Source organism: Netta rufina (assembly GCF_964035555.1).
Source record: "Netta rufina genome assembly, chromosome: 1".
Classification (NCBI taxonomy): Eukaryota; Metazoa; Chordata; class Aves; order Anseriformes; family Anatidae; genus Netta; species Netta rufina.
The window spans coordinates 167590651-167662739 of NC_140123.1; positions in this window are offsets into that span (position 1 = coordinate 167590651).

Consider the following 72089-nt stretch of genomic DNA (forward strand, 5'->3'; position numbering starts at 1 on the left):
TTGCTTAGCAGTTTGACTGCTTTCAAAACATTTTTCCTAATGTTTTACCGACACTAGTTCATCCTCACTTGGTATTTTAGTCTGGGCATCTGCATGTCACTACTCAGTGCAAAAAACTCTGGTATGTTAAACACTTCCTTCTGATTCAACTGTGTTGCAGCTAATGATGTCTGCATTCTCTGTATTGGTCTTTCCCTCAAATATCAGAAGTAGTTGTAGAAGTACTGTCAGAAGTACTCCCACCATGTTAATGCTTGGTTGATCTTCAGTTCTCTGAGATGTGTATTATCTGTAAGGTTAAACGTAAAAATGTTCAACTTTGTTCTGCACAAACTAAACTTGTTCCTTTGCAGGTGTTATACTGAGTTTGTGATAGAGATATATCTCTTGTCCCTACTGTTATTTTATTTGTAAGATAAGACAAAGAAAATGCCCTGACATGTCTTCAGATAGGGAAATTGAAAGGTCTGTATTTTAGAATACTGAAGTATTACACTATGTCTTACCTTTTGTCAGGATATCTGTATTAACCAGCTCTGCCTCATATTCCACATTCGATTAATTTATTTTCTGGTTCCTGAACCCTGCAGAGTGTTTTGTGGAGCCCAGCTCCATTACATATTATACCACAAATTTTTAAAGATAACATGCTATAACTATACGTAGAGCTACTTTTAGAGCTGGTAATAATAGTTTCAAAGAGAAAAGAGACAATGATTACCATTAGAGAAGAAAATTCTTCATGTTGAATCAAAGAAGTGGAGAATACTCCCAAAAGTTCATACTTTGTGATACTTGGTTTACATAGAGCATAGTCCTAAACCTAGTCTGTTCTTTATTTAGCTCTGTTGTCTTCTGTCCTTCACAGTCATGTTTCAAATGAGCTTCACTTCTACAGAAAATGGTGTTTTGTTTTTTTTTTTTTTTCCTAATACTTTTGCATTTTGAATGATCGGAAGCAGTCCTATGTTCTCCAAGCTGTATTGGTTGGCTGTGTTGGTTTCATTAGGACAGTGATGTCAGGTGCTTGCTAGTATCTTTGTTGTAAGTTTGTCACCTCTGGTTTGCTTTTTTCAACTTCTGATTGCTACCTGTATTTCAAAGGCCAAAGTTTACCTAGTGTCTCTGTAGGAATGCATTTCAGCATGTGATGTTGAAAGGGAACCTTAAGAGGACTTTCCTTCTTTTTTTTTTTTTTTTCTTTTTCTTTTTTCTTCTTTTTCTTTTTCTTTTTCTTTTTCTTTTTCTTTTTCTTTTTCTTTTTCTTTTTCTTTTTCTTTTTCTTTTTCTTTTTTTCCTTTTCTCTCTTTCTCTCTTCCTTTCTCTCTCTCTCACTCTCTTCCTTTCTCTTTCTCTCTTTCTTCTGAAGTTCCCATGTGGAATTTTAGCCACCTTGGGGAATAATCAAATGTAGTTATCTATAAAATAAATATCTTTATCTGAACTAGTCACTCTAGAATCCTCTTTTAGTAAATTAAGAGAGACAGGAACTTTTAAACTATCAGTAATTTTATTTATTTTAGTGAAGTCCTAGAAAATATGAGGTGAGCTGCACTATAGAAGTGCTTATTTCTCTTTATTGCTTAGAGAGGAAAATAGGCAAGATTAGGTGAAATTAATCCCCTTGTTTATGACTTTTGCCTGTTCCTACCATAAAAGCAGCATTCCTGCCATGCCTTTGAAAAAACCCACGATTATCTTTTCTTGCAGTGTTTTTCTGTTATTTCATGCTCCTTTCCTTCTCCTTCCAATATTTCATTGGAATTAGCATTCAGGAAAATTTCCTCCTTGTTGTCTTTTATGTTTCTCCAAGGTACAATATTTTTTTCAGTTCTGCAGTTTTTGCTCCATCTCCACTTGAGTCTGGTAACTTCAAGCACACTGCCCCCAAATGCTGCTATTTTTCTTCAGCTCCAATCTCTAGTTCATATTTCTGTGCCTTTATCACTGCCTAATCTGTCCCTCAGTTCAAATGGAATTTCCTAGGGAACAGTTTTGTTTTTAGATTTGTATTGTTCATTTTCTTTTCCAGCATCTCTTTACTCCCCAACTCTACATGCATTTTGGCATGGAAGGGCTGTGAGAGCTGCAGTTGCTTTCTTCACTGTATGGTCTTGAGTCTTAGACAGACGATCTGAATTTCATGTTAATTCAAATGTGGTTTACCTTTTTTTTTTTAATTGTATTTTTTTATTTTTACTGTTCCAGCTTTTACATCTTAAGAGTTCTGTGTTTCTTATGACAAAACAAGAACACAAATTAAAAAAAAAAAAAAAAAAAAAGCAGCAGTTTGTCAACAATTTCCAAGCCCCAATACACTTTCCATGTTCTTTTCCATATGTTCATTTGACATGACACTGGTGTGACACATACCTCTGTGACACCTGTCTTAAGGAGGAAGTTGTTTGTATTCAGCTAATGGTTGTTTTGAATGGAGAATACATTTGTCCCAGTCTTCTCACTGGGACACTGACAATGTTCCAGTCCCCCAGTGTAGTTTGTTAGCAGGCTGACTGACAACCTCTTCTGAAACCAGGAATATGATGCCTTGATTCCTACCCGAATAATATGTTCTCTGTAAAGTATAATCCCATGAGCTCTACCTCCCCAAAGTGCTTATTTTCACTGGTGCACAGGAGCCAATCTTCATTTTTTTCCCCTCCCCTCCCCTTCCCCTTCCCCTTCCCCTTCTTCTTCCCCCTCCGTCTCCCCTTCTCCCTCCCCTTCCCCTTTCCTTTCTTTTGAAAATAGCAATTATAAAACTTAGTATTTGATTCAAAAGTTCAAGTTCTGTCAGCAATATTACAAGCAGCTGCTGATAGGTCTAAGACTTTAGCATAGGTCTAAGCTACTGAGTCATGTAATACAGTAATACAATGTGTCCAGGACAGGTAGAGCTGGCTCAACTTGAGATCCTTTTTAGCAAGGCACATCCCTTCTTCTCTTCCTGAGATAGGAGGAGGAACCATCACTCCTGTGACAATCAGGCTTGTAATTGTCACATTTGTTGCATCCCTTCGCTGAGGACTATGATAGTGCCGACATTTAAGAATAAATAAATAAATAAATCTTAATTCCTTTAAAGAAAAAGATGAAAAATGAGAATATTTATAGTGAAAATTTTCACAAAAATATGTCCCTTCCATCAATTTCCTTTTTTCCTAATTTCAAATTGTATGGCCATCTCTGACATCAACAACTAAGTCATTCTTGTAGAACTGTCTCTCTTCTGTCTAATTTCTTTTACCAATGAAATAAATCCTACTTTGAATCATTTGAAAGGATAGAGTTTAACATATTTTGACAACTTTAGTACTTAAGATATCCTTTCTCTAACTGCTCAAAGTAATGGAGCTTTGTATCTTCTGTGCTGACAGAAAAAAAAAAAAAAAAAAAAAAAAAGAAAGAAAGGTTATTATGTATTAAGACAATTAAAAATATTAGAAGTAAAATAACTGTCTATTTTTAATAACACTAATATCATTTTCAGAGACTGTTTTCCAAACAATTGACTCTTGACTAGCTAAGGTTTGGCACGCTACAAACTGGAGATTCATACAAGCTGGGGGCAACAAGATAGATACCTAGAGCTCTCATGTATAAAGAAGAGTTGCTCTATAAAGAAGAATTGCATTGATCTCATCAGACTGAGCTTCAGGTGGAAAGCTGAAAAGATTAAAGCATTTAAGGCTCTTTCCCACCTAACACTGAAAGAAAACTTCAGGAATGGATAACAGCTATTTTCTACCCATGCCTTAACCTTTTGAAGTATGGAGGGCATTCATCCAACATTTGTACTTGCTTTGTTATTCTTTCCTTTTCAATTATGTTGAATTTCCATAATGCTTCACAGTGACATTTCTTTAGCCTCAGCTTTCCTATAGTCATCTCATTCTTTCCGAATAAAAAAATAAAAAATATATATTAAAAAATCAGATAAAATGGAAAACTACTAGTAAGGCTGTATACCACCAACTCAGCATGGAGATGAGTTCAGTGGAAAAACACAGTATTTGGCTGTAGAAGCACAAAACAGGTGGCTGCAGGTCAGTTCATATTCTTGTCATCCCAAATTACCTTAACAAGCAGTTCTACAGTGCTTAGTTTTTCAGCACTTTCCATCTATAATGTCACCAACCGGACTTTGTGCACCAAGTAGTTCAGCTTCAGGTTGTTGCCATCAGCCAAATTTGTCTACTGCCTGGACAGAATTTAAGTAGCTTCCAATTCCCTTTTAAACACTACGGATATTCTGAAATGAAGCATAAATTCTTTCTTCTTCCACAAGTTGTCACATGCACTGCTGTCTTCTACTGATCCAAGTATATCATTGGTATACTATGAACAGGAAGAGCAATCAAATATGTTATGCATGTACATCAAGAGACACACACCTGAATATTATAATTCTTCTAAAGGAATCAGAAGGCTATAGGTCTAGGGCTTTGGAAGAAACCATTAGGTAAAATGCTAATAAAGGTGGTAAGTACTCCTGTGCCCATCATGAAAATACATGTAGGGTAACCTCTGGAAGCAATCCTGACTATTTTTCAACTTGTTTTACTCTAAGAGCAATTATTAATGGACACTTCCATCCATTTAAGCTTAGAACAAAGAACAGACTTCATAACTGTTTACCTCATCACCTATCAGACTGTGCTTTTGTTTTCCTAAGCAGAGCACCTAAGCAGTAAAGCAATCCTTTAATGCTATGCAGTAAAAGCCATATTGTAACATGTAATGTATTTTGGCTTACTACTATGGCTTATCATAGTGTTTTTAAGAACAAATGGGAGCAGTTGATGGTAGATCATTAACCAGATGTCTAGCCATAAGGTGTCTAATTACTGATGTGCACTTAATGGAAACCAGGGACCTATGGCAAAAGTCTTACTCAACATCCTGCCCTTTCTTGCTCAACATCCTGCCACTTCTTGCTCACCCTCCCATACAGCATTTTTCCCCCTACCCTTTGTCATTAGTTCAGAAGAAAAAGGGGTATATGGCCTTTCTTTGCCCAGAGCCATATGCATCTTCTTGATTTCATGGAGGGCAAACTGTTCCTCAGCTGATATCCAAATATATATATCCTCTCATCGATTCTTCCTAAAGATACTTCTCTTTCCTTTGGGCTTGCAAAAAAGTAATCTACTCAGTCTTTCAGATCTACTTTGCATATTAGTTCCCTGCCTGTCTATAAAGGACATATAAGGAAAAATGCTGAAAATATACTGCAAACAGCTGGAGAGGAAAACAGCTGGTGAGAGAGACTGGCACTATTAACATTCTTAATCTAACACAAAATTTCAGAGGGGTTGCTAATGACACCTTAACCTACCATCATTCCTTTGCTGGCACATAATCCTTTGTTCCACAACTATTTTTATTTTCCATTTCTCACTTCTCTTTGTTCCTTCGTATGTTTTAGTTTCTCAGGGTATTTGTTTGTTTGTTTGTTTGCTTTTAAGATTATGAGGTCCTGAAGCATGAGCAAGAGGTTCTGTTGCACAGAAAGCATTCAGTACTGCTGGCAAACCTGAACAGTAACAGTGATGAGAGCTGGAGAGAACACTTTCAAGTGATCATTTCATGTCAGGAAAACCTTTTTTTTTTATTACTTCTTATTTTGTTCTATGCTTTTAATGTTTTTTCCCATGTAAATATTTCTGAAGTGTGTGATGAAGTTGCCAGTAAAAGACTGAGTCAGAATGGACATTTCAACACAACTCCATTTTGTGACTTTTAAAAAAGAAAATCTTCACAAAAATTTTCAAAGTTTTCATAAAATTTACATTTTCCTGTCAGATATCAATAATATTTATAAGTAAGCAAATTAATGTCTTTGATTGATGTGTAATTGTGACTTTTATTTTTTTTTATTTATTTTTTCTCCCCTGTGGCTTTTTTACTCTTATCTAATATTCTGCTCATAATCTGTTTTCTGGACCATGTATTTTTAAGACCTTGATAAGGCCCCTTTGATTAGTGCTTTTAAATAATTCACATTTTCTCTCACATCAGCTTTGCTCTGCTCTGGAAGAGGTAAGAGACCTTTTGATTTCTTGGTTGAAACCCTGTGTCCTTTGAACTTAATAGAATGTCTGAGCTCAGTTTCAGTACAACCCCTACTTCACCCTTTATCTCTCCATCTCCTCTCCTTAGGAAAATGGTGATCATTCCTACTTATTTACCTGAGGCTATTTGATGCATGATGAAAGCTCCTTCCAGAACCAAAGTAGAGGCCATTCTACAAAATAACACACACCAGAGATACTTGGTGTACTGTGACAACTTTAAATCATCCTTTGCACTGTTATGTAAAAAGCATGTATTGCCAAGGACTGGGAAGTGCAGGGGCAATATGTATTACTTAAAGGTACACTGCAATTCACTCCTAGGAGTGATGAAAGTATGAACAATTTTTCATTTTTTCATAATTAATTTTTCATTTCATTTTCATTTTTTCACAATTAATTTTTTGTTAATCCTACCAGTACAGCTTGTTTCCCTGGCTGTGATGGAAGTATAACTTTGGAGCTTGGCTCAGTTGTATTTGTGTACATAAACAAGGCAATCACATAACCTTCCCTCCCCATGAAAAAAATATGTTTCACTGGCTTACTTGTGCCTTTTATGAAAGCAAAAAGCAAGTTAGTTGAATGTGCTTCGTGGTGCTCTATTCTGGGAGAACAGCAACGTGGCTTTCCAGTGAGGCAAAAATGGTGTCTACCCACTGCACTTGCTAGGATGAGACCAAAACCCAGACAGAGGGGCCATGACTTCCACCACCAGACACCTCTACCCAGAGCAAGTTGCCAGGTTGCAAGAGGAACTGGGCAGGCTGTGATGCATCCAGGAATCCAAGCAAGAGACTGGTGGATGGTATCGTGTGCTGATGAAGTCTGAGCAACAGCCTAAGCTTGCTCAGACTTAAGTCCTTGCTAAGCTTAAGTCCTGGCAAGGGGCTGGTAAAATGGCTTCCAACCTGAAACTGGAAGAATTTATGGACTCACAAGACAATAGAGGCTGGACCCTCTGCTTAGAGGAGAGCGAAGAATTTCCCCCTTGCCCCTGAAGTGCCCCTATGCAACAGATATGATGCTCTGGGGCTCAGAAAAGGAGAGGGTGTCAACAAATGATCAAGATCCAGGAAAAGGCAACTGCGAAAAGGTAGACCAGCAAACCACTTGTATAAGAACCAGTGCCACAGCAAAAGCAAAGAGGGTGTAGGTAATTGGAGATTCCTCTATGAGAGGCACTGAGGCACCCATTTTCCACCCAGACAATCTCTCAAGAGAGGTTTGCTGCCTGCCTGGGACCTGTATTTGTGTCATCACAAAGAGGCTACCCAGCCTGGTCAAGCTGAAGGACTATCAACCATTCCTGTTCTTTCATGTAGGGACAACTGAGGCTGCAACAAGGAGACTCAGAAACATTAGAAGGGACGTTATGTCCTTTGGAAAGATGCTGAAAGGATCAGGAGCACAAGTAGCGTTCTCCTCAATCCTCCCAGTCATAGACTGGGACCTGAGGAGGAGGCAGCGTATGGATCAGGTGAATGATTGGCTGTGTAGCTGGTGCCATTATTAAGGTTTGGGGTTCTGTGATCTCAAGCGTGTTTTTGAAAGACTGGGCATGCTGACACAAGATGGGGCACACCTGACCAAGTGGGGCTAGAGTGTTTTGGGTAGCAAGCTGGCAGGACTCATTAGCAAGGCTTTAAACTAGATTCAGTAGGGGAAGGGGATGTACATGTACCTGTAAGTGACTCAGAAGAGCCACTGAATGCCAATACTTTAAAAACAGCGGGGAAACACTTGTGAATCATTCCCTAGGAATTAGGGAGAAATCTTCTAAAAAGGTGATGCAGCCTATAGCATAGCTGAAATGCCTCTACACCAATGCACACAGCATGGGAAACAAACAGGAGGACTTGGAAGCCACAGTGCAATTAGAAACTATGATCTAATCGCTATCACTAAAACATGGTGGGATGAATCACAGAGTTGGAACATCGGAATAAAGGGCTACAAGATTTACAGGAGAGACCAGCAGGGAAGGACAGGTGGGGGTGTTACCCTCTATATTAAGAAATTGATAGATTGTGAAGAGTTCTGTCTAAGAAACATCCAAGAGCAGACTGAGAAGCTGTGGGTAAAAATTAAGGACCAGACCAACAAAAGACATATTGCAGTTGAGGTCTACTACAGGCCACCTGACCAAGGAGAGCCTGTGATGAGGCATTCTTGCTCCAAATACAAGAAAAATCATGCTCACAAGCTCTCATCCTCTTGGTGGGTTTCAACAACCCAGATGTTTGCTGGGAAAGCCACGTGGCAGGCAGTAAGAAATCCAGGAGACTCCTGGAGTCCACTGAGGACAATTTCCCCATCCAGGTATTAGACAAACCAAGCAGAGGAGAAACGTTACTGGACCTCGTTCTCACCAATGCAGAAGAGCTCATTAAAGAGGATCAGACTGAAAGAAGCCTAGGTTGCAGTGACCACACCCTGGTTGAGTTTGTGATCTGGAGGCATATGGGCCTGGCTGAGAGCAAAGTCAGGACCCTGAACTTCAGAAGAGCGAACTTGGAGCTGCTCAAATTATTAATGGATGAGATCCCATGGGACATGGTCCTTAGGGACAGAGGATCTGATCAGAGCTGACAACTATTTAAGAATATTTTCCTTAGAGTACAAGAGATCTCTATACCATATGTAATAAATCAAGCAGGGAAAGTAGGAAACCAGCATGGCTGAATAAGGATCTGCTGATCAAACTTAGGCAAAAGAAGGAAATGCACAGGCAGTGGAAACAAGGCTATGTGCCCTGGGAAGAGTACAGAAACATTGTCCTGATGTGCAGGGATGGGATCAGGAAAGTCAAGGCACTGACAGAACTAAACTTGAAAAGGGATTCAAAGAATAACAAGAAGGGATTCTACAGGCACACTGGCAGCAAAAGACTAAGGAGAGGGTATTGCCTCTGACAAATGAAGACAGAAAACTGGTAACAACAGATGTAGAGAAGGCAGAGGTACTTAACTTTTTTGCCTCTGTCTTCACTAGTGGTCAGGCTTCACACATCTCTTGAATCCTTGAACCTCTAGGCAGGGGCTAGGGGAGTAGAGTCCCTCCCACTGTATGCAAAGAGCAAGTCTGGGACCTCCTGACACAACTTAACAACTACAAGTCTGTGGGGCTTGATGACATGTATCCCAGGGTCTCGAGGGAACGAGCTGATGTAGTTGCCAAGCTCCTCTCCATCATATTTGAAAAATCATGTCAGTCAGGCAAAGTCCCTGGTGACTGAAAAAAGGGAAAGACCACTATCCTTTTTTAAAAAAAGGGTAGCAAAGAAGACCTGGGGAAATACAGACCGGTGAACCTCACATCTGTGCCTGTGAAGAACAAGGAACGGGGTCCTCATGGAGGCAAAGTTGTCACATACAGGACAAGGAGGTGATCTGGGACAGCCAGCATGGGTTCACTAAGGACAAGTTGTGCCTGACCAATCTGGTGGCTTTCTATGATGGAATGGCTGCATCAGTCATCAAGGGAATACTAACCGATGTCTTCTACTTGGACTTCTGCAAGGCTTTTAACACAGTCTCACATGACATCCTAATTTCTGAACTGGAAATACATGGATTTGAAGTGAAGACCATCCGGTGGATAGGGAATTGGCTGACTGTGTCCTGGGTTGCATTAAAAGAAGCGTGGCCAGCAGGGCAAGGGAAGTGATTCTTCTCCTCTATTCTGTCCACATGAGGCCCCACTTGGAGTGCTGCATCCCATGTCTGGGGCCCCCAGCACAAGAAGGACAGATAACAAGACTGCCCCAGCACAAGAAGATAGGATAGATAGCAGGGTTGTTAGAGTGAGTCCAGAGGAGGGCCACAAAGATGATCAATGGCCTGGAGCACGTCTCCTATGAAGAAAAGCTGAGAGAGCTAGGAAAAAGTTGAGAAAGTCCCTTCTAATCCAAGCCATTCTAGGATTCTGTGATTCTGTGAAAGCCATGAAAAGCCACCTCACACAGTTTGTTAGAGGGGTCACCTTATGTCTGTTACTGGCACTTTGCTCTGGTTCTCCGTCCTTTTATCTGCACTAGCACAACCACAGTGGAACCCTGCTAAGAAGTGTCTTAGGAATACATCCCATGTTATGATGAAACTTTGGGGAGGGCATTGGTATTAGAACTGTTTTAAATCCAGATAATTGCACAATTCAAAATTTACAGTGCATCTGCATTAACAGTTGCACAAGCACGGCTGAGGACTCTGATCTGTACATTGGTAGGATCAGAGGACTTCTCACTGACTCCTCAAACTTCACCACAAAAAGGTCAAGGAAATCTAATAAGAATTTTAAAGAAAAATATCAAATAATGTGAGACATGAAAAATTCATGAGAGCTAGCAAAATTGTTTGTTTTCTTTCAGTTTTCTTCAACCATAAATATGGTGATGTTTCTTCTTTCTTACCTTAGAGTGTTACAGATTTTAATTCACAAAATTTTTGCAAAGCGCTTTGGGATGGTGAGATATAAAACAGGATCTCAACTGTTATAAAGGAGTGATTATAAAAATGCAAATTAAAGGAATTATGCATGCAAACTTCCATTAAGCTGTCTAATACAACACTTAATATAATTTCGTTCTTTATTTCTGCATGTGAGTTATGTCGCTTGTTATGACATCATTTATTTCATCTGCATGTGCACTGTTTTATTCTGTTTACAAAGTGTGCACATGCTTAAAATAAGCCTGATCTTTCAATGATTTACTGTAAAAAAATGGAAGTTTGAAAACATGTTGCTATGTTTTGCTCTATGAAAAAATAAAAAAGAGGAAAAAAAAAAAAGCAAACAAACAAACAGGAAGAAAAACTTGTGAGGTTTACAGACTTTGATCAGTCTGAAAGAGCTGTTCATTTGCCCTCAGCCTTCCTATGTAGCCCTGCATTGCCCTCTGGCCAGCAATCAGAGCAAACAGATTCTTCTAACTTCTGCTTCACTGCATCTGTTCCAAGTTCTGCCATGCACTGAAAATTAGTACTCTTGAAATAAAAAAAAATAAAATAAAATAAAAAGTGGAACAGGTGTTCAGGTCAATAGTTTCATTTCAAATATTGATACTGAAAATTTGTTCTTCCTCTCCAGATAATAAAAATTAACCATCGCTTCACCAGACCGTAGGACTTTCTTTTATTAATGGTTAAAGCATTAAACAAACCTAGAGATCTGTTTCCCTGCACCTGAGTTTTCAAAAGATATTGGGTGATTTTTTTATTTTATTATTTATTTTTTTTTAAGGCTGAAATGATTTGTTTACTTAAATAAATATGTAAGTGAATAAATTACGTTAGTTAGAGGTGAACTGCAAAGCTATTTTCATTAGCTATGATTCTAGCAGAAAACCTGTGCAGACTTGTATATTAAAAATAGATGTACCATGCATTCATGTTACACTTACATGTAATACTTTTTAAGGATACGAACTTAGATTAAGATGAAACGTGACTTAATTAGACACCTAGTTTAAAATCTGTCTTATCAAAACTCTTATTCCTAGATCCAGTGAGGCATTTACACCAACCAGTCTCCTCCATAGGCCTGAGGCTTAAATTCCTGGCTTGAGGACCTTCTTTAGCTATTTCGGGAGTTGTATCTCTTTAGAGAGTGATCAAGGGCATTTAAATTGGGAGTCTCTTTCACCAAGAGCTTATAGGACAAACTGATGATCCAGTCTTCTCAGCTTTTCCTGCAGACCTATTAAATGAAGAAAAAAGAGTGATGCTGACTTTTCAGTTCTGGCATCATGGTGTAGAGCACTTGGCCAGAACTGAGATTCCCTCTATCATAGAGATTGGGGCATCTCTTCAAAGCAGTGAAGTGTTATCCATCACTCAGAAGGTAGCTCAAGCCTCCAACCTGAGTGCAAGCTCTTGCCAGCTCATAGTCTTCTAAACAAAACTGCATGTAATGTGAAACTCATGAGCTCAGGCAAGCAACAGGCTCAAATTAACCTCACCCTAACGTGGTATCTAGGCCACTTGTTTGGGGTAAAAGGGGAAACTAGGGGTACTAGCAGCTAATCTAAGGACTTTCCCATTTTTTATTTTGCAGTCAGTTTTGTGATAACATATATATATATATTTTTCATTTGTCAGGGTGCTTTTACTCCCTGACAGGTTGTCTTAATACCAGTAATGTTTTGAATTCAGGAAGAGTGAAGGTTTGTGGATAATGTAGGCTAGATTAATAGTAGAGTTTTTAATAGAAAATCAGGAAAAAGCAAAGCAAGCTCCTGAGGCTCATCCAAAGACTTTCAAGGTGCATAGTCAATGCTCAATTAATGTGGGTTGGTGGAGGTCAGAGGGATGGAAAACAGGCATCCTGATCTCCTTCCAGAGTTTTTAGGACCCTAAATGTTACTTTTAGTCCAACTGTAAATCAACCCAGTGGCTAAAATATACTAGAAGCAACTCACATGAAATAGCACACCATGGGGTAGAGATACTACACATGATTTTGACATCAAGGCTATTTTTTTGCAAAGGCAAAACATTTGGTTTTGCTTGGTTCATTATCCCTACTGAAGAATTACTTTGTACAATGATATATATTTTGTTTCTAGACTTGGTTTGGATGGATTTAGGGCAAAACACCTTTATACAATGTCACACTGGTATGTGATCCTGAGTCAAAGGAAACGTCAGCTTTGAACTTCACTGTGACTCATTGATTTTAATAATGGAGCTGCTATGTACAGTTTATTGGCCTGAAGTTACGCAGCAAAACCACTGTAACATTCAACATTACAGCTCAAATTCTGGCTACAGAAAGGCCCAGGCCTGATGTATAGGGTAGGAAATTTGGCCCTAAATCTTTCTATAGGGGAAGACTGAAGTTTGTCCTTGTAGAACTGTTGTCAAAACTCCTGAAGCAATGCCTGGTAAGACACAGAGCTAAACCATCTATTGCTTAGTTGTTCTGCTACCCAGATTTATCATCCAAAACCAGGGCCCACCAGAAAGCTAGTACAAGAGAGATAATAGAAAACAGGGAGAAGAAGAAAGGTGTGTTAACTCCTGTGTCTTAAAAATAACTGTCTGCTTGTCTCCAGGCTGCAGGGAAGTGTAGAATACCATGTAAAACTCACTTCTCTCAAATGAAAAAGCTTAAAACTAAGACCAGTTTTGTGACTAAACAATCAATTAACAAGACTCAGATTAAAATCCTTGCTTTCCTTAGCTTAAAGAAGGGTCTGAAACTGCTGCCACCCTGTTTTACATTAGTTAGATTCAGGGATATTCATTTTTCTAAGTAAAATAATGTTTAAATGTTGCAACAGTTACATCTTTAAATACAGTGAGAGCTACTGAACTCAGAATAATTCAGGGCATAGCTATATCTGCATATAAGCCCTTGTTTCAAGCCAGCTGTGGTAATGAGTAAATCTATACACTAAGATGTTCAACTGTACAGCGGGAGAGAGGGTCCACATCATATAACAACCAAAACTTCTGTGTTTTGTGAAAGGCTTAGCTGGGTTGTACTGGTTTGAAAACTGCTCTGAATATCATTCCACCAGTGCCACAATCAAGATTGTTAAATTTAAAGATCTAACTAGGTTTACATTACAACTGGATGAGCAATACCAGAACTGGAGCAGTACATGATGTGCTAAGAGGTAGAAGTCTTGCCACTAAGAGGGAGTCAAAGTGTTTGCTTCAGCCACATCCAAGGTTATGTAGAACCTGACAATGTATACAACTATTTTATTTATTGACTTAAGTATCTTACCTTCTTATGATCCTTATACTAGAAAAATCATAGAAGAGAAGCAAATTTCTTAACATAGCACAGTTTGACTCTGCTCTTCTAATAACGCTCAACATTATGCCAAGATTTACAGCTGTGGCGGTTCTTTTCTGCCAGTTCCCATTACAGTTTTATCAATATCCTTGTCTTTTTCCCTACCATGTTATCCTTTGATGAGAGCCTTTGTCTTCTCAAATCAATTTATTTTTGGTGTTAATTACACACAGTTCTTCTACAGTCTGCCAAAGTAGTCTGTGGGATTAAAAAGAATGGCATTCTGGAAATTTTGGTTACAGACAACCATATCCCTTTTGTAAAATTCCTTCACAACTACCTTTTCTCCTGCCCCAGACCTTAATGTTTTTACTGTGTATCTCCTTCCTCTGACATTCAGGAACATTCTGGTTCTGAGCCTATATTTATTCCTGGGCAGATTATAACTGTCTTTTTCTGTTAAATCTTAAATATGTGTGACTTCACATTTTATCATCCTGATTTATTCACTACTGATGCAAGCTCAACATAGTTAAAAAAAATGAGTTTCTTATTCTCCACATGCATATTCATTAGCAGGTGGAAAGGATCATACACAATCACAGTGCTTACTGAGGCAATTTGCCTGCATCTGCCCACTATTTAATGTTTCATGTCACCTGTCCTTTAGATTTGTTTTTGTCACTGATATACTGCTGAACACCTTGCTTCCCCAAATACTATCCGTACATGTGATGAAAGAGAGTGGCTTCTCCAGAGCAATGAAGAGGCCCAAAGGAAGGAAATGACTTACCAAAAAATTGTATTAAAATCTATGCTAAAGATCAGAGGAGAATTCATGGTGAAAGACTGTCAGTGATGCTTCCATGTGTGATCAACTCCACATTTGGCATCACCAGAGGGAAATTTGCCACATTTATTTGCAGGTGGGAATATGAAGAAGGAATAAAGGATATTAGAGAGAAAACCTATGTTGTTGTCGTGGTTTTACCCTGTTGGGCAGCTAATTGCACCACAACCACTCTCTCACTCTCTGTCCTCAAAAGAAGCGGGAGAGAAGAAAAATGATGGAAAGAAAATGGTTCACAAGTTGAGATAAGCATAATTTAACTAAAGGGATAAGAAAGAGGGAAAAACAAGCACAGTCTACATGGAAACAAAGAGGAAAATGAATTATATTCTTCCTATCAATGAGTGATGATCTGCCACATCCTGGGCAGCAGGGACTCAGTATGCATAGTGGCTGTTTGGGAGGACAGACATCTTCATAATAAGAGCTCTCTCCCTTCTCTTTCCCCTTTCACAGCTTTTATTGCTGAGTGTGACATCATATGGCATGTAATATTACTTTCGTCATTTTATGTCAGCTGTCCTGGAGAGCTAAAAGTGTGCTGTGGATAAAGATGAAAAAATTACTTGGGTGACTGGAATGAGGTCTTTCCAGGGAAGCAAAGAAGAGATGAAAAATGTTATTTTTTACATTTTTATTTTTTATTTTATTTTATTTTATTCATTTCATTTCATTTCATTTTAGTACAGATCAGGGCCTTTTATGTCAAATTACGTAAGGCAGTTGTTTAATATCTGACTTGTCCAAGGTCAGCCATTTCTACCTCTTCAAAAGGAAAATTTAAAGACTCCGTTATGTTGCATGTGCATTGTAGTGCTTCTCATTCTTTCTTTCTGTGTGCTTTGTTGTCCTAAATTCCACTGGTTTCAGTGGAACTACACCAGTACAAAATTAGAGTAACAAAGGACTTGATAATGTCAGATAAGTTATCTGTCATGTACACTGCACCATGTCACTTCCTGTGTGTTCTGTTCTTGTACTTTCACTCTGAACTGTAATTATAGTATATATTATCTTATTATTTTAGTGACTTCCACTGAAGAGAGAAACTATCGTTCACAATAAGAGTAAGTACTAAAAATAAAGTCACAGACAAAAATAAATAACTAAATAAAAGCAAAACAAAACAAAAACAACACACTTTGCTCTGCACTCATACAGAAGTGATTTCTTGCATTCCTTCTAATGGGAAAAAATTTACTTTCTCAGTTGTAATGGGAACAAATGTACTCAGCTATTTACAGCACACCTGTTAACTTGCTGTGCCAAGAAATCTTTTGGAACAAAGAATCTTTTTAAAGTGAGATCCATATTTTAATTCCTTAGTGTTTATCCCTGAACTTCTGTGCTGTACTGTATAGATTTTCTTCATAATCACATTTCTAATCATTTTTGATATGGGCAGGCTGATGTCACCACATTTTTGATTGGACTACCAAAATTTAATTGTTGTTAACCCACCTCATTTCCTGCCTCAGGGAGCCATTAGATTTAATGAAGCAGTAATCCTGACATACTTGAGTTGGATTGGCAATCAGTTTCTTGTAATTGGATTAGCAGAATATTCTGTGCTGGAAGATCCTCTGGCAATTTGCATATTTATACATATACTGCTTGATGATTTCAATTCTGATTATTTGTATTTAGACAGTTGGCTTGAGGTTTCCTAATGAGATGTCACCCCATTTTACTGTTTATTGTTTATACTAGTCCAGTCTTTTGTTATTTGTCTCTGCATAGTTGCTCAAAAGATAGAGCAACTATGATAGAGCAAAAGATAGATGCTCAAAAGGAGTCACTGGATGTGACAAAGTTTGGATGCCACCCCACAGAGGCACATTGCAGGTTTCAAACAACTACTTCATAAACCTTTGCTTGGATTTATTTTTTTTTTCATTCAGAATCCAAAAGGTATCATCTTTGTGTAAATAATATTCTGTAGTGCTTCTTCTTAGTCCTTTTCTGAACTTTCACTTTCTTGGGTTTTGCTTCCCTACTGGTTGTGAAGGTTTCTGGTACTGTGCTTCTGCAGGTCTGAATGGAACTGCTTTCCTCTTCTGAAAGTTCTTCAGTGCTCCTTCTGTCCTGAAGCATTAAAAGCCACTAGACAAATTGTGGAGAGAACTTTCACCATACCTCAGGCATAAAATGGAAGAATTAGATGAACATATAAGGTCTTCCTAAAAACAAGAGAAAAAGCACAAACTTTTGGAGATATTTCTCACTGAGTGGTAGGGCCTACTAATATTTCTTTTTCCCTTGCCTTGCCTTGCCTTGCCTTGCCTTGCCTTGCCTTGCCTTCCCTTCCCTTCCCTTCCTCTTCTTCTCTCTCCTCTCCCCTTTCTTCTCTCTTCTCCTGTGTTTTTTTTTTTTGTTTTTTTTTTTTTTTTTTCCTTTGCCTCACCTTGCTTCACTTTGCCTTTCTTTTCCTTTCTTAGTTTTAGCTTTTAGCTTGAATAATTTTTGTTTTCTATTGACAGTGAAGCTTTGCATAGGTTTATTATAGGGCTGACTTATTTGCAATGAATTCATTAGCATATTAACCACTTGACCTATTTTATACAGCTAATACTCAAGACAGCAACAGGTTGACCTGAAAAAGCCCAGCAGAATTATAAACGGAGCCAGGGCACATATTTATGGTAAGTGACCTGGGGCTTTGTGAAGCACTTTGGAATATGAGCTAATGCATTACGCTCATTGTTTTACTGAAAACTGGGGTCAGCAAAGGCCAATGACATTTTGTGTGGCTGCAGTAGTTGTAACGAATAAACCATAAAAGACAATGTTTCAGCCTTTTCAAATATGCAGCAGAACTTGATTAGAACCATCTGAACAAATTTCCAGTACATATGAAACTGGATAATAGGTAAAAATTATGCCAGGGGAAAAAAAAAATGCTAATTTCAGTTTTACTTGCTACACTGATTGTGGCAAGGGACAAAGACTGTCCTGAGTTTAGACTGAAATATATTTATGTGGGGAACTGTATCATATGCAAAGAAGAAGGGTTTCTGCCTCAAGAATCATACAGCTTGTAGGCTGTTACATTGATCATAATTTCCCAGCTGAAATATTTTATTCCTAACACAAAATCTGCCTCTCTAGCATAGTTTTATACAAGGCAATCAGAGCTGGCAACTCACACAGGCTGTTTTTATTTGAACCCCTGCCCTCCTTTCAGTGTTTCATTTCTATGAATGCCTCTATTTTTTTTTTTTTTAATTTAGTTTTTCAAATATATTTGAGACAATTATTTTAGAGATTGAGTTACGTTTTGCTTTGTTTCTACAGAGTTCTTTAAAAATGCCTATAATGAGAACTGTCACAGTTTTAAAACACCGATGCCCAAAGAGATAAGAGTATTGCTGGAGTATACAACCTTCCAAGTTAATTATGACCAGCTGCTATCATTTGTCCTGGAGAGGCATTTCACTGAGTTCTGTACAGGATGTAGGTCTTGCATGCCAAAAGCTCATTGATGGGTTCACCTGCTACCTGCAGGGAGACTGAGTAAAGTTGAGGAGAGGGAAGGGGAGGGAGTGCTGAAATGACCTCTGTAAAGGACTGGGTTCCCATGTGCCATCGCTCACATGAGGAACATGGGATTCTCTTAGTTAATTAGTGTTAAGAACCTTCCTCATCTGGATATCAAGTTGTCGTGGTTTAACCCGACCGGCAGCTAAACACCACGCAGCCGTTCGCTCACCCTCCCCCCTCCCTCTCTGGGACGGGGGAGAGAAATGGAAAGTGAAGCCCGTGAGTTGAGATAAAGACAGTTTAATAAGACAGGAAAAAAAAAATAACAAAAATAATAATAACAATAATAATAATGATGATACAATGGGGATAATACGAAAGTAATAATAGTATGTACAAACAAGTGATGCACAATGCAATTGCTCACCACCCGCTGACCGATGCCCAGCCTAACCCCGAGCAGTCCGGCCCCCTCCCCCCGGCTAGCCACCCCTATATATTGTTTAGCATGACGTCAGATGGTATGGAATACCCCTTTGGCTAGTTTGGGTCACCTGTCCTGGGTCTGTCCCCTCCCAGCTCTTACTGCACCCCCCAGCCTGCCCGTTGGCAGGACAGAGCAAAGGCTGAGATGTCCTTGGCTTAGTATAAGCACTGCTCTGCAACAATTAAAGCATCGGGGTGTTATCAGCACTCTTCTCATTCTAAGCCAAAACACAGCATTCCACCAGCTACTAGGAAGAAAATTAATTCTGTGCTAACTGAAACCAGGACACAAGTCTATACTAACTCTGTTGCTTGAGTATCCAGTCAAGGCTTGCTTGCAGTTCAACCTTGGACTACAATTAGAAGCCTAGAGAGAAAAAAATGAGAAAACACATATATACATATATATGTATATTTATTTTTTGAAATGTGTGCAGGTAAGACTAAGTGTTTTGCAATCACTACAGAGAAAGTAGAAGGCTATTTGCAAGGCTCAGTAGAGGTTAAAATCTAATGTATAAGATTACTGCATAAACTCACTACATTTCCTACATTTCCTACATTTTGAGGAAAAACATGTTTTTAAGGAGTCCTAGAGTGTGTCTTTTGCTGCCCCCAAGAGGGAACATTACATGGAAGAATGTTTATACGCAGAAAAAAAAAAAAAAAAAAAAAAAGAATTATATGAAAAGTAGGGAACTGGATGGTACACCTGCTTTATGAGTTCCTAGAAAGAGTTTCACTCACTACAAACTTACATGCCTTAGAGTCTGTCCAGGTCACCAGACATTAAAATAAAAATTCTTATGAGAAGGCCAGGTAGTCTGACATTGGTATTTGGTAGTCCTGCACTAAGTGACTACAGTCACAGCTCATCAATGACTGGTAAAATAAAGGCACAAATTTTTCCACAAGTGTGGAAGGGATGCCATCCAAAGGGACATGAACAAACATTAGAAATGAACCTAATGAGGTTCAATAATTCTTAATGCAAGGTGCTGCACCTGGCTCCAGGCAATCCCAGACAGGAGTAGAGACTGGGAGAAGAAATGATTGAGAGCAGCCCTGTAGAGGACTGGGAGGTTCTGGGGGATTAAATGCTCAATATGAACCAGAAATGTGTGCTCACAGCCCAGAATTCCAACTGGGCTGCATCAATAGAGAAGTGGCCAGCCGGTCATGGGAGAGGATTGTCTCCCTCTGCTCTGCCCTTGTAATATCCCACCTGGAGTGCTGCATCCACTTCTGGGGCCCCCAGCACAAGAAGGATGTGGACATGTTAGAGTGGGTCCAGAGGAGGGCCACAAAAATGATCAGAGGAATGAGCACCTGTTCTGTGAATAAAGGTTGAGAAAATGGGGGCTGTTCAGCCTGGAGAAGAGAAGGCTCTGGGGTGACCTTATTGCAGTTTTTCAATACTAAAGTGGAGTTATGAAAAAGATGGATGGTGACTTTTTGCTCAGTCAGATAATGATAGGACAAGGGAAAGTGGTTTTAAACTAAAAGAGAGGACATTTAGATTAGACATTAGGAGGAAATTCTTCACTGTAAGGGTAGTGGTGCACTGGATCTAGTTGTCAGGAGAAGCTGTGGATGCCCCACCCCTGGAGGTGTTCAAGATTAGGCTGGATGAGGCCCTGGACAACCTGATCTAGTAGGTGGCATCCCTGTCTGTGGTGGGGGGGTGGAACAAGATAATCATTAAGGTCCCATCTAACCCAAGCCATTCTAGGATTCTATGAGCTTTCTGAGCCTCTTTGTCACATAGCTCACTTTCTCCCCATTAGCAGAAGTATCCCAACCTGTTATAGTATTTTTTAATCACAGATTTACCTCTTTCACAGAAAAAGAAAAACATCTGTTCAATGATAAATAGAATTGCTAATCTGTTTTGATATGAGTTTTCTTCTTTATTTGAAGTCTATTTGTAAAAATATATAAAACAAACAAGAAAGTTATATGTGATGCTCTGGTCTTCCACACAGAGACAAAGATTTCTATCTTTTACTCCTACTCCTTCTTGGCCTTCTCCTGAAAATCAATTGTTGAAAATGTTATTGCACATATTTTAATGTTCAGTGTAATCAAGCAAATGTGTGGAAGTAGTAACTGAGCTCACTCAGTCAAAGCTCTGCATTTGGAATCGTCATCTATATCCCAAGTGCTGTCACAGACAAAATGCAACATCAGTGACAGTTTTCTCATTTGCTCTGCCCACGATGGATAATTGTAATCCTGTCCTGGTGGGCCTACTAAAATTGTCTTTACAAAAACCTCCTCCTCCTATACACTGACAGATAAAAGAATAGTCTCTAATCCCCATTCTTTGTACAGGAAACTGCCTGCTACTTTGACAGAGAGAATGAACTCCAAACTCATGATACCAGTTTTTGATTGTTTAGATGGTCATTGCTCTGGTTTCATTTTCTGAGCTATCAATATCTTGTTCCTATCACTTTCAGCACTCACCCACTGAAAATGTGTTGTTCGTAAAGCAAAGAAGTTCTTAGAGAAGTAAAGAAATGCTTTTGCTATCTGTTCCCTATGACTTGACAGCAATCCTCTCAGAAACCTTAAGCAGTGTTAGGCTTCCTTTCAGTTCAAGATACTGTGTGTAGAAAAGACTCAATAGACTACATCTGAAATATGATTATTGGCCTAAACTTGGAACTAACTCTCTAAATCCAAAACAGTAATCCTGAATATATTAAAATTTAGTGTCCAAAATGCCTTGGGAGAAGTTATATTCCCTATGTCTAGGGAAGCACAACACAACGGCAAAGAGTTATAAGAGTATCTTTACTTGACCTGCCACTGCTGAGGAGATTTGGACTCAACATTTCATCAGTCCCCAAAACTGCCCTAACCACCAGCTTGAGGGTTGGCCTCAGGTGCGCAGCTATCTTTGTGCTGCTCCACAGGTGTACTTTAGGAATGGTGGAGAAGGAGGACAAGCCCTGGTTGTAACACTTCAAAGAAACACTGGAATATTATGAAATTATAATCACTGGAATATATGAAATTATTCTATCCTGAGAATATATCTGAAGGATGGCAGGCTATGGTCCAGTCCCTGGATACAGGAATGCAATTTATTTATTTAATTATTTAGGTAATAACATGAATAAAATATGCAAATACTGAGATAGTCTGTGTACATAAGGGGAGATAATATTTCCTCCACATGCTGGATCTCAAAAGGAAGGACAGGTTCTTCCTCTGTTAAAGAGGTTTTGAAAAGAGCTGGAGAAGTTTCTTTGGAAGGGATTCAAAGCAACAAATACCAGTGAGAGTGAGGTGCCTCTAAATTTCTGGGAAGATCCCTATTTAGGCCATATGCCCACTGCTTCCTATTGAAAAACATTAAATGTTGCATCATGCCTTTTCCTAAGCAAGTGCAGTTTCTTTGGAGCTTCCTGCAAGGTGTCTGGATGTATCAAAATTTATTAATGAAAAACAAGATGTTAAAATCATTCCATTCTGGAGCCAGGTTCTTTCAAGATGGAGATGCTCAGCATCACAGTCTCTAAACCCATTATTTTATGTGGTTTTATTTTAGTTAGCATGTGGTCTGACTCATAGGTCCACAAGACGAACTGGTTTCCATACTGAATTTTCAGATTGACAATGACATTACTAAGATAACATATTCATTCTCAAAATAGTGTATGTGTGGGGGAACTACTTTATGAGAGAAGGCATTTTGTCGATAATAAAAAAACTTTTTATCTCAGCCTTTTTTAAAATTGAAAAAAAAAACAACTTTTATCTAAAAAAGATAAATTCTCATGTTTCATCATAGCAGAGAAATCTGAATTAACTTTTCTATTTACTTTTTGTGTTGCTACAGAAAAAGAGCATGTTTACAGAAGAAAAAAAAAAAAAAAGTAGTCTTTTTTTTTTTTTTTTTTTTGACAAGTATTTCTTCTACTCCCAGATTTTTGGTTCCAGAAACCTCTCTATATTATTTTTACAGACTAAATTTTTAACTGATTGGTATTTGGCTTATAATTCTGATTAATCTTCAGCCCCAGAATCTTCCATGTGTTCATAATGTCAACAAGTCAGATAAAAGAAGTCTGACTATATCTTAGTTGTCACATCTGCTACGAGAAAGCAGACCCAGCCTTCCAGAGTCAGCTGTATTAAGATGCATTAGATTATTAGATTGCCATTGGATTGGAAAAAAAAATCAACTAAATAGACTTTGGGAGCAGGGACAGAAGTCCTTGCTGTCAAATCTTCATAACTGCAATCTCCTATCTCTGACAGGTAAAGCTAATTATATTCTGGATCATGCTTATTTTTTCTTCTTCATTCTTCTAAGGAACACAGGAAAAGTTCAAGTACCTGCCTACCTAAAAATGATCACAACGGAGCACTGGGATCACACATTTACAGAGGCACATCTAAACTTTCATGACAAACAGGATTGTGCATAATGAATGTAAATAGTTATCAACCAAATAGATGATCCCTGAAAGAAAGTGGTCAAAACTGCTGTCTGCATTTAGGTGGTATTTAAGAGGATCAGACCCCAGCTGCACTCCTGAGGCAGACTAGGTATTTGGTCTAGTGTTTTCGAAAAGCCCTAAGGTGTTATTAGAGCCTGAGATTAGAACTGATATGAATTACTCAGCAAAGGAATAAGAATCTGCTGCAAGAAACAATTTAGAACAAATAGGTAGCAGCTATTCTGTATCACATTTGATGCCCCAAAATAGAAATGAAATATGATCCAGAAGGTGATAAGTGAACAAACACAATTGATTTGCAGGAAGAGAAGGAGGGAGATGGGTTGGAACATTGCTATTGACTTTGTTGCATTACACCAGGGAATGGAAGCTGAATGAAATATGTTTAGCTTGAATTCGAACAGCCATTCCCAACCTTTTGAATAAAAATAAAAACTGTTGCATCATGACCTGCAACATTCTCAATCTACTGTTCCCAATGAAGAAGCATTCTATGTAGCCGCACTGCATTGCTTTTCAGATATACTACATTATGCCTAGTTTTAGGCTATGTAAATAGGTCTGGTAAATGACTAGCTACATAGGAGCTGGCATTCTGTACTGATATAGAAATTAAAGATGGGTGAAAAATGCTTCTTCAAACATACTGATGATCTGCTATCAGATACAAAAGTTGTTAATAAGGAAGGCTAAGTAATTTCTGGGATCTGATATTCTACGTAATTCATAAGCATCATAATTTTCCACTCTTAACCACAAATGCATATGATTTCTACAGTGAAGTACCACAGTAGCACAGGCGGAAGGTTACCTTCTCAATTCAAAGCAATAATGGTAATTAGTTGGTATAAAACTATATATTTTTAAGAAAATGAGTTTCTTCAAATGACTAAGTGTTCCAGAACTATTGTCAGGAAGATTTATTTCTATCATATAGATAATGCATTCAAATCTGTTAGATTTCTACTGAAGACATTGTAAATTAACACCTCAGGGTTATAATGTTTAATTAGGTGAACATCAATATTAATAACCAGCTGTGACTGTCATCTATATTTTGGCTAGTTGAATATCATATTCTATATTGCACTGGAACATGTATGTATTGAGTTGATGAAGGTAGAAGAAAAGCAATAGGACTTTGAAGAAAATGCACTGGAAACATAACCTAACTGCTAATTAGCCTCCCCAAAAATCCAGTATCTTCAATGATTAATGTGCTCTTTCCAGTAGAAACGAATGAGTCATTCTGGCACACAAAGTTTTGCTTAACAGTACAATTAATCTTTCAGCTTAAGGGGGAAATTATTTATTACACATTTTCCTTTCTCTTTCCTGACAGAGACTGAGCATCCTGAATGTAATTTGAACCACAACTTTTATTCTAACCTGGTATTGCTTAGTCCCACCTAACATTTTGGTAATACTTTAAACTTTCATCTAAAGGTTCAGACATTGCTGAGAGCTGGACATTTGCTTATCATGATTTTCAGTAGTCATTGAGCAAGTAAATCTTACCTGTCTATATCCTAAACTTCCGAAAAGTGAGGCATTTGCTCTTACATTTGTAGGAAAGACACTGAAGAAAAGTAATTTGTGAACTCAGGAGCAAGACTTGGGTGAACAACTGAAAGATTCAAAGTCATTAAGGTGGCCATAAACATTTTCTCATATATGAAGCTTTTTAGCACTACAAAAAGTCAGCACTGCCCTGTTGAAGCCCTTGTAGTTGTATAGTTGTATAGACATTGTACAGTTTGCTTAGGCTTTTCAGGAGAACTGTTGAAGAAGTCTCCACACCAACACAGCACATATGGAAAGCAAGAGGGTCAGAAAAGAGGTTGACAGAGTTACATTTACAGGGACATGGAGACCCAAAGTCTCAAAACACTTGGAACAGATAGGTAACAGCTGCTGCTCCAGCACAAACTGCCTGCCAGCTCTGATCCTGGAGGCCAGTACTGGGGCCAGTTCTCTTCAATATATTTACCATTATCTGGACAAGGGGATTGAGTGCACCCTCAATAAGTTTGCATATGGCACCAAGTTGGGTGGGTGTGTTGATCTGCTTGAGGGTAGGAGGGCTCTGCCAAGGGATCTGGATATGCTGGAAAGACAGGCCGAGGCCAACAGTATGAGGTTCAAGAAGGATATGTGCCAGTTCCTGCACTTGGGGCACAACAACCCCATGCAGCACTACAGGCTAGGGGAAGAGTGGCCAAAAAACTACCTGGCAGAAAGGAACCTGGGGTTATTGGTCAACAGCCAGCTGAATATGAGCCAGCAGTGTTCTCAGGTGGCCAAGAAAGCCAACAGCATCCTGGTTTGTACAAGAAATAGCATGGCCAGCAGGACTAGGAAAGTGATTGCCCCTCTGTACTCAGTTCTGGTGAGGTCACACCTCAAATTCTGTGTTCAGTGTCGGGCCCCTCACTACAAGGACATTGAGCTGCTGGAGCATGTCCAAAGAAGGGCAATGAAGCTGGTGAAGGGTCTAGAGTATAAGTCTTATGAAGCTGAGGGAGCTGGGGTTGCCTGGAGAAGAGGAGGCTCAGGGGAGACCTTATCACTGTTTACAACTACCTGAAAGAATGTTGTAGTGGTGTGGGGGTCAGGTCTCTTCTCCCAAGCAACAAGAGATAGGACAAGAGGAAATGGCCTCAAGTTGCACCAGTGGAGATTTAGATTGAGTATTAGGTAGTATCTTTTCACTGAAAATGTTGCAAGGCATTGGAACAGCCTGCACAGGGAAGAAGTTGAGTTGTCATCCCTGGAAGTATGCAAAAGATGTGTAGATATAGTACTTAGGGACATGATTTATTGGTAAATTTGGCATTGCTAGGTTAACGGTTGGACTTGATAATCTTAGAGGTCTTTTCCAACCTAAATGATTCTATGCTAACTTACACAGCCTCTTCTGTGATACAAACTTGCTATCATTCCTCAGTAAATCGTGAATTTCCCAAAGTGTATTGTACTTTTTCAGATAAAGAGGTACAGACAGAATACATTCCTAAAAAGAGGGTGGAGTGCAGGAGAGCACAGAATCCAACCACAGAAGAGGCAAGTTTTTTCCCATTTTATGCGATAATTCAGGTACTTGGTACTAAAATTATGTGAACTTATTTTTCCTTTTATAACTGTAAAACTTAGGAGAGTGGATATGGCACATTCAAAGCAGGACAGACATTTTAGCTCTTCTGAATCATAAATGGTCAAAGATCTTAACAGAGTCATGGAATAGTTGAGGTAGGATCTCTGGATATCTTCTAGTCCAATCCCTTGCTCAGAGCAAAGTCCTCAGAGCAGGTTGCTCAGGGCTATGTCCAGTCATATTTTGAGTTATCTGCAAGGACAGAGATTCCATAACCTCTCTGGATAACCTGTGACAGTGTGTGACCACCCACCCTCACATTTCAAAAAAAAACACACATATATATATATGTATTTTTTTTATGTTCAGATGGAACTTCCTATGTTTCACTTGATGCACATTGCCTTTTACCCCCTTCAGTGGGCACTGCTGAGCAGAATCCATCTCTGTCCTCCTTAATTTCTTCCATCAGGTAGTATTTATATGTATTGATAAGATCCCCCGAGCCTTCCTTTCTTTACTCTGAAGAGTCCCAGCTCTCTCATCCTTTCCTCATGTAAGATGTTCCATGCCTTAACCCCACAATGTGTATGTGGCAGGGCTTTACATTTCCCATTGAAGAGGTTCATGAGGTTACCACTGGCCCATTGCTCCAGCCCCTCAAGATCCCTCTGAATAGCAGAGACATCTGGTATACCAGCCATTCCTCCCAGTTTTGTATCATCTACAAACGCACTATGGTAGTGCTCCATCCCACTTTCCAGGTCATTAATATATATGTTGAAATATATTGGTCACAGTATTGAACCCTGGAGTACTCTACCAGTGACTGGCCTCAAGCTGGACTTTGTGCTGCTGATCGCAACTTTTTGAACTCAGCAGTTTTTTTTTCAGTTCAATTCATTGTCCATTTATTTAGTCTGTATTCAGTTTGTCTATGAGGATGCTACAGGAAACAGTGTCCAGTGTTGAAATCCTTGTTCAAGGTAAACAATACCCATTGCTCTCTCTTCATTCACTCAGCTAGCAGTTTCATCACAGAAGGCCATCAGGTTGATCAAGCATAATTTCCCCTTTGCAAATCTGTGTAGTCTACTCTCCCTCATCAGACTCTCAACACTTGTTAATATCTTTGGAGATTGTTGCCAGGACTATTTGCCCTCACTTTCCCAGGGGCTCAGCTGAGGCGGGCAAGTCTCACCTTAAAGGCTAGGCCATAATAGCAACCCAGGAAATTCCCCTGGCATATGGCACATAGAGCACTCCTTGAGAGGACACCTGAGTAATGGAGCTGCTACCTGTCCTTTCTGATACTCCAGCAGGAGAAGAATCACATTGCAGAAGTGAGTACTTTTGAGGGGGAGTACTGAAGATCACATTTTGCAGGTGCAGGACTGTGACTGCTCCTCCAGACTTCTGACAAATGGGAATCCTGGTGCTGGAAGGCCTACTGAGATGGGAGAGGGTAAATGGTAACAATACACTGAAACAATACAGCAACTGGGAAGTAACAGGGCTTGTGAATGTCATAGTTCTTCAGTGTTGAACGTTCTGTTTGAACAGCTTCTTCTCTTTGTCAGAGAAAGAGCCTTCCTTTTTGCTTCAAAGAACAAGTGGGAGAAGGCATCGCTGCTGAAGGTACTGCAGAAGTGACGGCAGATTCAGTGCTTACAGTATTTGGTTTGACATAAAGCCCCCACAGCTTTTAGCATGACCTTGACAGGGAGTACAAATATCAAATGTGGGTCATGGAGTTCCCTATGGGGATGTCACCTATAGTCAGTTTAAATTATGTGTTTCAGCCCAGGAAAGTCCTAATGTTGTTCCCTGGTCTATGACAGAGCCACAGATTAAGTGAGAGTGTGTTTAAAGCTACTGTGGGAAAGGAATATAACTGGTGTAATAAGGGAAGCATCAAGTACCTCAGTGCCTTGAAGAAGCACTAGGCAAGAAGAGCAGAAAAATATTAAAGGAGAACAAACATCTCTATCATCTTTGTGGTGAGTTTGTTACATGCTGAGTGTATTTATATGTAATACTCGTATCACCAAAAGTAACCACTGCTTTGTAATGCCATGCTGTGAAACATGCCCTCAAGCAAGTGACTCCCTAGAAGATGATGTTAAAGCATCAGTGTATCAATGGCTTTATTGCTCCACAGTGTCATTTTGAGCATTCTGTGCTTCTGGGAGCAAAACAAGGCACCACTTTCTTGCCAAGAGTGTTCTCATAAAATGCATCCATACAGTTAAAAACTGGCAAATAATTCCTGTTCTTAGGAGGATAATGGACATCTTGCTTCTTCAGATCTTCTCTACCCTGCAAGTACGTGTGGTTCTCTCTGCAAGCAAATAGACCTTCTTATTCTCTGTTTAAAAGTATGGGTGACTGGCTAATAAAGTGTACATCATGCTTGAATCAACAAACAAGGGTAGATCTACTGCTTCTTGAGGGAGGAGTAACATATGTTTACTGTCTGGCTATAGTCACAGTTGATTAAATCATTTGCTGATGCAGAATAGATAGCACTATATAAGCACTAAAGATCCTAAGGGTTGTTTTTTCTTAATCATGCAGAGTACAATAACATCTATTGCATTAAGCCATGAGTTGTCTGGAACCCTTAAAGTGTGCTTTCTGCCCCTGATTTTGTGCATTGAATCATTACAAAAGTCATCCTTTACTTTCATGTAAAGCACAAGAAACAAAGCAAAACAAAACTAACTAACCCCCTGCAACTAAGCCTGTTTTTCATAAGGGAAATTTGTCCTTTTAGAACTTAACTTTATATATTTTATATGTCACATGTATTTAAGAATAAAGATATTTTTACGTAAAATATTTTCATTTCCCCCCACAAACTGCTTAAAAGTATGAAAATTTCTTTACAGCACTCACATTTTTTTCAGTATGAGTTATACTGTTGTCAGTCATTTCACAGTAATTACAAGTCTTACTGAAGGGCTATAAAGAACATTAAACCTTGAGAACTTACACTACCTAAAGTGTGTGCTTGAAGGCTGTTCCCTCAAAGACTTTCAATTAAACTAACCTGTACCTCATTTAAGCAGGTAGGTTACAAAATAATAGGTCATGTAATTTTGTGCTAATGTGTGTTCTAGGAACCTGAAGAGGAGAGTACAGGGTGGTTTTATCCCAGGGACAGCGTTAGTGAGACATGAAAGAGACATCTGGGAAAACATTCATAAGGGTCCTGATAGTTGATAAGAGACTCAAAAAGAAAACATGCCACCAAAACAGAGGCCAAATAGAGCTGATGCTAAAATCTATTGGAGGAGTTTTTTTTCTCATAATAAAATATGAAAAAGAAATACTTGAAAATTTCATCCATTTTTGACTGAGCAAGGGAGTAAAACTAAGGCAGCAGCTGAGTGCTATACTTTTATTTTAACTGTGACCATGCTTCCCGAGCTATGTAGGTTTCTCAGCCTGGCCTAATTTGCTTCATCTTCCCTTCAGCTCATCCTGGCACTCCAACACAGAAGAAGGGTTTCTAGACCCTGCAGCTCATCACATGGGATGAGCTCTAGCTGGAGGCACAGGAGGAGATCTGTGTGTCAGTCTGAGACTGGTATGTATTATGTATCTCCAGCACATTTACAAACACAGTCTGATACTTGCTGCTGGATGCAAAACCACTCAGGCTTTTGGGTGGACATCTCACCACATCTTGCACAGACATTCTTCCAAGTGATTCTGGACCACTGAGGTAATTAAGTGCTTCCCAACAGCACACTGCCCTGGTCCACCCCTGAGGAACAGCACACCCTTGAGCAGCTTCTGCATGCACAATTTCCTGGAGGCTTCTGAAGCAATAAGAAGTTGCTTAAAACTCAGAGAGGGTGACATTAAGTAGGTGGCATAACATGCTCAGCAGAAACAATTCTTTCCTGCTCTCTGAGACCCAAGGGCTCACTCCAGGGGCAAGGTTCTGCTGCACAGTGGGTGACTATTCTTAACACAGGATACCAGAGATGAATATTTAATGTCCTCAGCTTCAACTGCCCTCAGTTTGGAGGATTATGAGTTATTGGACTTCATCATACAAACTGGTTGTTTTATGAATTCAATATCAGACTGAAACAGCAGCAACAATCCAGTACACCCTAGGAAAAGTCACAATGATATGGAGAGGTCGAGGCAATGGGAAGTCACAAAAAATGTGGGGAGTGAAGAAGAGGGTAAAAAGTTACTTAGCACACTGGTTCTCAGTTTTTCCCTCTTCCCAATGAGTGTGAATGGCACCAGTTTTCTGGCAGTGGAAGAAAACATCATAGCTGGGAGTCTATTCAAGATTAAACACATATTTAAGGTTTTATATGAACTAGTTTTCTAGGATCCTGTTACAGTCAGTGGAAATCTAGCCAATACAGTCCACGGAGTTTAAGGAGCAGTTTGGTGGATGTCTGTCTCAGGCTGAGGTGGATCACTGTCTATGTGTGACAGTAGTTTGTTGATGGATTGACTAGACCTCATTTGCCTATACTGCAAGCTTGAACACTTCACTTGAAGGCTATTTACTGATACACATACGAATATGTCTTTAGTGGGAAAATCTCTTCCCATATCCCAAGCTCAGAGGAAAACTGGAGCGGAGGGGAAGTGTCATGTGGGACAGCCAAAGGGGTTGTGTGACAGAAAAATGTCAAGAGGCTTCAAAAAGAACGTGATGTTAAACCCCGCCATACTCTGGTTGGTTGGTCAGGGTGTACTTCTGCTCTCAGTATGCAAACCAAATGTACACATATACATATACACACACAAATAAATAATCTTCATATAATCACATGTGTAGTCCATTAAAATAATGCAACCTGTGCAGATAATAATTTATAAGTATCAACGTCACTTTATAAAACTGGTGTACAGAATATGGCAAAATCTGAATCCAGTGTGAATATTTATGACTGGAATTATAACTCAATGAAAGTAGAGACTTGTAATACAAGCACAGTGAACTGTTCTAACTGTGGCTTTGCCAAGAGATGCCTGGGAGCCTGCTCTGAAGCCCATTTGAATCAGTGGAAAGCTTCCCACAGATTTCAGTGGGTTTTTGTATCAGGCTTCAAACGTGATTTATGATGCCTGTACGTGAAGCATCCATTTATCTCTCTGAGTTCTGAATCAGTCAAAAGTCTACTATACCAAAATCCTTTTAACTGCCAGACCCGGGGGAGCAAACTATTTTTATCACGGCATGCAGGGAGTGATACAAACAACTTCCATTAACACTAAGGGGCAAATAGTGTGTAATTCTGCATATGTTACAAAAACTTTACCTCATAAAATGTATTGCATTACACATGAAATATGTGTTTGCTATTTTCAGTTCCTAGACATTTATTGGACATTTCTACCACCAGCTATTTCTTTCTGCAGAATGGTCTTCTATGTGTTTTGGGGAATAGCATATATAGACACATAAATTTTGTCCAAAATATGCAAGAACCATACTTTAAACACGAGGCCTATTTAAGTGATAGTCCATAGATTTAAATCTTCAACTTTCTTTGTGAAGTGAAAATGAATTGTACCTTTTCATTTCATAATGCAAGTGTTTAATTGTTTCAGCAAGGCTGATAGGCAAGTAAAGGCAATACATTTTATGTACTTCTTTCCAGAATGAACAAAAGATGTCTAAATAGAATTTCAGATGGAAAATTGTACACATAAATTCACAAGCTTTCCCTTTTGACATCAAATCTTTTACCAGAGTTTTTTATATAATTCCATGACATACTATGTTTTTCTTTTCTCTTCAGTACAATGAAATGCGAAGGGCTTGTAGGAGAAGAATGAATAAGAATTTTACCAAAATACTGATGAACATTTTTTTTTTTTCCTCCAGCATGTGGAGTAGCTAAAGTAGCCCACTTTTTGGTAATTCTAGATTTCTGTTATTCCTTTTGTTGTGAGAATGTCAAATAACAGTGTGGTCAATGTGCTATTCATTATGCTATTCATTACCAAAATGTGCTATTCATTACCAAAAAAAAACAACCAGAAAAACAAAAAAAAACAAACATATAAACTGTTAAAATGTAAGTATCTGGTGCATTTGGAGGCTAATATGCCATATTTTAAATGCTCTCAGCACACTTGTGATGAATGAGTCTGATGTGTCTTGATTCTCTTTTTTTTCATGGCACCCAAAAACAATAGCTCAGCAAGCTGAACCAAACTCTTTCAGACCAAGTAATATTAGCCAGATTATTCATCCATGTTCAGCATCTCTATTAAGGGTAAAAGGATACTTCATTATCTGAGATCTTTTTAAGGGTGACTTCTGACATGCCTGCTGTGCCTGAGAAAGCATTTCTTTTTACTCATCTTCAGTCTCAAGCTGGTATGCATTCATAGAGAGAGACTTCTGTGACACTCTTTTTTTTTTTTTTTTTTTTTTTCCCTTTATAGTAGTGACTAAAGGTTTTATTTTGTGCTGGTTTGTTTGGTTTTGTTTCTGTTCTATGTTTCTATGTTTGTTCCTGTTCTATTTATTTATTTACTTATTTATTTTATTTCTAAAATAAATTTTTATTGTCTCTTTTTAAAGGCGGTAGGACTTTATTTTTGAAAATAACTGTACACCTCTGTTTATATTGTTGGATATTTTGCATGTTCCCATGCAAAACTTTTCATGAACTTCAAGCAACTTTTCATAAAATAGATCATCAGAAGCAGAAATTCTGCTGAGCTTCCTGCATTTGTTAGAAATTCTTTCTTACAGGTGAAAAAGAAAGTCCTACTCCTGATACAGCCTCATGCAATGGGAAGAAAGTAGCCTATTTTTGTGAATGACCTTTGAAAATTAATAAACTCTAACAAGCTCATTACTGAAAAATCATCATCTCAGCACAGTTAGATTTCTGATATATTCTACTTGGTCCAGGAATTAATTATACCAGCAGATCTTGTCAGCTGCAGATGTTTCATCTGTACCTCATGCACCTGTGCTCTGGACTCCATGGGCTGCATTGCCTCATGCCCCAACTCATGGTTTGAATGTCCCCTCTGAATTGATAGATATTAGTGCAGTCTCCTCTTAGGTAGTTCCACTGATTCAAGCCATGGTGCAGTAAGTGATCTTTAGCCACTTGGAATTCTCTGGTGGGAAGAAATGGCCACATTGCACAACATTCTTCTCTTCCAAGTGGGGGCTGGGCCTGCCCTGTGAATTCTTCCTTTTCTGTGACGAAATAGTCTCTTTGTAATAATTAACATAAAGATTTTTTTTTTTTAGAAATCCACACAACTACACCTGGCACGAAGTGGAAAAACTAGAAAGACTACTCTGATGGTGTGACTGCAGACTTTACCAGTTCATGACAAAGAAATAGCATGAAATAGAATTTTTCACCTTCTACAGTAACTCACAGTTAAGATACATGGATATGACCTTAGGATGAGTTTTTAAAAACATATATTAGAAGTTTATATGAATAAAGATATTCACAGTTACTTTAAGAATAAAGTAATTATGAAGGATAAAAGCTCTGATAATTGAAGGATTAAGCTGGCCAATATCTACCAGGGGTTAAGACAAAATAAACCCCTCGTGCAGCTTATTTCCTAACTGCATGCATATGAAATTTCTTTCATCTTCTTCTGAAACTCCTGTTACTGATGGAATTCATGATAGTCTGATTTAACTCCAGTACTGTTTTTCTCTCATTTTGTTTAAGTTCTTCAAAATCTCTTTTTCAACATACTCATTTAAGAACACTGGCAAAATTCTTCAGGAACCACTATCACCATCTCCAGTGACCAAATGCATGAATTGCATGCATTTAAGAGGTGTGTTTAGTGCCTGGGGCATTGTTCCTGTCCTGAGGATATTTCTCCAGCATAAGGACTGAAACAGGGTGTGTAAGACAGTAAATACAAAAACTCATGAACTGGGACTTTCCCACCAGCAAGTTGCAGATACAGTGGAAAAGTAAAAACAAAACAAAGCAGCAACAAAACAAAACAAGCTAACAAACAAAGCACTACAAAAACAAACAAAGAACAACAATAACAACAATCAGCAGCAAAATCACAATATTTATTTAGCAACAGAATAATGAACAAAGTACTGACTGCTGTTCTCAGACAGGACCCACCTTTTGCTCTAACCATGTGGGAAGTGTGGGAAGCAGTTGTGTTTACCAAGCCATACATAAAGCACAGAGTAACCAGGCCCTCTGGGGGACTCAGCGTCAGGATGGCCAGCCCTAAGAAACACTGGTGACTGCAGCTCACTACTCCCTAGAGAACTAACCTCTGCTGCTGGAGAGTTGCTATAGCTACACTGCATCAACGACCCAGAGGAAACCACAGCTTTTAAACGGACAATTTCCTTCAGGATTAGGTAAATGTCCATCAGAAGGATATACCCACAGAAAAGATCGGCAAAGGATCTTCACTTGGGCAGGAAGCCTAAGAGAGCTCTGTGTTTTGTGTTTGTGATATGTGGATGTGGTTAGAAACTGTCTTCTTCCTTTCCCTAAACTTTTCCCCATCTAAACACTGAAGGAAAAGTTGCCTGTGAATTGATGTGTTGGTTTTCATTTTCCACTTTCTCAGTCCATACCAGAATCATTCCACTCCCAATGCTCCTGAAGAGCTCTTACCCTTCCTACATGCAAAACTACAAATGAGAAAATATATTAAATATTTCTGAACCAGTTTGAATGGTATCTTCTTTAGTTGTTTGTTTCTATAATATATAAAGTTCCCTACTAGAATTTATTTCAGAATTACGTTATTTTTAATTTGCTCTCAAACAAGTCTGGTTGACCATTTTCTTGCCTGTTATTCACCCCAGTCTACTGGGGTGATGACAAAATACTCCCACTGGTTAAAGTGCTTGTTCTGTTCAGGGTGTCGAACTCTAACAAACTATCTGAATATTTAAGAATATGTTCATATCAGATTACACTGATATTTAAATAACAACTGTAATTTCAATAAGTCTTTCCTTACTATCCTTAAAAGCCACAGAGATTTAAAATACTGGCATGGGGGTCAACTTTACTCCTATTGTGACTCCTCTCTAATCATTGAAACTACCCTAGGGATGAATTTGGGTCAAGGTCTTTTCTTCACATCATTTTCTTTAATAGCTCTATTACCTCTGTATATGCATGATATTAGAAATATCTCAGAATTAATCGTTTCTGAAATAATCATAATTCTTTCACAGAAGAGGTGCCTTGAAAAGCTACCTTTACCAACACATTATATATAGCTAACTAGCCATTGCTGCTAGTTGTCTGACAAATTAATCAAGTAAATCACTCATTGCTGTGCTTTTCTGAAACCCATAAAAGATAATGGACAGAAAAATGGACAAGATGTTTGATTTCATTTAGCTTCTAGTTTATTGCCTGTTTCATAAGAGAATGTAAATAAGAACCCAATCTCAGGGCTATCATATTTCTCATAAATCAGTCGGTCACAAGTTGCTGATGCAGGTGCAATTCTTCACAGTGACTTGCATAGACATTTTACCAAGTGGTCTGAACCAAACAAGCATTACAAAGATCAGCCAAAGTAAATTACAATGTTAGGAATTTTAAGCTGTTGTAACAATTTGAACACAAAGAACAGGTTATTTCCTTCATATGAGGGAAAAAAAGTAGACACATGCATATTACAGAAATTCTTACCATATGTGCAGTTCTTGATAAGTATAATCTTGAACAGAGTCATATTGAGCAGCCAAAGCAACACAGTTCCTTAAGTATAGAGAAACTGAGGCTAAAGCTTGAGTTTGGAAATTGAATAAATTAATAGACCACATAAGTAATTTAGCTGGGAAGAGGTGTTGTTAAAACCTAAGACCAATTAATATTCGTATAGTATTTTGGTCTTTACCACCAGTTATAATGAAGCAGTTTCTTCCCACATAGGAATATAGCTATAAGTATTTTGATTAGGCATTTACAACAGGACTGGTGCTGAGACAGGCAGAACCACGTGGGCTCTCTCCTGCAAGGTTCAGTAGGGGCTAGCAATCAATTCTGGTCTTCTGTCTCCCTTTCTGCCCTTGTTTCAATGTTCTACTTGACTTACTACCACTCTCTAAGGTCCCTGCCTTTATTAAGTCTGACTAAATCTGCTTTAGTGAATCTACTCCTTGTAGAGCTACTTCTTGTAAATACTTGTTAATTATTCAGGGATTTTGAAACCTTTTGACTACACTATGTAGTAGGAAATCCACCTGCTACAGTAGTCTATATTACTCATTTATTCTGAAACAAAACTCAGTCAAAAAGTACTATTCTCAACAAGAATTTCTTAACAGAGCACAAAAGCACTTGAGGTTTAAACTTCTATTCTGTTTTATGTGTACATTTTTGTAGGCTGAATATCTTTACTGTTATATATTTTTTCAATTAGCTAAAAATGTATTTTACTAATACAAACTGCAAATCAAAATGCTTATTTCCCTTTTTTATTGTGGTAAGAATACACCAAATATATATATTTTTAGAAAGGATGCAAGTCCATATAGCATTTTTTGTTGTTCAAACAAGATGGATTTTTTAGTATTGATAAAAAAGGCACAACATCTCTCCTTAAAACAAGTGCTTTGGATTCTTGGCCATTAAGCACAAAAGATTCTGAGTTCTTGGACTTTTTAGAAAACTACATTAATACTTCCATCTCTCCAAAGTAACATATACCACTTGAATTTACACTACCTGTAGAGGTGTCAAATAGGACGGGATTTTAAAGTGGTATACTTCTCTGACTAGTTTTGAAGCTTTGTGTTAAAGGATACTAAATGGTGCCTGTTTCTGAAGTGCACTCAGCTACAGTTTCTGTAAGTTTAAATATAATCACTAACATTCAAAAAACTTAAAGTAGAGATTCGTGGTCACATATATGTTATCTAGTCCTGAGTCTTCATGATCAAGGAAGTTGTATTCAAATCTATATTCTCTTCTCTTCTGGCAGGGGAAAAGAATTCCCCCACACACACCTAATCAAATCAGGGGAAATATTGATGTAAAAAAACCCTTATACAAACAAACAAATAAAACCACATCCCCCCAAAATAAAATAATATAAAATAAAATAAAATAAAAAATAATTTACATACCATTTTGGAAATAGGGGTGGAGGAGAATAGTTGAACAGATTTTTTGTCTGAAACTACTTGTCAGTAGAAAAATCTGCTTAATCATCAGCTCTACTGTGAACATTAATGCTCTGTTACAGTAGCATCATTCTGTATTGCTTGAAGCTCTGAGTTGGTAAGACAGCAGCTTCAAAGCTTTTGAAATCCAGGAAGAGTTGCATAAAAGGATTAGAAGAAAGGTCATTGACTCCAGAGATAAAATAGTGAAAAAGCATCTGTTTTCGGGAACTGTGTACATTAACATAAAAGGGAGAACAGATCGTTACTTTACCTTTTCCAATCCATTTAGTCAAATTGTGTATTTCAGCATATAATCTAAAGAATCTGCAGACATCAAATTCATTAGTGTTTGGTGTCGTCCTCCCTGCCAGTGGCAGTTCAAACTGAAATAAATCAGATCTATGAAATACCTGATCTTTGGTAAATGAAATGAAGAAAGACAAAGAGTTTGCTGTCCACAAATACAGCAGAAAGAAGCAATCTCACAATGAAAGATGTTGATGTCCAATTGATATGAAATGTTCCATCCTTATTTTACCTAGAGTCCTTCATGGAAATTAGATACACGTGTATAGAAAAAAAGGACAAAGAGTGATTGAAGAGAGAGCAAAGTATTTCTGATGAGGAGAGCCATAGTCAAGGGTGATGAGAAGAGTTTGTGCCCTTTATTGATTTTGGAAAAGATCTCAGCAGTTGCTTTTTAATCGAATACTATAAACTGGATTGACTACAGAAATAATTTTCAGTTAGTGAATATTTCTGCTTTCTCAGTGTTGCCACTGCAAAAACTCTACATTCCAGAAGAACAAAATCTGAAAAAATTCTAACAGGAGCAAACTCAATCTTCCTTCCTTTTAAACTGCGTAGTCATGTAATATATACCATTGCCATTGCTAATAACATGTCATAAACTTTGTACCAAGTTTACGAGTCCCTAGGACAAAGGCTTATGAGATCTGCTCTGCCTCTGCTCTTCTCTCAACCTGCCTGCAGCTTTTCTTACTTGGTCTAGGTGTAAGAGCAATTAATTCATCTAATATTAATCTAATTGACCTGGTGTATAGGGTGACTTTGTTTTCGTTCTGATTATCATTGAGTGGTACCACCATGGTTTTATAATTTTAATTTAATTAAATAGTGTGGAGAAATACACGCCTGGTATGATAGCAGAAAGTCTGAGGAATGAGGCAGCAGGACATGGCATAAAGGAGTGCAGGCGTGGGTTGGTAAGAGAGATCACACACTTGTAAGCAACTCAGCAATGGTCATTTGAAGGGATACATACCTAGAACTGGACAAAATTATTTTTATGGGTAATGCAGGAGAAAAAGAAAGAAGTACCTAACACATATAGGGTATTACATTACATATAGTAAATTTGGATGCAACATGCAGCTGCAGACTAATGAAGTGTAAAGACATGTTGGCAAATGTGTTAAAATGATCCTAAGTGAATCTTAGAGTGAGGAGAAAGACAAAACTATCAACATCATGTGCCTCCTGATAAAAAACAACAGAGGTTGACATTTTACCATAATGTCTTCTAGCACTTCGGAGCTACCAACTTTGCAACCCAATAGAGCAGTGGAAGGGTAAGCACAACATCAAGAAAGGGATAAAAATTAAGTGCACATTTCAATTTTAACTGTATTATTACTCTTATTGAGACTTTTTTATATAACTATTTTTTTTATAACTATATTATTATTATTTCTGAATTTATTTCTGTAACAACTAGATTCAGATTAAGAATTAATCTTGATTTTTAAGATTTCAAGTATACTAACCACAAACTCCTGGCTTATATTGCTTATATGTAATGTGTTTCCTTCTGCCTGTAAAGAAGATATTGAGTCTAATGGCTGAAACATAAGACACTGAAGAGAGTTACATTAACTCTGACACAAAAATCCTCCTAGCCCACCTCCCCTTCTCTAACTTTAACCATACAGGTGACTGCTGGGTGCTTTTAAGAATCCTCTGCTCAGAGGATTCCTGACCTTACTGGAATCATAAAAGCTTTCTGGATTTTACTTATGAGTCATGAATATAAACTCTCAGACTAACACTCTCAAACTTGTCTGCCTGAAGGTAGTTAATCACAGCAATAGTGAGGCACTGTGGTCAATATCCCATAGATAAAGCAACCCATTTCTTGACATTTTCTTCAAGCACGTGCAATGATTTCCTTGTGTGCTTCTCTGCTGAATTTTTCCCTTTGTTTGTTGTTGTTGTTGTTCTCTTAGTTTTCTTTTTTCATTTTTGTTCTTTCCCCCCCCCCCCTTATTCCTCTATTCAGTATAGTTCTTCTTGTGAAGCATATACGTTCCTGTCCACCAACCCTCTATCAATCCTTACCATTTAAAACATTTCTAAACTCAAAGTCAAGCAATGTTCACTCTCTGTTATTTTTAAAAACTTCTATTGCAATTTCATTTTCATGTTCTATCCTACTGGCAGGACCCTGACCTACAGGGTTGTCCATAAGTCTTGTCTTACCTTTAGGGTCTGACTGCAGAAGAGTCTTTTTTCTTACTATTCAGTCTTCCCCTTTTCTAAAATTTACGTTTTTTTTTTTTTTGTTTTGTTTTGTTTTGTTTTGTTTTTGTTTGTTTGTTTTGAATTTATATTATTTTCCCTGTGACCTTACATCATTCATTTCTGTACCTGCACATAGTCTTTCCAGAAAAGGTCAAGACTTCCTCTTGGGTTATCCTAGCTGTTTTCTCTTCAGTTCCTCTTTCTCCTTCTTCAAGTGTTCCTTCTTCAGACAACATCTTTAGAATCACTGATGCTCACTAGGTGATCATAAAACCTTTTGTCAGGCTACATTTCCCAGACACTTTTTCACTTTTTTTCTTTTTTTTTCTTTTTTTCTTTTTTTCTTTTTTTTCTTTTTAAACTCTGACAGCATGTCCTATGCTTAAAAAATCTTCCTTTGTAAGCAATCCCTTTCTTTCCATAGCAATGTAGAAAACCTATCTATATATATATAAATGTGTGTTGGGAAAATATTGGTTCATAAGTTTGACTCTGCCAATTCTGTCTGTTTTTCCCTCAAGCTGGTAAACACAGGGGGAAGGTTATATTCAGACCTATGTTCAGGTAGTGAGATCCCTCATTAGAATGTGGCTGCCATTGCTTGTGCTAAGAGCCACATGTACACGCAGGGGTGATTATTGTCAACATTTTTGTTAAACTGATATTTCTCTTCCTTTCCAATGACACTCTCCTTGGTCTCCCCACCCTAACATCAAATATCAATTGCAGTCAGACCCATATTGTTTACTGGCCTAGATACTAGCTTATGCTATCAAAAGTAGTGTTCACCATAAAGGATTTACACATCTCTGTGATTCCTATTTGCTTTCTGAAATATGCACATGCTTTCTTAACAATTTCTCTCATCAGTGGGGTCTTTTTCATCCTTTCCTGTGGGATTCATCACAGAAAACTTCAAATTGTCATTTATCCATATAAGATGACAGGGAGTCCTTTCCCTTTATAAGTACACATATACCTGTGCCTACAGATGCACACACGTAAAGGCTTTTGTGGATTTCCTTCCACAGTAATAATCAAAAGAGGCATTAGTTGTGGAATGACCACTCTATTTTTCTGTTTGTTTTGTTGTTGTTGTTGTTGTTGTTGTTTGTTTGTTTGTTTTTAATATGAACTTTTAAGATACTGTGGTAATGGCTTGCATGGCTCAAAATGAAAAGAGCATCTCTGAACAAGAATGCCAGTACAATCTCCTTGGAATAATAATATAAAAATAAAAGACTTGCTCAGCTGCACTACCTTTCAAATGACCCTGGCTGACCTTTTTTATCTGAATAAATAACACTAAATAACTGTGGATGACATACTCACAACTGGAAGGCTATTTGTTCATGAGATATCTTAAAATTAAATAAAAATAAGCCTTCCATCTCTGTGGAGAGTACAGAGGCTTTGTAACATGACAAAGGAAGACCACAGAAAGGAATGCCAACAGGGCATGAGAGCAAACAGGATTATCTGCTGGGATGTGCTCTTTAAACTGTGATGTTTAACTTCTCACAAGCAGGTGTGATATTCGACACCACTTTTCATGAAAAGCCTGGCCCCAGGTCACCCATAGGCACATGGTACTAATAGATTTGAGCAGGTTCCACAGAATAGCATTGTAAAAGGAAAAAACAAATCAAAAAAACATCAGTAAAATAAATAAATAAAATAAAAAGCTAAAGTATGCAGCTGATAAAGCCAACATTTTGGAATGGAAATGGCATTTGTAAATAGCTGTGCTTTTTTTTTTTTTTTCTTTCCTCCTTGCTTCTGCTCACTGCTGTGCAAACTAACATCCCATTAGCAAGAATTTAAAAGTTTATGCCAAAGAAAAAGTATTGACCTTCAAGGTAATGCTATTAAAATGTAATTTGATTCAAATGAATGGAGTTGAGAAGAATCTTTGCATAAAGTGCAATACTGTCTTAATTAACAGTGCATTAATGTGCAGAAGCAGAAGGTTAAAGACATTAATGTATTTGCAGAAAAAGACTGGCCAGAAGTCAAAAATACTCAAAATACTAATGAATGTTTTTAAAACTACGATTATATCCAAAAGTCAGACTCTTCTTTTCTGTACTAATCTACTTCAGCAAATAAGCAAAATCCAGACCCTCCAAATCATGTCAGATCACCTAAACAGAGACCATGATCTAACAATAATCCCTCTTTTACATCCCCTTTGATCAGGTTTTGGTAATTTAGTCACCTCTTTATTGAGTGAAATCTTAAGACTATGACTGGAAAATTTGGCCAAAGCATATTCTGTCTAAAAACGTTGACTTGCTGAAGTTTTCATGAAATATGTCATCTATTTTTTAATTATTTTTTTTTTAAGGAAACAAGGTAACCTAGAACATGAGGAGAACAGCAAGAAGAAAAATACATTCTCTTTAAGGTCTTCCATAAAATAATATTTTCTTAAGAAAAATAAATAAACACACAAAAATGATACTCTGATACTTCTAATATTTTTCCCCTGTAAATGAAAATGTTTTTGCCTTACCTTGCCTTGCCCTGCCCTGCCCTGCCCTGCCTTGCCCTGCCCTGCCTCATCCCTTTTTATGTCTTGTTCTTGAGAGACAGTTATTCCTTTTTATTTCATCTTAATTGAAATTCATAGTTTAAACCCAATTGAATGATTCAGCCTTCACAACTGTATGCACTGTTTTTCCTTATATATTCTGCTATTGCCATACTAAGTTAGTTTTAAGCTAAACGTATATTATTCAAAATCTGTCTTCCTGAACAACAATTTGACTTGATTTGACTACAAGGGGAAAAGTATGCATTACCTGTCTTTAGTGATCTGTTCCAGTGCTTGATTACTCAGGGTGTAAATTTATGCTTAATTTCCAATTTGAATTAGTTTGGCTTTGGGTTCCAGCTATTTATGCTTATTATTTTTTTTTTTTTTTCCATCACTGTATTTTTAGTCTAGGAGAATATTTAGGCACTTAAACACATCACTAAATCTTTATGATGAACTAAAGCAGATTGAGCTCTTTTGGATTGTCACTCAGGGATTTTTGTGTAACCCTCAAATCATGTCGTTCCTAAGATACTAAAATTTTAAGGAAGTCATTCATGTTTCATGTTTGTGTTGTGTCATGTTTCAGGCTTGTGTTGCTGAGCTCCATCTGGAGTTTTCTATCTTTTTAATTATTCTGTGTATTAGAATCATGCAATATTATAGTCATGGGCATCCTCTTCCACACATTTTGGTCATCTTTGTATAATCATAAAGGTGAAAGCAGCTGAGATCGAGAATTCTTGTCATTTCTATGTGTATCAAATATTTCCTAGCTTTAGACAGACTTACTTCAGTCAGAATAATAAAAAACCATTTGATACCAAGATTTGATACCAAGATTTGATACCAAGATTGGGTTGTTCTACAAAAACCTAAGGTATGTTGTAAAACAGAAGATTATATGAAATAATTATTTTCTGTTAAATTTCAACTTCAATGACAAGCAAATAGTATAACAGTATCATGAATTTCTGAATAGATCTTTTCAGAACAGTCCAAAATCTGTCATGTTACAACTTGTGCATGGTTCCCTTTCACATGGGCATATCAGAACTGTACACAGCATTCCAACAAATTAGTATGTATGTAAAGTCATCTACTTGCATGTATTTATTTTTTTTTCTAGTCATCCAATTTTTTTATTTCTTTTTTTTTTTTTTTTTTTTTGTCTCAAAGGTACATGGGACACATATTGAATTCCTTTTCTATATAGAATCTCTACAGAGATGTAGAATGCACTTTTTCTCTTCACAGGCTGCACTAATATTTGGAGGTACTGCCATCTTGGTATCAATGGTAATGGAGAACCTTTCGTGTATCAAGTCATATTTTCCTGTTGGGCCACAAAATGGAGGAAAACATCACTAGAAATCATTCACTTGCTTCCTATAAATCGTCTTTTTCAAGGATTCATCCTGACCCATATCTCTGAATTAAATTTGCACACCTTCAGTATTGTTAAATTGCTAATAGGTAATTTAAATTTCTGTTTGGAATTTTATATATATTATAGAAATACCACATTCATAGGAGATAAAAGCACTGTTGGTGCATGTATCTGTAATGATTCTAGTGCAATAAAAAGTGTCTGCGAGTTATGGCTGATAAAGGTGATAAAAAGTTGAAAAACTAAAACTTACAGACAAAACTTCGAGCACTATGATAGCTATAGTAGTATTTTTAATTTTTCTCCTGAGAATGTGAAGCAGAATATTCTTTAGGCCCCAAAGACCTCCTATGCACACTTTTGTCCATATTAATCTCTGAAAAAAAATAAAAATGTATATATTTTACTCTGCAAACAATCTGTGATCACCAGACTTTTCAGTTAATACCTCTTGTCATCATCCAAAATGACAGTCAGTCAAAGGGGAGTATCTATGGGGCAGAGGGGAAGTGAGGGCAGCAGACACAATATGCAACTAATTTATTATTGGAAGAATGTCAGACCATTTCACAATATTTAGCAGTAAATATGTTTTTGATAACAGGTTATTTTTAAAGGAAACTTTCTGGGGAAATAAAATGTCCCCTTGCTTCCTGCTAAGTGAAGATACTGAATTAGTCAGGCTTTCCTTATTTAAATGTAATCTCTCTTTTTCTCCTTCACCTGTTCCATGTGAGATTTATTATAGTTCATGTAGTGACTGGTATCACACAAACCAGTGATGCATTCATTGGAATAGGCTCCTTGTGTTTCATGTCCCAGGTTTGAAGAAGCAAATTAAAACCTTGAATTATTAGTGACCCAAACCAAATTTCCCAGCATGATGGTGGAAACGTTAAACACTTATAATTTAGAAACCCGTGGTTAATTCCATAAGCCAAGCTTTGTTTCGACTATAAATTACACAGATAATATATTTTATAAATATAATCTTACTTGTTATGTTTCTGGCATTACTTGAAATCACCTAAAATAGTTAATTACATGTGTAATAATATGCAGGAACATTGAGCAATGTCCTAGTTGTTACTTAAGACATACTTTCAAAAGATATCTGTACTGAAAACTGGGGCCAAATTTTGAAGAGTTGTGTTCTGATGTAAATGTAGGTAAATGACTGCAACAAACATTGGTGAAAGGAGGACAGTGGGGAGAAGAGGATAGCAGAGAAAGAGGAAAAAGAGGAAGGAAGCACTTAATTTTCACACATAAGGTTTTAGTAAACAATCACTACAGTATTTCTTGAAGGCAATCTGAACATTTCAATTACATTTTACATCAATATAGTTGGAAGTCTGTTTAAAGCACAAACTGAATTGCAGTAAGAAAAGTTGGGTTTGTTTTCTTTTTTTCTCTTTGCAACTTATGGATATAAAATATCAGTCTTCAAACGTTTGAAAATTAGGAAAGCTAATTATACACACATATGTATATATCTTGAGATATACACAAATTTTAATATGTATATTTAGCATTGAAACTTAGCCTTCCCAGGTTTCAAATGCAGTGTGTGTGTTCCATCCCATGCCCATAAACTCAGTTTATTTATTAGAAAAAAAGTTGTGTGTGAAGAAAGCAGTATTTTTGTGATCGAATGTAGTAACTAGATTTGGAGTCCTAGAAATGATCTCATTGAAGATGGATAAAGAGAGTTATGTTCTCAGTAGGGGAGGTTTAAAAATGTTAGAAAATATATTTAAAGAACCTTCAGTATGGTGCTTAACCATTTGAAAACAATTTTTAAGGTCCTAAACTACTCTTGGTCTCATTTTGAAAGCTCAGCTAAAAGAAAAATAAATATTTATTTAAAGATTATATTAACAGAATGGAATGAGATCTGACAGAGAATCAAATATTTAATTTAGTTATTAGTCACACCACATGTGAGGCTTTATGCTAAATTAGAATCTTTTTTTAAAGAAAATTTTAAAAGAACAATAGCAACATAATTCTTGCACTGATATTCCAGTTAGTGAATAATTGTAGGAGCAAGCAGCTGAAATAAAACATTAGGCTAGTTTTTATAGTTTTGCCTATTACATTGGAATTTGTTAGTATGACTTCCTCCTAAACTAGTATTATTTGCATAGAGGAGTTCAGTCTTATTTACAAAAAATATTAGTCGTTATTTAAAATAAATCTCATTCTTTAAGTCAAGTCCTTTAATATTTATGAGAAAAGAGTTCAACATTACTTCTTTACACAAGTAAATATCTTAGAAAATTGTTGATCCTAAAAACCTGTGGAGAAATGGAAGTTGACTATAAAGCAAAGAATTAATATTTGCCAAGTTAGCCCAGGAAATCTGTTAGAATTAATGATTAAGATAAGTTTTGTTGTAACAGTTAACATGGTGAGGATGGCTCCTCCAAAACACTTTAAGAAAGTTATTGCATTGCCATGTGTGTTGGGTCTGTCTGAGCTAGAGTCACCTTTTCCCTGCAGCAGCCCACACAGTGCTGTACTCTGCACTCGTAGCTGCAACAGCACTGATATCACTCCAGTGTTGTGTCTATTGCTGCGTAGTGCTGGCACAGCATCAGGACTCCTTCCAAGCCCCCAAGAGCCAGCAGGCTGGGGGTGGGCAAGTGATGGGGAGGGGACATTGCTGGGGCAGCTGACCTTAACCAACCAAAGGGATATTCCATAACACCTGATGTCACACTCAGCAATAAAAGGGGGGGCTCTCGTGGGGGAGAGGGCTGTTCCTCCTGAACAACCACTACGCGTTTGAGGTCCTGCTTCCCAGGACGTGGCCAAACACTGCTCGTTGATGGGAAGTAGAGAATATTTTTTTTTTCCCTCTCTCTGTGCTTCCGCATGGACTGATTGTTTCTTTTGTTTCTTTTTTTTTTTTTCCTCCCCATTCCCTTTCCCTTTAATTAAACCTTTCTCATCTCAAACCTCGAGTTCTCTGTGTTGTATTTTCTCCCCCTTCCTATTTGAGGAGAGGGGGAGTGAGAGAGCGGTTGTGGTGGAGCTCAGCTGCCCACCTTAGTAAAACCACCACACCATGTTATTGAAAATGAATTTATATTATCCTATTTCATATCCACTTTAAGCCAAATAATGTATCTAAAAGGCCTAGTTATTCATGGAGCACCACTTGGTTTATTCAGGCCTATTCCTGTGTTTCTTAATCAAGCTTTACAGCTTTACTACAGTTTTCAATATAATGAAGAATTGCAGAAGGGAAACTGTCCTAATTCTGTCCAATACAAAGAGACAGACTGATAGTTGTTTGGTTTGCAGAACTAGTGTACAGCGCTAAAATAGGAAACTGATGTAATACTGGTAGATTGAGACAAAATGTTCACTAGTGACCAAAGTTACATTAAAAATATGGTACTCATGGTGCTGGGGTGTTACCAGTTACTCTTCAAAACTGGGTTCAGACTCTGAAATTGAGTGATGAAAGGAGGATGTTTCCTGTGGATGGTTGTTAAACTCAGTTTTTTGTCTACCTTCTTCTATGTATTGGAACTTTATACATTGAAATGAGACTGAAAAAAAAATAATCTGGGTGAACTTTCCACTATTATTCACTTCTTTTAGGCATCTTAGGTGGGAATCAATTTGTCTAAGTTTAGATTTCTACAACATAGCCAACTTATCAGGCTAAGCTCAGCAGAGAGAAAAACAAAGAAACAAACAAAAGCACACCTAGGGAGCAGCTCATCTGTTTTAGGCTTCAGGGTGAGTTGAATGATATACAGAAAGTGCTCATTTTTCTGCAGTGATTATAGAAGAGAGTTCAGATGTAGACACCTACACTGCAGATGTATGCATTTGGTTGGGTGAACTCCACTTTTACAGTCTTTTACTAGTGAGGGGAAGAAATCAGCAAAACTACTGTTCTGTTTCACTGATGAGCATGTATGAGGCACTATATCATTAAGGAATTAGTCTTTTAGCAAAAGGAAAGCTTGACACAAGCTTTTGACATAAATCAAGCTTCAATGCTTCAATAAAAAGTGTGGCTTACCGCACTGATACATTGGGGAGTGATCATAAAGATGGACCACACCAAACAGCAAGAACCTTGCTTTAACTGAATTACAGAAAAACAGTTTTACATACAAAAACATTTTAAAAAGCGGTCATCTCTGTCCATGTTCTTCTTCTGTGGAGAACTGCAAAAGAAGACATTTGGCCACATATCAATCTGGCATAAGTGGGGAATTTTTTTTTCTTTGCTCACATAGAATCTCAGGTCGTTATCAATGTTATTCAACCACTTCAGTGCTGATCTACTGGGAATAGCAAGGCATCATAGTCCTGTCTCCAGTCTTCTGATTTACTGTTTGTTTGACTAATGACAACAATACCCAAAGTATTGCATAAGGATTACGTCAGATGAAATTTCTGTGTATTCTGTGTTCTGGATAGTATCAGGCAAAATTTTATTCAGCATGCTCAGTGATATGCAGTGCAGGTCATAAATTAAAAGTTCTGAGTTACTTGTTCGTGATCTGTCTATAGCCTCATATTTGTGAGACTTTAGTGGTTATTGGTGCACAGCAGAGAGTAGCTTTTCAAAGAGACATTTGCACCTGCTTTCAATGCTGTATCTCCAGAAAAGAATTAACAGTCGTGTTATTTTCTCATACTTATATGTAAATAGTCGTTATAAGGGTTCAAAAAACAACTGAAAAATTGTGGAAATATAACTCATTCAAGGCTATTAGCTAAAATAATAAATAAATAAATAAATAGTAACTTATGTATTGTTAAAGTTCCAGAACCCTAACTTTTTGGAACAGTATTCTGGGGATGTACCAGCCCATGGACACTCTATTCTTACAGATTTTAGGAATTTGGTAGTATCTTGTATCAAAAATAAGGTAAAGATGGATCTTTTTTCTTGTCTGTTACCTTCATATTTGTATTCTTAGATTAGTTGCTTATTAAAACTTGTTTCATCATGTGGTGGGGATTATAATTTAGTTCTAAGAAGTGGGGACCACTTGCCTGAGAGAAAAGTTCATAATCTTTACAGTTTACTCACCATATATACTCCAAAAAATGTTGTAAATGGAATGTATTCTGCCAGCCTAATTCTGAGTTGCTCTGGTACAAAAGGTATGGAGAGTCCTTGATGTTTTGACCCTAGGTATTCAGGGTAGCACAAGGCAGCATGATGACAACCTCATCTCTCACATCATCAAGACCACCTCCACTGGGTACACACAAAAAAGTAGATTAGGGTTACTTGTTTTGACCCAGTGCTGTGTAAAAGGAGTGTTGTGTACAACAGGAATTTCTCAGGGAGTTGTTCTGGGCCCCATCTTTTAATATCAGAGTCACTGTGGCAGAGCAGCAGAATTTAGTTTGTAATCTGTAAAGTGCCTATAAATAAAAGCTAAATATTTTCATTTTCTTTGTCGTGAACCTGTAACTGTGGACCTGAACCACAAAAACACTACCAGTCTATAAATCATCCATGTTTCTATCAATTTCAAGTTATACTGCCAAGTTGCAGTATTTGGTGATGTGTTCTGAGTTAATTAAAAGTGACAGCAAATAAAGATATTTTTTTTTCCTCTGATAATGTTCTCTCATTCAGCCAAGCAAACTCTAAATGCTTGACCATGTTGTTCGACCTTCTACAGCCTGTCACTCAGTTTGAAAGAAATGCCATTTTTTCCAACAATCACTCAAAATTCTTGGACATATGGTGTCTCCTTCTGTAATTTCATTTGATCTTGATAAAAATCAAAGTATGAAAGTTTTATTTTTCAGTAAAAAAAAAAAAATAGCTCCAAAGAAATGCAATGTTTTGTTGAAATGATACACAAAGAAAAGAAAAGAAAAGAAAAGAAAAGAAAAGAAAAAAGAAAAGAAAAGAAAAGAAAAGAAAAGAAAAGAAAAGAAAAGAAAAGAAAAGAAAAGAAAAGAAAAGAAAAGAAAAGAAAAGAAAAGAAAAGAAAAGAAAAGAAAAGAAAAGAAAAGAAAAGAAAAGAAAAGAAAGAAAAGATGGAAGAGACTTACAGAGATCATCCAGTCCAACTGCCTGCTCACTCCAGGGCTAACCAGAAATTAAAGCATGTTACTGAGGGCATGGTCCAAATGCTCCTCAAACACTGGCAGGCACGGGGCATCAACCTCCTTGCTAGGAAGCCTGTTCCAGGGTTTGGCCACTCTCACAGTAAATAAATTTTTCCTAGTACCCAACCTCTAAACCTCTCCTGGTACAACTTTACCATTCCCATGCAACCTGTCTTTGATGACTTGGTAGCAGAGGCCAGCACCACCCTGCCTGCTCACCCTCCTCAGGAAGCTGCAGAGAGCCATGAAGTCACCTCTCAGCCTCCTTGTCTCCAGCCCTGGCAGCCCAAGTGATCTCAGCTTCTCCCCAAAGGACACGCCTGCCAGCCCTTTTCCCCTTGTCACCCTCCCTTAAGTACCTTAAACTTATTGTGGAGATCAGAAAGGCACACAATATTCAAGGTGAGGCCATGCCACCATTAAATGAATTGGGAGAATCACCTCTTTTGACTGGCTGGCTATTCTGAAAACACTTCAATATCTAAGATGAAATAGTGTCAGGTAGGGCTGGTTAGATTTTCAGCTTATTCTTTCGTTTTCAAACAAACTTGACTCTTTTTCTTTCTTTAGTGGAGTACAGTAAAACTCATTGCTTTGGCAAATATGTGTGTTAGTGTTTTAAGACTGAATGTTTTTTCTCTTCATAAATATGACTAGAACACAGTGTTGCCTTTGCCTTGAGAACAGTCTGCAGTTGATATCTTCTTCCCAATATAAGGGATTGTGTTTTGATTTGGGTCACACAGACATACTATATTTAATTTCCAACTACAAATATTCTTCACGAACTATTTTTGAAAATTTCACATGTAGATAAATTTTATAGTGAGTAGCAGAGCAGACCTTTTAAAACAAAAGCATTGCTGTCATACCTTGATGATACTATAAACACAAATACTGTGGGTTCACTTGTATTGATTTAGCATGCTGATTCTCTTTAATGCCCTTAAATATTTTGGTTCAAAACACATTTAAATCATGAGTGTCACTGGTGTGACAGATGACTTTACAGCTGTTGAAGGATTTGTTAGCTTAAACAACACCCCAAAGTGGGATTCTTCTGTATAATTGATTTCACAACATTTCAACTTGCAATATGGATTAAAAAAAAATACCCCAAAACAATGTTCTGACTGACCTCAATTAATCACCAAACCCTTCAATGGGGTTGACCTAAATTTGCTTTTTGTGTTGTTGTGATATCTCAAAGGTGAAGTTTATGTGCAGAAAACCAGCAACTGCTCTATTATTTTAGAACTTGCTTTCATGATAGATCAGAATGACCCCAAACTTCATCATCACTATCAAATGTTAAATCTACTTTTATTCTATATTTATAGTAATAATGCCACACAATTTTTCTGAGAAGAGAGAATGGAGGAAAAACTGCAGAGATTTTAACATGCAAAGTGTGATATGATACGGTATGATACAGTACGATACAACATGACTAAGTATAATATGATATGATATGAATTTTGGCCAGAGAAGATGGGATTTGGGAACACAAACATCAGAGTATGGAATTAAATTGAATGCAGTGAATGTTCTGAATGAAAAACAGGGCAAAGTCTCTGAAGAAATGATGTAGTGTCCCTCAGGAGGAGCTATGCAGGAGATCTTGAGAATCCACACTTTGCTTTAATTATTCTAGCTAGCATCTGTTCTTGGTGCTTAGCTGTTCCGTAAGTGATACCTATTCATTTAGATAGAAATCCTTATAAAAGCAGGTTGCCTCCATGTTGTTGTGAACCGTCTCTGTTCAGGGACTGGAATCTATAACAGAGAAAAACAATAAAAATAAAATAAAAAGAATAGCTGGATTAAAAAAAAAAAAAGTCATTTATTGTTCTTCTGATAAGATAGAGATGTACATGGCCTTTGCAATGGGTTACCAACAATACAACTTGTTACAGAAAGCTTTGGTTTGTTTTACAAAGATACCATCTCTAAGCAGATGTCTTTGTCTTCAGCAGTTTCCGTTTGTCATATTGTACCTGCATTTTCACTGAAAGTGTTATGTACTACCACTCTGAAATTTTTCCATGTTACCTTTTGTCAGTATGAAAGTTGTTTAGCATCACAAAAATCCTGAGTTGTTGTGCATAAAAACAGTAAGTAGGCTGCTGTCAGTCTTCCTAAACCACAGAAAAGATCATATAAGAGCCTATTCTTTCCCTGAAATTAGTCCAATAATATAACGAAAATGCATCATTTTTAATTTTCACAAAAAGCTTGTTTGAGGGTGAACGGTTACAGTAGAGATCTTGGTCAGGAATCCTGAAGATTTAGCTCTGGGCAGATAGGTGGGAAGCCTCAGGTGGAAGGCTGAGTGAGGCTGTCAGGCTGGAGCTCAGACAGCAGGCATGAGAGCCAGTCGTGTCTGCTGTGCTGCCAGGGAAGCAGCACAAGGACCTTGCCAAAGATGCAGATGTAACATCTCCGAGAAGGCCTTCCCTGGCTTGGCATCTGTGACCTCCAATCCCTGTTCAGAAAGGAAAAAGGAATATTGTTTTATGATGGGCTGGAGTTTTCTTGTGACTCATTCTTTTAGATCCATCAAGGGAATTCCTTGTGCAAGGGTCATGGAGCCAGCTGATGCTCTGTCAGTCAGATGGAGAACAGCTCCTGAGAAGGACTGTCAATGAAACTTGGCAGCATCTCAAAACCTCTTTGAAAAGCAGATTCAGCCAGCAGACAAAGAAAGGACTGAATACTGTAGAAGATTTAAGGGAATAGTGGTTCTATTGTCATGTAATGCTGAATTGCCAGAATAAAACTTGATTTTCATCATATTTTACAATGCACTGATTGTATGGAATCTATCAGTCCAACAATAAGTTATGCCTTCACCATGATTATAGCACATCTTGTATAAATGACTAAACGAGAAGCTAAAATTGCTGTGGCATAGGGATTTATTTTACAATAGGCCTTTTTGCATAATGCTATGGTGATGTTTCAGCTTGCTCTGACATACGCATCTTTAGAATATCCTGTCAAAGGATTCTGAATTAATATTGCCACTAGGGGAGGATAGCATTGACAAAATGGGAGTAAAAGAGACACAAAAATAGACAAGCTCCCTGCTACTCAAAAGAAGTAGAGGGAAAACAGCTTAGTGCCATAAAAAATTATGATTTTATACATATAAGAAATTAGTAGAAAGATGAACAATTAGAATCAAAGTTTGGATTTTCAATGTCAGAGCACTCACAGACACATCTCCTCTTAGGAATGCATTTGCTTTACTTGTTACTGTTTGTTTCTAAACCAGCAAGGCGTTTATACATTCAAAATTCATGAGTTTAAAGGCAATCCTTCTCCAAAGAGTTTCCAGTAGAAAAGATAGATTTCTACTCTGATTCCTATACATGGAAGGATAATCCGGGATACCAAACTTTAATCATGTTTATCATATTCCCTGAAATATACCTAAACTCCACACTGTCAAGTTATTAGTGCTTTAGTGAACAGTTGAAGAGATAGGAATTTTTTTCAGAATTATTAGTGCAGCATCTTGCAATAGAGGCATGCTTGCAGCTAGTGAGAACGGCTGCCAAGCTAAAAATATAATGATGTTTGAGTGAAAACAAGCTTCATTTCTCTATCTGTTCTCACTTCTTCCTTGTAAAAAGAATGTGACAATTCTTGGGTAACGCACAATTTTTTCAGGGCAGGGCAGGGCAGGGCAGCGCAGGGGAGGGAAAGGAAGGGCAGAGAAGGGCAGGGCAGGGCAGGGCAGGGCAGGGCAGGGCAGGGCAGGGCAGGGCAGGGCAGGGCAGGGCAGGGCAGGGCAGGGCAGGGCAGGGAAGGGAAGGGAAGGGAAGGGAAGGGAAGGGAAGGGAAGGGAAGGGAAGGGAAGGGAAGGGAAGGGAAGGGAAGGGAAGGGAAGGGAAGGGAAGGGAAGGGAAGGGAAGGGAAGGGAAGGGAAGGGAAGGGAAGGGAAGGGTCTGCAGTAGCTTCAGGAGGAGGAGTTGTTCTTACAGCATAGAAGTCAACAGTCAAAGGGGGTGTTTTATCACTGTATTCAACTCCATGCTATCCATGAGGAGATTTTAATACATAATTCCTATGATGTTTGGTAGTTACATCCAGTGGAAAATTGCTTTATGCATATAAGGAAGTGATTGAGTTGGCTAAATATAGGTGTCTTGTGCCAGTGCAAATGCTTGAGAGATACCTGAGACGGGTAGCTGGGAGATGAGAGGTGGCAGCATGGGAGACATCCTACTTTGTAACATGGATGCTAGAGGCCAGATAGGAGTCTAAAATGCACCAGACACAAAAGTTTAGGTATCCAAATGGGTCTTGTGGGGAGTGTATACCAACTTGAATCTTCAGAGTTGTTTTGCAGTAGGCACCTCTCCATCTGAAGCGTTTGCAGTTTAAAATTAACTAATTATTTATTGATTTAGAAAGGGCAAAACAAAGAAGCTTCCAACCTGGTGATTAGGGAACACACTTTAGAGACAGAATTCCTGGATTTCAGGCACTGACAGATGCAGACTCTTACCAGAAAGGTGGCATTACAAAGGCAGGAAGACAAGTAGCAGTGTCTGCTCTCCTTGGGTGGATGCTGGTGTGCTGGAGGATGGTCACAGATGTGGTATGAGAGCTGTTGCCCCCTTCACAAACCAGAGACAGCCATCAAATTGATCTTGCAGTTACAGATGGTTAAGGACCTGGCCAAACTGTAACAAAAATGTATTTTGACAACACTAAAGAGCTATCTCTACTAATCAATCCTTACATATTTCTGGCCTGGTGTGTTAACATTGAAAAGTAAACAAATTAAAGACTAATGGCAAGTGTCCATATGGAAAAAAGAAAATACTGTAATAGAAAGAAGCCTACCAGAGAAGTGGCTTTCTTTTTGTTGTTGCTGGTGGTGTTTTTTGTTTGTTTGTTTGTTTTCGGGGGGGGAGGACACACAGTGATATGGATAAATATATGTATAAATATATAAATATATATAATAAATAATAATAATAAATAAAATAAATATATAATAATAAATATATATAAATATATAAATATAAATATGAATATAAATAAATAGATAAATATATAATAATAAATAATTATTATTAACTTCTTTTGGCCTACTTTTGGATGCTAGATGATTATGTATAGCAGTGAGGTCAGCCACATCTGTGAAGCAACAGGAAAGCAGACCTTCTTTTCAGCTTTTGTGGATGAAGACACATTTCTCACATCTCTTTCTTTGACTTTTTACTGAAATTAGAAGTACATGGATAAAATGAATCCAAGCTACAGCCACAGAGCTAGTAGTGGTCACTAGAGCATAGCTGAACAACTGCTTCAAAGATTTATACCATGCCTTTCCTCCCAAAAGTCAGCTATGTACGATAGTAATAGCTGGCAGGATCTGACTGTTCAGAATCACTGGCACCTCACCAAGAAACAGAAAGTCTATTTAGAATGGATTTGGACGTATTGTAAACGAAGTAGAATATATCATGCTTTAAAGTCAAGGACAACTGTCAGTTCTGCAGAGGGGCTAGATGAGGCAAGAAGGACTTACACAATCACTTGAAATTGTAAACATTCAAAGCTAATAAGAAAAGAGGCCCAGCAGCAATGAAATGTGAGATTAGCCAAACAGCAATTATCCCAGTAATAGTATGGTATGTTTCTTCTTTACTGCTCTTGTGTGGATTACAAAATGGATTCTAAAGCAGAGCTGGATAAGCCTGGGAATATTGTACTTGTATTCAGTTTAAGAGCCAGCACGAAAATCCACAGAGACTTCTAGTCTCATTGGGGCCCTTGCTTGGCCTTACAGTCAAAAAACAATAGCAACAAAACATTACAGGCTTAAGAAGGAAGAAATAAAACCTGAAGAAAACATGTTAGATTTTCCCTGTTGAACTCAATTATTAAGTAGACAAGATCCTACATTTTTTAATCTTCACTTAAATGACCAAATAGTCTGCTTCTTGTCTATATTGTCTTTCAGCGTATCAGTGTAATTACTCAAAACCCTGAAACCTGAGGGCTCATCTCCTTGGACAGATTGTTCATCAGAAAGAAAATTTAAATGGAAAAATGTAATTACATTTTTTTGTTTGATCTTCAACTACCATCTTTTATTACTCTCACAAACTTTGTTTAATGTCGTAACAAAGGGCTATCCCTAACCATGTGTTTGAGGTTACTGTCTTTCCCTCACCTATTCCTCTATTTTATTCTCAAAGTGTTCTAATTCTAATGGTCGTACCAATCCAAGCACCACATAAATTTATTTTCACCATGCCAGTCTTTACTTGTGAACAAACTTTTCTCTTTGGATTCAGTTTTTCTGTTGCCAAAGAACAACTTATCTCCTTCCAAGTTGTAAAAAATAAAAATAAATAATAACTTCACTGATGAACTATGAAAAAATCTGAAAAAGAAAAAAATTGAAATATATGCATTCACTCAGAAAGTTTATTTCATTGAATTGTAATTCCAAAATCCACAAGTCAAAAGTGTAAAAGTCACCATATTGCACTTCAGAATAACTTTTTTTTTTTTCTGAAGAAATTTAGAATATTAATTTTTTATTATTTTATTTTATTTTATTTTATTTTATTTTATTTTATTTTATTTTTCTGTCTGTAGTCTTTAGAGTTTAAAGGCTGTGGAGTTTGGAGCAGGTTTGCATTTAACGGCAAATATTTTGACAATTTTCTGGTATCGTAGTTGGTAGAAATAGCATCTAAATCTGTAATCAATGAAAAGTGCTGAAAACATACAACAAAATGTGCAAAAGTCAACAGATGCAGAATACAGATGGAGAGCAATTAGCACACTGCCTAACACCTTGCACCTATAATCGAGAAGCTATTTTGTCTTTATTTCCTTCTTTCCCTCTTAGCAAGATTGTTCTTCCAGCTTTGTAAATCATGTATAACTGAACGGGCACCAAGGTCTCTCTCAGGTGACAGCTCAGCTGCTTCCTATGCAGCAGTTGCCAGCAACCCTCCTCTCTGCCACAGGATGCCTAGCCTGGGCCACAATGGTGCCACAGCAGCTGTGTTGGCTTTTCTTCCACTGTCTTAGCACACCAGCATAACCTGACATCATTTTTGTTCTGCATTGATACACCAGCCTACAATGGGTGGTAGGTGAGGTCTCCATGTCTTAATTCTTCCTGAATATTAACTCTTTTACTGGATGAAATTATCACCTATGGAGCTAAAACCCAGAGACAACACATCTCTCCTCTCATGCTTAGGTATATGTGGTTTGTACTTTTCAACCCTGTACAGAGCTTGTCCCTTGCCACTCTGACACAGACTGAAAAAAGATTAACTGGTCAGCATTTATTAAATTGCAAAGGAAGTACCTGGCTGGAGAACTTCATAGCAGTAAGGAGCTGACTGAGGGTTCCTGATGTGAGTTTCTTCACAGGAGAGAGAAATGACAATCTTGGTCCCACTTGTGAGGCCTTTCTAAGAGGTGTTATACAACCATGAGAGTTATATTAGTTCAAATTCTGGATCCCAGCTGTCTGAGACCTAGAGCTACCTCCATGCTCTAATACTGGCTGTCAAAAATGTTTCTCTTTTGCTTTCAAAATAATAAAAATAATGATAATCATAATACAGAAACAAGCTCTGGAGTCTTTCAGTACTGTCATTAAAGGCACACCACACATTTTAGAATTTTAAGCTATGGGAGAAGAAACACTTCACAACAGTATATAAGACAAATAAATAAATAAATAAATATTACAAAAGCTCCTTAGGATATCCAAAAGGACTCCCCATTCAATACCTCTGTTTCTTAGGCAAGAGCTTGGGACCCAGATTTCTATATTCTGGACACAGATCACACCAGTCATGTCTGTTTGCTTTTCTTTCAAACAGCTGTTTAGTGAATTACTAAATATAGAATGATTTCGGATGTTCTCTGACTTCTTCCACTTTCTTTTCCACCCTGATAGACAGGCTTATAAGTTCCAACATTCACTTCTTCTGTGACTCAAACATAGCATTTTCAAAAAAAAAAAAAAAAAAAGAAATGAGGTTCACAGAGTAATCTTTGAAATTTAATTGGCACTGTCAATAATCATAAACATAACCCCTTTACTGCCCAAAACCAGAGTGGGGAACAGGCTCTTAAAGAATTGAATTATACTGACATAACAAGTCACTGAAAGGACCAACTAATTAGCTTAGTGGTATTGCTGTAATGTATTATAGTTCTATCCCATAATTTAGACAGTTTTGAGTCTTTAAAAGATACTTGAACTTTTTCAATTTTGCTTTCTCTAGATTTGAAGTCAATGGGATAGCCACTGACTTACTGAAAACATCATTTTGCCATTGCTGATGCTTTTTAAAAATCTCATCTTTAAAGCATTGTGGAAATAACTGTGTAAGCATGTTGGCAGGGACCAGGGAAAGGAAATAAAATTGCTTTTTAACACCACCTAATGGGCTGTAATGGACTAGATTTAATTAAAATCTCAAAGGAATTGCTGACCAGAACAAAAGGGACCATTTGGCTCTTGTAAGAAAACAGGTATTTACAGAAAAAATAATAAAAATAAAAATAATAATAAACAATCAAAGCCAAAATAACATATTTAACTCCTCAGCAGAGACCTCTGGGTACTTAAGAAACCCCAACTTTCTACAAAAATAAGTTTGTTGAACAATGTCACCTTTCCTCTAAAAAGCAGCACTGAACAGGGATAGAACTTGTTACTTATATGACATAAGGACACTGTATGGTATATTTTCAGGCTGTAAAGTTGTTATGATCAGCAATGGCAACGCCACAACAGCTGGAAATATTGTTAGAATACATACTTTCACTTTGCAATTGGAATTGCAACATTCTTTAAAGATTTCATAAAGTTTGGAGACTCATTTTGGTTTGGGGAAGCAAAATGTCTTCTGCTATTGCAAATTATTCTGTGGTTTTTACCAAAGCAAAATGGAAACTTAAACATCACATTACTTTGCATTGGCAACTAGCATTGTAGTTTTAAAATTTATTTTTTTTTATTAGCCATTTTTTTCATTTGTTTGGATATTTTTATAATAAATGTTTATATATAAATGTTTGTATATAGTAAATATAAAATAAATTATTTATTATACAATAAATGTTTTATTTTAGCTGTTTTGGCTTGCTCTAAAATCATTGCCAACTTAAAAATACACTTTTTTTGATGTGTGTTTTAATATTATGTAAAAAGATTTAGAATAGAATAGGTTATACAAAATCTAAAACTCCTTTCTCAAAAAGATATGCTATGCTACTTACCAAATCAAGAAAAGACTTAAATCAAGCACTTCCAATTCTCGTCAACCTTAGGATAAGGCATTAGGGGTTTAATACAAGATGAATTCCGACATCTATCTTGTTATGGATATACCATTTCCTGGAAAATTGTTTTTCAAACAGTACCTGGTACTGGTATGGCTAACCTACCAGGTTTTGACTTGAAAATCAAAAAACTCAAATTTGCATTTTAACTTCTCTAATATAAATACCATATAAATATTATTTCTCTTGCTGAAAAGTAGTCTTGTCTAACAAAATGAGCAAATAACCAGAGAGTGCAAAAACCAGATCATCTTTTTTTTCCCCCAGCCTTCTCCCTGTCCTTCCAGCCATTCACCTTTACTTGTCATTATTCTGTGTTTGCCAAGCTTGAAACCAAGTATATACAATTAGAGTCCTTTCTATCTCATCTTTACACCTTTGGAGGTGAAATAAAGGATATGAAGATACATTAAGAAGCTAGAACTATAGCTCCCAACAGTAGCTAGCTAGTCTTTATAGCTGAGTCATTTATTTATTTCTCCATGGTGGTTTATTTTATTTCTCATTTTAAATAAATTCCTAAGTGAATGAAATAAAGTCTTAATATAGCAGTGGGGAAAGAGAGGGGATGAAGAAACTGGGGTCAAGCCTATGGGAATATGAGATGTAATCTTCAATTTTCTGTATGTTGTCAGGTTAGAAGGCAGAAAGGTATGTTTTCTTCAGGTTTTCCATTGAAATACACCAATAAACAATATCTTTGATATATATATATATATATATATATTTCTTTATATATATGTAAACATATTATTTTCAGTTTGGCTGTTTCCAATAAAATTGTTTTTAACTGGGATCTACAAAGTCTGACTCTCATAGGCTAACAGTACTGCACTAGGATGAAACAGTCCATCACCGTGCATTTCTTTTTCAGTTACTCCAACAGGGACGCAGATTAATTATTCTAGTTTGAGTGAAGAACTCTCTTTGAGCTGGTTCAAACAATATAGCTGGATTTTGAAGCATAGAGTGGCCTTGCAGGCTCTTGCACCAATCAGTTTCTGTAAGCAATAATAATAAACATTTTATTCTGAATGAAAAGCTTGCTTAGTATCTCTGCTCAAGCGCTTCTATTAAAATCTCTTATTCTTACTGTATGCTTTAAGGTGTTTACTGGCTATTCTCATCTAACAAATCTGTAAATGTTTTTACAAAGTTGTGCTTATTGTGTAGGCTAGATTTATTTATTTTTTTCCAGTGCTTTAAGATGCCCTATTACTCATGAACCTATGAGGCATAAGTGTTCTTTCTGCATAGCACCCACACAACACATTTTAATTACATCATATACATCTCCTCTTTTGTTCATATTTTGACAATTTCCTCCTTTAGTTATTATGGAAATACTAGTGTTACTGGTAGATTACTGACACCACCAAAAGGCAGAATTCAATTTATTTGTCTCATGTTTTGAAATGCAAGCAAGCTCACTAATTATCATCTCTTTCTTCTTTCTGTAAATGTAGTCAGTTTCATTGAAGTGCTCTATATCTTTTCACCTACTTTCCAGAAAGACGGAATAAAAGCAAACCCAAGGAAAATGCTGCTTGTCAAAATTATGCTCAAATTTATTTGTTACTGTATTTCAAGCCTTGAAGAAAATGGTTAAAAGCTTTTTAATATAAATGTGTAAGCTACAGACTGAATCAGATCCTTTTCTTTGTGCTGTTTGGTTTCTTTTCTATACTTCTTTTTAAATGGCTAGCAGGTTGCAGTGGCACTGCAACCCACTACTTGGAGTGATGGTAGTAAATGATAAGTCATCATTCTGCTAAGACATTTAATTATTTCTCCATATTTATCATCTTCCACCTTTGAAATGTTTCATTACCACATTTTTCCTTTGATTATACAAACTTTTATCACTGAATATGGGACAACTCATGTCCATTTCTCCCATGGCCTTGAATGGAATCAGTCTTTTTATTCCTCATTCTAATGTGAAATGTGTAATGTGTAACTGGAATCAATAAAAAATATTCAGGACATTAATCAAAAATCAAGTTGTTGCAGAAAAGAGAACTAGTTCTCCAAACCTGCATATTCATATCACCAGTGGTATTTTATTAAGCAATACGGTGCTTTATATTGAGAGCAAGGCATTTAAAATTGAGTTACATACTGATCAGAAAGGAATGAATCTTTTTCTAAAAAATTTTTAACTTGCTCTGTATTCCCACACATATCAAAGAAACAAGTCGAGTAGTGCTTATTCTCTGCTCTCCCTGTTGATATGCTTACTTCAAAAAATTATGACAATGGTTAAAAATTTTAAAGGATTGTAGCCTAACTTATTATGTAGCTATCATTTTATAATCCTACTAAATAGATCTGCAAGACTGGAGAAGAAGCAAAGTTCCAGAATATGTTTCTAGAAGACATAAGACAAGGGTTTTTTGCCTTAAATTTTTAGCCAGAATTTAAGGATAGAAAGAAAACAGATGATCTAACTTAAGCTTTATTGATAACATTAAATTTACCCAAGACTGAAGTTGCAGGACCATGACTACATAAGACTACATTAATACATTTAATACATTTAATAGACTACAAAGTCCTTTTTGAATGTGGCCTAAGCTGTATTTTTTCTCTACATTTTTGCTGGACTAGAAATCTGAAGTACTGAGACAGATCCACCTCCTCTGGCAACTCCAAAACCAGTAATTCTAATACATATCTAATACATATAATACATAAGAACTGTGGTTCACGTACACATGCATGTATTCATTTATCATACACATACATGTAAGCATAACACACAGGATATCTGAAGATGTCTGCAAGAATCTTCATAATTGGTAGCTGCCTCACATGGCAGAAATTATAACAGAGGACAGATGATAATGAATGAATACCTGGCTGCAGAACAAAGTAGAAACAAAAGCATGATTCCTTATAGTCTAACCCAGGGAATTTCCTTTTCTGGATCACAATCTGCATCTCCCTCTGAGTTTTTGATTCAGATGACATCCACCATTGTTGTCTATTACTGTACAAGTCTAAAAAATATGTTTCCCCTAGCTCTGTGACCACTTCCCTGAAGGACAGTGATGGGAAATGAGGTAGAAATTATTTATGTAGCGGTATATTCTCAAGAGAAAGTGCATCTTCCCATGTACAAGTAACTATCTGAAACTCTGAAAAAGAACTGCAAAAGAGGTATGAGCTTGCTATGGGAATGAAGTTCCTTCCAAGGCCCATAAAAATGCAAATGTAGGCGGCTTGCCCCATAGACTCCAAGGTTAGAAAGCATAGGTTTGTCTCTCAGTTTGACTCAGATCATAGGACTTCTCTCAGACTTGACTAAAAAATTTAAAGTTTTTGAATTAATTATTCTTGTTTTAGGACTTCAGAATGCATTAAGTTTTGTTGTCTATCCTAAAAAATTATTCTATGTTTGCTTAGGAGATATGCATCAAAACTAAGAAACACATATGTCATATTTTTTTAAATTTCAACTGCCAGTGAAAGGATCTTGAGCCTAGTTGGTGAAAGTAGAAGATTTACATCTCCCTATTTTTGATTTTCTTCCTTATATACAACCACATCTCAAATTTACGTTACTTGACAAGGTAAATCACTCACTGTGCTTTCTGTGTTGTATGGGGGCTGCTTTACAACTTCTGTTACTCTCTGAAGCTCTTTCTACATTTGCATATACTCCCCGATGTATGAACAATAACCTCATGACCCTGTTATAGTCTTAGTCCTGGTTTGGTCTTACTAAAACCACATAAATACATTGTATACACTTTAGAACCTTTTGTCGAATCATCTTGATATAGCATTCTTGTGTAACATAATTGTTCTGGTTCTCTCTTTAGTCCCTGGAAGCTTTCAATAGGCCAGTCTATTAAATTTTTGTATAAATTGACCTTACAGAAGTGCCTGTCTGTCTCCACTCACTATGAACCAATCTGACTGGCTTAGGCTTGATCCCTAACTTCTGGATGATTTGGGTTTGATCAAATGTCCAACCATTATCTTCCCTTGAAACCTAACCTCCCTAGACTTTACAGTGTGGAGAACACTTCTGCAATGGCAGAAAGCTGACCCGCACACCCGTGTAGGTCCTTTCCAGCATTTTTCTACAAGTCCAATGTATTTGAAAGTATCTACTCTGTAGTTGTAAGATCTGTTTAACATTTATGTTTCATCTTTAGCTTTCCTTAATACCAAGTTAATACCAAGTTTCCTTAATACCAACAATCTGCACTTCACTGAATAATGTACTTGATTTTACTCAGTTTTAGTCAGGCACTGTAATGTATGTGCCTGATAAAATACTCTCTCTTCTTGCTAGTGTTTGACATTTCAGTTTTACTAAGGTTCACCCTACAAGAAGAAAGTAATTCAAAGAATGAATTTCTGAGTGCAGGGAGAGAGCTCTCCTAGAGGGGAAACCACTTGTCTGGCAGTGACAAAACTACCCATTAGCTACACCACAGAATCGGTAGAGGAAAAAAAAGAGAATTCACATTTTAAATTTCACTTTGCATGCTATGTTATATAACATAATGGTTGTTTTGAAGAATTACTTCTACCACTGGCCCACTGCTACAGCAGTATATATATATATATATATATATACACACACTGAAGTGTATATATATATACTGAAGGATATCCAATAATGAAGGAATGCTGAAACTTTGAAAGAAGTTCTGATTCAAAATGGGAAAATCTGAAATTAAGAGGAGGACTTTTAAACTTTTTTTTTTCAGATTTAACCATCTCCCTAAAAGATTGCCAAGGAATGTTCAGAATGATTTACAAATATTTCAGATTTTATATCTATATAGTGTGTATAATTTCTTCATTGTCTTTCATGGATCTTTTACAGCTGGTCTACAGTTGATCTGGTTTAAAACACAGACCACTTTGAAAGATCTTGGTGCATAGCAAGTCAGCCTATCATCTAAAGTAGGAACCTTGATATCCTACGTACCAAAATACATGCACACACCTTACAGCAGTGAAACAAATTCCCTAAAAGGACAAATTCTTGTCAGCCAGGTTGTAGGAAAAGCTAATGATGAATCATAAATATTAAGCAGATTTCACATCTACTTAGTACAGGAACACTAACTGTGGTCCCAGAGCAGCATAGTCACATTCACACAGCACTCTGCCAAAGTTAATTAGCCTGGACATTTTTCTGCAGAGCTAATTAGCCTGACTGAATCACACTGATTATACTCTTTGTTTGAAGCCAATGATACCTCCATTTTGCATGGGTCTGACGTCTCAGGACTTCACCTTTTCAACAAGTTGTGACCCAAATATATCCCTAATTTCTATCAGTCATCACACTAAGCAAGGCACCTACTCCTCACACAGAATGAACAAATGGAGGCAGAGCATGTCAGTGTGCTAAAGTCACACTACTGAATATTGAAACAAGCTGAATTGTCAACTGTTTATCATGTTCGTTCTTGCTTGTAGGCCAAATTTCATCTTAAGTCTTAATACTGTGGAGCTGTCCTGAATCATAGAAAATAATCTATTTAACTAATTGATTACATGTTTTAAAATACATTGTAGGTACAGATTTCTATTTTCTCTGTAGATGGCTAATTATTTTCTGAAAGAAAGAAAAGTTGTCTGATCTCATTTGACTACTTTTCCTTTTCTCTGCTTGTAGAGATATCCTCTAGTGTTTCTATCCCTTGTGGTTTTAAAATATTAGTTGTGATATTTGCTTCCTTATTTTTAACTTCTGTGGGTTATAGGACCATAAGAAAAACTTAAGGTCTGTACATTCTGGATGTGGAGGAAATTTTGTAAATAGGACTTAGGAGTACTCTAAATAAAATCAATGCCTCTCCCTCCTGTAATCACCTCAGAAAATTTTATGTTTTTTAATTCAGTCTTAGGGCATTACTTATTGAGAATGGAGGGAGAATTGTGCCTCTGTCTATACTAAACAAACCTGATTTCTTCATGCCCGTGGAATGAAAGAAATTATTTGTGTTTACCACCTTTTTGTTATCCTTCTCTGAATATATTCTATTTCTGCTATAAGCACTGTTTAGCCAATGTTCTGAAAAAATGGCTCATGTGAAAATAGCATTGCATGGCCAATTTATCTTTGGGATGTATCATTGCAATACATGTATATCACCATGTCTAGCCATAACTTAATATTTCACAGAGATAGTGCTTTTGGTTTTATGAAAATCTGTATAGTCTCTAGTCTCTTTTATAACAGGGAACAGGATTGTTTAATATATTCCATCATGGATGATAATTAATGAGAAGGGTCAGAGAGCAGTAAATGCATGACAGTGCTAGAAAGAACTGTTAGTGCCAACAGCATTCCTTCATCTAATCAGGGACAAATCTAATCTTGGTCTTTCAGTAAAATGGGACAAGAAACAGAAAGACTGAAAAGGCAGTGCATCCTAAATGAAGACCTGGACAAAAGCCTATATAAAGTAACGGGAATTTCTAAATATGAAATGTGATTCTATGACTGTGAAGTATGTCAAACGGGTTAACCTGTGTTACTTGTGAGAAGTACTTCAGGACCTTACGTTTTTCTGGGCATTCTTCCAAATCAAGTGGAAACTGAGGATTGATTGATTGAGGATATATAAAATGGAACAACTAATAGTTCTTCAGGAGAGAAATTCTGTCTTCTGACTGCTTTACTCATGCCCCCATGGAAAAGTGTGTGGCCTGCCCTTCAGATGAAGATGGTGAATGCTTCAAATTTAGCTCTGGCTAACTTTCTAGAAGCTTTTCAAGTGAGTGTCTTCTGTAGTGATTAGACAAGAAGTTCTGTTATAAAGTAGAGTTTTAGGAAAATAATTAGCTTGCAAAATGTTATAGATTATTCTACAGGGCAATACATTTGGTATATGCTAATGAACTTCTGAAAAACAGCATGTTCAACAGTTTCCAAATACAATTTAGTCATAGCTTAGGCTAACCTATGGATAGAAGCTTGCTATAAAAAAAAAAAAAAAAAAAAAAATATTCCATAAACATATACTCTTTTATTTCTTTCCATCTATTTTACCAGCCAAGTCACTCTATGACTCATTGGATAGATTCACAACTAATGAAACTTGTGAGCTAGAGCCATCCCAGGTTTATGGACCATTAAATCCAGGATTATTTTCCAATTCTTTAGTATAGAGTTATAGAGTTTCTATGCATAGTGTATAGACAAAAAATATTTATTTTTTTTCTGAAGCTGCCAATATTTCAATCATTTCTATGAAGTATCAAAGAATCACGAGTTTTCAAGTTTCCCAACACTGCGTTGCAATACATACAACTTGCATATATTAGGTAAGATCTGAGCCAGAAGATTTCCAGATAGTAGAATATGTGGCCTAAATACACATTTTATGACATTTGCAGTTTAAAATATGTCATCAGCATTACCAGAGAGTCACAGAGTTATGAACTTTTGATTTGTCAAAGGAAAGAAAAGGAGAAGTACAATGTAATCTTGTGAACCTAATTTGCCAAGAATTGCAATACAACAGGTGTGGTTGATAGACCTAATCTTACATTTTGGAAGATGGCATTTTGGGTAACAGTGGGGTAACATGACGCTAGGTAGCTGAGACTTATGGAAGATTATCTGTAGATTGTTACACAGTCTTTATCACTGTAGACTGTTACACAATCTTTATTTAAAGTATTCCATCTCCCCTCCCTCTCTTCTCTTTCCGATAACTGGGTCCAAAAACCACAAAAAAAAATCATTGTATTGGAAATAAGCAGTTGACTACATAAGCATACTAAGGTATCACACTTTTTTTTTTTTTTTTTAATGTTTCTCAACCATTTCTCACATTTGATTCACTGTATAGCTTCTTTAAAACCATACGCTTAGTGTTAACTTCTGTAGTAAACTAAAAGAAAACATGCAAGACTGGAAAACAACTACTGACTAAATTCTCAAGGCAAAGTGTGATTAGGAACATGATCTTAGGTCTTGATTCAAAACCTGTGGAAATCCCTCAGAAAACTCATTGAATCGCAGTGAGTTTTGGGTCAAGCCTTTAAAGAATACTGAAGGACCTTAAATCATAGACCCTCTGATAGCACTGGGCCATGTGTGCCTTTGAAGTTTTCTCATAGACACTGAAGATGTTAATTTTGTTGTAGGCATGGAAAGTCTTTTTTTTTTTTTCTTTTTTTTTTTTTTTCTTTTTCTGCTTGACTGCTCTCATTCTCAAATAAAACAACTGAATCAATACAAATATTGGCTGCTTTCAGGATTAGTTTTCATGATGAGCTTTGAACAGAGACAATGAGTGCATGAGCATAAAGGAGCTTGTTCAAAGATATTTGAAACTCTGCCAAACAGCTCTTTCTACAGCTGTACTGCCCATTTGAGATGGGTTGAGCTCAGGCTGGGGAACTCTCTGTGGGCCCTCCTCAAGCCTGGTAGAGACTTGCAAGGCATGATTTGCTCTGAAATGATGTTTTAACACTGAATACTGATTCGAAACATGGCAAGAACAATAGAAAACAAAACCTAAAGGAATCTTTTTTTACAGTTGACTTTTCTCTCATCTCTCAGCTCTGATCTCCTTGCCAAATAGTAGATATATTTATCTGGCAATTTCTCCCATCTCTCTGAGAGAAATGGCATTGCACTGTGTTTTAAAAATATCCAATATTGTGCACTGCATCTGACCTCATTGGGACAGAAGAATCACACCTGTCAGTGTCTATGCTTCCTAACTGATGGAAAAAAAAATGTACACCGTCAGCTCAGATTTAGATACACATACTGAAGAGATTTAAAGTTGGGCAAGATGACTCACTGTGTGAGTTTTTGTCAATAGAGCAATTGACTCATAACATAAATGAACAAAAGACTGCCTGAGTTAAAAAAAAAAAAAAAAAAAAAAAAAAAAAAAAACAATAAATCCAAATTCCTTGAATACAGGCTTACTTGTTTAATCTGTATCAAAAACCCATAAAGCAAAAAAGCTCTAAATAATAGAAGTACTTACCTACCACAACCACATCTGCTTATCCAGTTTTCTTTTTTGACATTTGAGAGACCAGAAGTAATCAGGTGCTGTTTTAGGGGCTGACACAACATTGTTCTTTGTGGGAAAATACAACTCCCTGGTCCAGGAAAAGACAAATTATTTGCTGACGGAATAATATAACACCATTCCATTTCTGTGTTGCTGGAAGTGCTACTTACAAAAGTTTCGCATACTGTGAGAAAAAGAAGGGATTTTTTTTTTTTCAAAAAAGGTGGAAGCTTCAGGCCTAAATTGGGCTATATGAATGAGGTCTTCAGAGTCCCAGAAGCCACTTAATTTAAAAGATATTGTCTTCTCTGTGTCTAAATCATCTTCTTGCAAACTCTGGATTGGCAAAGTCTAAAAATACCCCTTGAGGGAAGACAGCATTTCTGATATTCTATTTCATTTATTTTCCCAGTCTGCAGTGATCAACATGTCCATTAATAACATAATTATTACTTGTTTATTTGTGGTAAGTTCACTGCTGAAAGGAAATCCCACACAATCTGTGACTGAAATAGATGACAATTAATATAAACCAAAAAAAATACTGTAGAAGAGTTGAACAATTAATAGGCACCAGGCTTTATAGTAGTGTGCATGCACTAATGCATTGCTTTCAGCAACACAACAGCTGTTCTTTTATGCATTTGTAACTTCCTCAAGTAATTCTTTATTTGTGATAAATTACAGCACAGTTGGCCTGCCTGCATAGCAGCATGATTAAACGTGACTACTTAGAGTTATATCAGATCTTGCAAATGCTTTCTGGGAAAGTGACCTCTAGGCAAGCCTGCTTAAATGGTGACCATATCTCCCAGTAAACGGGGCAATGAACTAGTGAACAGGACACCTGGCAATCCTAGCAGTGGCTGGATTGCAGTAAGACTCCATGGCTTAATTCTTTTTTATTATTAAATATGCTATAGAAGAGAGAGAAAATAGTACTGCTTGTATTAGAGGGGCCCATAAAACAAACAAACAAACAAAAAAACAATACTTTTAACACTCTGTTCACTGTGTTTTGATTTCTGTTATTGAGAAATAGTGAATGATTATTTACTATTCAGTTTTAGGACACTTTTTTATTTCTGAATTTTCAAGGGATGTCCAGAGGAGTCTTCTTTTTTGCTTTTCAATGTTTTCAGGTCACCAGCTTAGCAGATAGTTCAAGACTTCACCATGAGCCACCAATATTGTGGAACTCGTGATACTGGTACCTCCTGTAATCTACAACAGTGACCTGCAACAACTCAGTATTTATACTCTGAACAAAGAATACATATACAAAGAATCATATGGGTATGAAAATACTTGTCACTGATATTATCTGAAATTGGGAGCATTCAGAATTTGTATCATTAGTTTTTATAATTATCTGAGGTGTTTGGAATAAAAAATATACGTTAAAGGTACAACTAAGGCATTGATTCCATTTCAAGTTAGTGTATTAAACAGAACTCAAACAATTCGGACTGCAAAGAAGCAAGAGAAGTAGAAATGAGCAACCATGAAACAATCTTGAAGAAGATGTCTTGAAGAAGATGATTCAGAGTGGGAAAAGATGGAAAAAGAGAAGAAGTGTTGAAATGGAACTGAAAATGAGAGTGAGGTTGAGGGATGAAAAGAGGGTAGGAAAAATATATTTTAAAAAAAGAGAGTAGTGTTGAAAAATGGGGTCAGCATAAGCACATGGCACAAACTTGTGCATCAGCTATCTAATTCTGTTCTTAACGTCTTTTGAAATTTTTATGTAATGTGTTAATACAGTATAACTCCCATGTTACTGCAACTTGGGTAATATCTTCAAAACTATGGTATTTTTAAGCGTGCAAAATGGGTATTTTTTTCTTACTTTATTTCTTAAATTAAGTGAAAATAAAAGTTTAAGTGGGTTCAAAAAAGCCAAGATAAATTAATGGAGCAAACAACTATCAATGGCAATTTATTGCAAAGACATCTTCTGTTGCGGAGAAATTCTCTTAGCTGTGGACTAGTGGAGCTAAGAAATCATTCTATATATCTATCATTACCTGTAGTAAGTTGTCCTCAAGCATCAACCCATTTTTTAATGTCAAGACACTGAACCCTTGCTTTTATTATTATTATTATTATTATTATTTATTTATTTATTTTTCCTGTTGTAAATAATGGAATAGCTAATCTTTAAATGTAGGCTGTGATCAAGCAAAGCACTTGGGCATCAACTTATCTTGAGGCACAAAAATATCTTATTTATTTTGCTAGAACCATTCCAATATTTGAATGGATGTTTAAGTTCAATCTTGTACTGTTACACTAATGTAGGGGTTGTCACAATAAAGGCAGTACTATATTTTAGGAAAGTAATTGTTTTACCAAGTCATATTGTTGAGGGGTCCAAAATTATAAGGAAAAAATAAATAAATTAATAGTACTGTTTCATGAGATGACATTTTTGCATGCTTTACTTAACTGAGGTAATTAGTAGATAATATTCATGTAATTATTTAACATTACAGATTGCAGATGGCATCTTTTTAATATTACATAATTATTAATTTAGTACTATATATACTAAGTATAGTAAATAAAGGTAAATATAGTAAAATTATTTTAAATCTAAGCAAATATGCTTAATGTATATATAATTATTTGTGAAATATCATGTGTTGTATGAATTTCACCATTTTCCCATCAGTCCACTGATGGCATAAAACATTACGATGTCTTCTATAATTAGTAAAACTTTATACATATTTACACAGTCTTTTCATGACAACTCTTGGGTTTATATTTTCTTAATTTGGTTTACTATATGCATGAATACTGAGTTACCAACCAATGCAGTATTATGAGCTATTAATATATTGTTTATTTCTCTCTCATATGTGATAAAAGGCCTGATAAGTAATCTCGAGTTCTTTAACTCTTTGGGAAGATGAATGTCAGGTTTTTAAGACAGCATTGGCTCAATTTTTTTTCCATTGAAATTAGCTGTAAAACTCCTAGCAGTTCTGGAAGTTACGGGCTTACATGGGTTGAAAGCAAGCTTAAACAAATTAGGGTGATACACATGTTTCATGCTGCTAACTACATCTTTGTCTGCAGTAGTAGACCAAGTAAAGGGACAGAGATCAGGTTTGAGTATCAGCATGGAACAACCTGTGGTGTTGTTAACTTGGTCCCTGGTATGGCTTAGGAGTGCAAAAACGTTCATTTCCCTGGGAAATACCTGGGCATAGTGCAGGAAAAGACAGGAAGATGATGTGTTGCTAGAAAGCTGCTTAGAAGCTTCCCTCCTGCTCTGGAGGATGAGAGTATAGCTTCATGGACAACTGCTTCCAGCTGGCATCCACACCCAACAACTACTAACGAGTATTGCTGTATCCAAAACCACCACCCCTAACTCAAGCCGTTTCTGAGGAGCCAACTGTGGAGACTGGAAGACTATGTGTGGAACATAATTCTTACTCTGCTGCCCTCTCCCTGCTGCGGGTTGTGGTTGTCCCAGCAGAATGCTGGGACTAGGTGTTATATAGTCTTTAATTAGTCCTTATATAGTCTTTAATTAGTACAACAGCAGCATATTGAGACAGTGCTAGTTGTAAGAAAATTTTGCTAACTTTGTTCAGAGCAGGACAGACACAACACATATATCCACTGATATCAAACACTCCACAGCCTCTACAAGAATGATCCATGCTCCTCAGACCTGTACTGGTGGGAAGATCTACAGATGTACAAAAATGTGAACAGAGATAGGCCAAAGGTCAGAAAAATGATGAAAAATGATGGGATATTGATCTGCCTGTGCTG